Source organism: Notolepis coatsorum (genome assembly GCF_963971535.1).
Source record: "Notolepis coatsorum genome assembly, chromosome: 10".
Classification (NCBI taxonomy): domain Eukaryota; kingdom Metazoa; phylum Chordata; class Actinopteri; order Aulopiformes; family Paralepididae; genus Notolepis; species Notolepis coatsorum.
In genome coordinates this window covers 11,068,112-11,140,200 of record NC_140174.1, presented here as the reverse complement: position 1 = coordinate 11,140,200, position 72,089 = coordinate 11,068,112, and the positions used below count along the sequence as shown (strand labels likewise).

At 44.0% G+C, this 72,089-nt stretch overlaps 1 protein-coding gene across 1 annotated transcript; it reads left to right on the top strand.

The window, feature by feature from the left end:
* The first annotated feature begins 12,772 nt into the window (after positions 1 to 12,772).
* On the top strand, positions 12,773 to 66,707 carry med24 (mediator complex subunit 24). Its single transcript, XM_084322458.1, has 26 exons — positions 12,773 to 12,864; positions 13,340 to 13,470; positions 13,821 to 13,903; positions 14,992 to 15,030; positions 15,427 to 15,500; positions 16,899 to 17,122; positions 18,909 to 19,020; positions 21,710 to 21,860; positions 27,548 to 27,661; positions 28,789 to 28,842; positions 30,078 to 30,160; positions 34,496 to 34,582; positions 37,128 to 37,227; positions 38,277 to 38,419; positions 38,934 to 38,971; positions 39,861 to 39,943; positions 42,211 to 42,389; positions 45,282 to 45,381; positions 49,808 to 49,983; positions 52,570 to 52,834; positions 53,968 to 54,149; positions 54,889 to 54,982; positions 55,798 to 55,897; positions 64,129 to 64,209; positions 65,122 to 65,270; positions 66,457 to 66,707. Exons 2-26 carry the CDS (start codon positions 13,341 to 13,343, stop codon positions 66,571 to 66,573), a joined length of 2,958 nt encoding a protein of 985 aa, XP_084178584.1. The 5' UTR covers positions 12,773 to 12,864; position 13,340; the 3' UTR covers positions 66,574 to 66,707.
* Positions 66,708 to 72,089: the final 5,382 nt, after the last annotated feature.

Here is a 72,089-nt window from a genome sequence, read left to right as displayed (position 1 = left end):
CTTGTCATAAGTGAATTGTATATAGAAACAACTCACCAAAATTGACTATTGCACAACTGATTTATAATTTTTTTATCTACAAAGGGGGGCAACCCCTCCCTTCAACGCCCCCCCCCCTCCCCCCCCCCCCCACGACCTTACAACTATACGTAGCACCGGCCGCAACAGCCACCCTCCGCCACTGACCACGCCCCCAAATGTGTCCCCTCCACCATTGAAAACAAAATTACGCCCTTGCACTCATTTACAGCGACGACGAACTGACAAAACAAGCAATTTCATACATATAGACACAATAAATAAGAATACAACAATCGAAAATCAGCTAAGACAGTTAGTTACAAGATATGTGGATACAATTATTATTGTCCCCGTCCCCCCCCCCTATTTCTTATCTCTTTTATGAATAAGAACCAAAAATTAGTTGGAAGAATTGTGAAGTAATTTCATTGCGTCTGTGCAGCCTTGTTTATTCACTGTTTCCATGGAAACGCAGCCATAAAGGTGTGATTTCTTTACGCAGAAAAGACAAGTCTATCTACTTTTTTTTTATCCACTTTTTCTCCTTCTTTTTCTGTTTTTCTCCCATCCCAATTTAGTCGTGCCAAGTTTCAAGTTTCTTTAATAGTTGTCATACAGAAGTACAGAATACTTTCATACAAAATGCTTCTTACTGTTACGCTCCAGAGACTGTGCTAGACAAGATAGTATCAAATAACATAGTATAGCATGTAAATTAGAAGTAGAAAATGAGGTCACAGTGTTCAGTATAGACATATGTACAATGTTCGATGCAGAATAGACGTAACTGAGTTACCATATAATATACAATACTATGCAGTGTACTAATGTACAATATTATATAGTGCAAAGCAGAAATGCAGAAATGGGATGAGGTACAATTTAGGTACAATTTACAGTAAGGTGTACGAGTTGTAGTGCAATCCTTCATCAATAAATATAAAGTGTGGGGAGTGGGTGCTACAGTGTGTTTGTTTAAAGTGAGTGTGTGCTATAAAGTGTGGGGAGTGGGTGCTACAGTGTGTTTGTTTAAAGTGAGTGTGTGCGTGTGGATGTGTGTGCTATGTGCGTTTGATGGTTGTTGTTGTGTAGTGTTCATTGTTCGTTAAGCAGCCTGATGGCCTGGGGATAGAAGCTTCTTCTGAGTCTTTCTGTGCTCGCCTTGAGACTCCGGTATCGCTTGCCTGACCGCAGCAGTTCAAAGAGGCAGTTGTTTGGGTGGCTCGAGTCCTTAATAATTCTCTTAGCCTTCCCCCTGCACCGCTTGTTGTAAATGTTCTGGAGGGTGGGGAGCCCCCCTCCGATTGTGCGTTCGGCTGAACGTGTCACTCTTTGTAGTCTGCTTCGGTCTTGTGCAGTGCTATTCCCAAACCAGGAGGTGATGTTGCCAGTCAGGATGCTCTCTATTGTACATGAGTAGAAGTTCTTAAGGATCTTCTGACTGACTTGGAACTTCCTTAGGCGCCTGAGGAAGTAGAGGCGTTGTCGTGCCTTCTTCACAACACTGTCAATGTGTGTGGTCCATGTCAAGTCCTCGGATATGTGGGCTCCGAGGTACTTAAAGCTGTTGACTCTCTCAACCGGTGCCCCGTCGATGCTGAGGGGGCTGTAGTCCTTGACCCCCGACCTCCTGAAGTCCACAATCATCTCCTTTGTTTTGCTGACGTTCAGGGAGAGGCTGTTTTCCTGGCACCATCCCGCCAGGACCTTGACCTCTTCCAGGTAGGCCCTCTCGTCGTTGGCAGAGATCAGGCCCACCACCACTGTGTCGTCGGCAAATTTGATGATTGTGTTGCTACTCCGCTGAGCCACACAGTCGTGTGTGTACAGGGAGTAGAGGAGGGGACTCAGAACACAGCCCTGGGGGGCCCCTATGTTGAGGGTGATGGATGAGGAGGTGCAGTTGCCTGCTCTCACCACCTGGGGTCTGCCCGGGGGTCTGCCCGTCAGGAAGTCCAATTCCCCCCTCCCCTGTCTTGATCGTTGCTCGCATGTGCCCCCCACTGGTCGGTCGTAGGGATGGTTGAAGAATCTATCGCATGTCCCCTCCGATACATGCGGAGTCAGCCAGCCACTTCTTTTCACCTGCCAGCGCGGACTCTCATTGTGTGGGAGGCTCACACTGCCCCCACCATTTTCCTGTCTCTGCTGTGCAGGCCCTGACCGACCTGTAGGAGTCGCTGTTTACAACGACCAGATTACCACCCATCGACTCCCCTCCCGCTCACTCTGCCAATTGAGCCAGTATGACGGCCAGCCCAAGCCGGAGGCAACGCTGACAGCCGGATTCGATACCGGTGTCTCACGCGTTGGTGACGAGCGCTTAGACCGCTGCGCCACCCAGCCGCCCTATCTACTTTTCTGATAACTACATCACGGCATAACTCGCATAAAGGTACACACGCCCACATTTTGGGAAATTAGCTTACCGTCTTCTCCAGAGAGAGACAAGAAGATAGATACCACTTTCCTCTGTGCGTTCAGTAGAAAGCTATCTGGCTGCATGTTAACCTAGCTTAGCACAATGAATGGAAGTGTACAGTGCCGGGTAGCCTAGGCATTGTCCAACACCGTCCTCACGGCACTGTCCGCTTCCATTCATTGTGCTAAGCTAGGCTAACATGCAGCCAGATAGCTTTCTACTGAACGCACAGAGAGGAAACTGGTATTATTTTATTCTGATATTCCTTAATTCCACGTCCTCATACCCCTCCTAGTTACACACACACACAATCCTCATACCCCTCCTAGTTACACACACACACAGTCCTCATTTACATTTACATTTACATTTAGTCATTTAGCTGACGCTTTTATCCAAAGCGACTTACAAGTTCTGTACGACAAGCCATCAGGAAGAGCACAACTCTATCAGCTGAGTAACAATGTTCATCAAAGTGTTGAGTGCTACAGTGTAGGTTAGTTTATTAGGACAAGTGCATGACAGTATGGTTAGTTAGGGTTAGATTTTTTTTTTTTTTTTTTTTTTTTTTTAATTCAGATAATGGTTGAAGAAGTGAGTCTTTAGTCGACGGCGAAAGATTGGACGTGTTTCGGCTGTCCTAACTGGGGTGGGTAGTTCATTCCACCATTGTGGGGCAAGGACTGAGAATAGGCGACTTCTCTTTGATGACCCTCCCGGAGCTTGGATAGGAGTAGGTCTGAGGCGGCCAGAAGATGCAGAGCGTAGGGGTCTTGAGGGTGTGTAGTTAGAGACCATTGACCGGAGGTAGGCGGGAGCAGTTCCCTTTGCCGCACGGTATGCTAGGTCAAGGGCCTTGAAGCGGATTCGTGCAGCAATGGGGAGCCAGTGCAGGTCCCTAAGAAGTGGGGTGACATGGGCCGACTTCGGTAGGTTTGAGATCAGGCGGGCCGCTGCGTTCTGAATGAGTTGAAGAGGCTTAGTGGCAGTGGCCGGGAGGCCAGCGAGCAGTGCGTTGCAGTAGTCGAGGCGGGAGATGACTGTTGATTGGACGAGGAGTTGGGTGGCTTCTTTTGTCAGGAAGGGGCGTATCCTTCTGACGTTGCTCAGGAGGAATCGGCAGGTTCTGGTTGTCGCTGCGATGTGAGCAGAGAAGTTCAACTGGTCGTCGAGGACAACACCAAGGTTCTTGGCGGTCGGGGACGCGGTCACAGCTGCATTCTCGACTGTGATGGAAAGGTCGGTCAGGGGGGAGGATTTGGCCGGCAGGTGGAGCAATTCTGTTTTGCTTAGGTTCAGTTTGAGGTGGTTGGTCGTCATCCAGGCGGAGATGTCGGACAGACAGGCCGAGATCCGCTCAGAGACGTGGATATCTGAGGGAGGGAAGGAGAGGAAGAGTTGAGTATCGTCGGCATAACAGTGGTAGGAGAAGCCATGAGACGTGATAATGTTACCCAGTGATTTAGTGTAGAGGGAGAAGAGAAGGGGTCCTAAAACCGAGCCCTGGGGGACACCCGTCCGCAGGGGGCGGGTGGCCGACAGGGTCCCTCTCCATGACACTTGGTAGGAGCGGTCATTGAGGTATGATGACAACCATGTCAGCGCAGAGCCAGCCACTCCCATTCCTGCGAGGGCCGCGAGGAGGATCTGGTGGTTGACTGTGTCGAAGGCTGCAGATAGATCTAGGAGAATCAGGACAGAGGAGAGGCCTTTCGCTTTTGCTAAGTGAAGTGCCTCTGTGACCGCAATGAGGGCTGTCTCTGTGGAGTGACCAGTCCTGAAGCCTGACTGATTAGGGTCTAGGAGGTCATTCTGTAAGAGATAAGCAGTAAGTTGGTTGGATACAGCACGTTCAAGTGTTTTAGAAAGGAAGGAGAGAAGAGAGACAGGACGGTAGTTGCCTATGACGGTAGGGTTCAGGGATGGTTTTTTTATGAGGGGCGTGACTCTGGCTTGTTTTAGGGAGGTGGGGACCACCCCCGAGTTGAGTGAGGAGTTGATGGTTGCAGTTAGGAATGGGAGGATGTCTGGTGCTATGGACTGGAGGAGTGGGGAAGGTAGCCGGTCCAGCTGGCATGTAGTCGGACGGTTCGACGTTACCAGTGTCAGGGTCTCGGCTTCTGTAATGGGAGAGAAAGATGACAGAGTGAAGGATGAGGTTCTCGATTCAGCATTTGGAATGGGTGGGGGTTGGGAGAAGGAGCTGCGGATGTTCTCCACTTTTTCCTCAAAGAAGATCGCAAAGTCTTCGGCAGAGAAAGATGAGGGAGGGGGGGGTGGGGGGGGAGTGAGGAGGGAGGACATGGTAGCATGCAGTTTGCGAAGATTCTTGGCAGAGGCCTCGATCCTATGGTGAAAGAAAGAAGCTTTGGCATTAGTAATGGTTTTGGAGAATGTTAACAAGAGGTTGTGATATGTGTCGATGTCAGCAGTGAGGCGTGACTTTCTATACTTCCTTTCAGCTGCTCTCAGGACCTGTCTTTGTTCTCTCACTGGATCTGTCAGCCATGGACTGGGTGGGGAACGGCGGGCAGGTTTCTCAACGAGGGGACAGAGCTTGTCGAAGGAGGTTGCAAGGGCTGAGAGGAGGGTGGAGGTTGCCATCTCTGTGGAGAGAGCAGAGAAGGTGTCACTCAAAGGTAGAGTGGATAGTATGTCAGAGGAGAGGGTGGAGGGGGATAGGGAGGGCAGGTTGCGTCTGAGTGAGACGGTTTGAGTTGGGGTGAAGACCTTTCGGTTAAGCATGAGAGTTAGTGAGAAGGATATGAAGGAATGGTCAGATACATGTAGGGGAGTTACCGTGGTGTTAATGATGCTGGAGTTACGTGAAAATATGAGATCCAAGGAGTTGCCTGCTTTGTGGGTGGGAGGCATGGCAGTGGGAGTCAGGTCAAATGATTGTAGGAGGGAGACTACTATGACTGACTGAGATGAGTCAGGCAGGTTGAAGTCGCCCAATAGAAGGAGAGGGGTACCATCTTCCGGTAAGGAGCTTAGAAGCATGTCCAGCTCATCTGTGAAGTGATCGAGCGGACCTGGAGGGCGGTAGAGTGTAACAATGGTGAGATTGAAAGGATTAGAGACAGATACTGCATGATATTCAAAAGAGGAGAGTGACAGTGCTGGGAGGGGTGTTACGTTTGTAGTCCATGAAGGAGATGTCATGAGGCCAGTGCCTCCACCCCGCCTGGAAGGTCGAGGTGTGTGAGTGAAGTTATAGTTTGTAGATAATGCTGCAGGTGTTGATGAGTTATTGGGGGTTATCCAGGTCTCAGTTAGAGCCAGGAGCTGCAGATTTTGACTATGGGCGTAGGCAGTAATGAAGTCAGCTTTCTTGACTGCTGATTGACAATTCCATAGGCCTCCCTGTACTGTGACAGGTGTATTAGTGGCTGTAGGAGGGTAGGATAGATTAGCCGGGTTGCTAGCAAACTGCCGTGGGTGGGTTGAGTCTGTTCTGGGGGAGCAGATTGTGGATATGAGACACATTGTGGTGTCAAGAGTGGCAGGGAGGAAGTAGAGGAATAGCAGAGTGGGAGGGAAAGGGAGATTTTTCAGAGTGGAGTGTAAGATAGGATTATGATGTACTTAGCACTGGGTGGATCCCTGGATCCCTCTGCAGAGAACTCCAGGAAAACTCCTCTTTGTCCCTCTTCGTTTCTCGACGCTTCGCTGACGCTAAGCCAGCAGGCCTTTAAATCCCTATCACTAGTTAGTGCTTTCTAACACCTGGCCCTTAATGGGTCACTTAAGGAAACAAAATGGCCGCTTTAAACACGCCCCTTAATCAAGTCAGCTGGTCAAGTCAGCAATCAAGTCTCAGTTTAAAGATATTACTAAATTACTTAAAATGTCTTAATCAAGTCAGCTGGTCAAGTCAGCAATCAAGTCTCAGTTTGACCCTCCTAGTTACACACAGTCCTCATAACCCTCCTAGTTACACACAGTCCTCATATCCCTCCTAGTTACACACAGTCCTCATAACCCTCCTAGTTACACACAGTCCTCATAACCCTCTTAGCTACACACAGTCCTCATAACCCTCCTAGCTACACACAGTCCTCATAACCCTCCTAGTTACACACAGTCCTCATAACCCTCTTAGCTACACACAGTCCTCATAACCCTCCTAGTTACACACAGTCCTCATAACCCTCCTAGTTACACACAGTCCTCATAACCCTCCTAGTTACACACAGTCCTCATATCCCTCCTAGTTACACACAGTCCTCATATCTCTCCTAGTTACACACAGTCCTCATATCCCTCCTAGTTACACACAGTCCTCATATCCCTCCTAGTTACACACAGTCCTCATAACCCTCCTAGTTACACACAGTCCTCATAACCCTCCTAGTTACACACAGTCCTCATAACCCTCCTAGTTACACACAAACACACATGCATTTCATCAGAGAGGTCAGAGCGCAGGGTCACCCGCAGTGCAGTGCCCCTGGAGCAGTTTTGGGGTTCAGTGTCTTGCTCAAGGGCACTTAAGCAGAGATGGCGGGCACCGTAGATGTAATACCAGCCACCCTTCAGTCACCAGCTCAAAGCAGGGGTGAAGAAGGGGCCCTGAATGAGCTAAGTCCGGCCCTGCTCACAGTAGGAGTGAAGAAGGGGCCCTGAATGTGCTATGTCCGGCCATGCTTACAGTAGGAGCCTGCAGTCAACCCTGATAGAAGAGGCCCTGAATGTGCTAGGTTCGGCCCTGCTCACAGTAGGAGCCTGCAGTCACCCCTGCTAGAAGGGGCCCTGAATGTTCTAGGTCCGGCCCTGCTCACAGTAGGAGCCTGCAGTCAACCCTGATTCATGACACAACAAGGAGGACGACCTGGGGGGACGTGGGGGGGGGCAACATTCATTACCCGCACCTGGTAATTACCTCTGTGTGCCCAGGGGGAGAGAGAAAGGGGGGGAGAGAGAGAGAGGGGAGAGAGAGGGGGAGAGAGAAAGGGGGGGGGGAGAGAGAGAGGGGAGAGAGAGGGGGAGAGAGAAAGGGGGGGAGAGAGAGAGGGGAGAGAGAGGGGGGGAGAGAGAGAGAGAGGGGGGGAGAGAGAGGGGGGAGAAAGAGAGAGGGGGGGAGAGAGAGACAGAGGTAAACAGAGGAGAGTGATGATGTGTGACTCAAGAGGTGTATTCATCACATACATACACAAGAAGACATATAGTGAAATGAAGGTGAAAGAAGTGAATTATGTAGAAGAAAGCATAAGTCTGTGTACACAACGTAACAGGGCAACACTGATTGTTGCTAAATGTTCACAATAGGGGAGACAAACTAACTGCGCTCCAATATATGCCAATAACGTTCAGTTTTGTGGTATATTATCCCCAGTAATAAGATAATTAAAAAAAATTCATAACAAGTAATTTGCTTGCCGGGACCTAGAGGCCTTTGGGAAGTGTATTTTATTTTGTATCTACTTTTTCTGTATTTTTCTCCCATCCCAATTTAGTCGTTATGCCAATTCCCCCCTCCCTTCCTGGTCGTTGCGCGCATTTGCCCCCCACTTGCCGGTCTAGGGAGGGTTGATAGATACTATCACATGTCCCCTCCGATACACGTGGAGTCAGCCAGCCGCTTCTTTTCACCTGACAGCGAGGACTCTCACTGGGGGAGCGTAACGCGTGGGAGGCTCACACCACTTCCCCCAGTTCCCTCCCTCGCTGAGCAGGCGCCCCAACCAACCTGTAGGAGTCGCTGTTTACAACGACCAGGATACATTACACACCCTGCCGGCTTCCCACCCGCTAACACTGCCAATTGGTTAGTATGGACGACCGACCAAGCCGGAGGTACCGCTGACAGCTGGATTCGATACCAGTGTCTCTGCGGTGGTAGGCAGGCGCTTAGTCCGCTGCGCTACCCAGCCGCCCGGAAGTGTATTTCTTTTGTTTTTATTCCAACGCTCATTGAAAGTTCTTGATGTCCTCTTCAAAATTGCCTCAAAATGACTACATTTCCCAAACGGCCGGTAATTCAAAATGGCCGATCCCCGCGACACAACAACACAAAAACTAAAATCTCACTAATAACACTTTAACCTATTGGTAAACAAACGCATTGATGAAAATATACACTAGAACTGCTGTTGTGACATGGTTATGTTTACTCTTGAAAACGTTTGAAAAATAAAACAATAATTTTGTCAGACAGTCTAGTAGAGACTGATTTATGACGTGATGTCATTTGCGGTCCGGTGCCGGACCGCACGGGCGCCAGAGGTTAAAGTGCACCAGATTGATGCATTTAAATGTTAAATACATGCCCACCTTAAAGGGTTTGGACTCCCCCCAACCATAGTAGCACAAAACAGGGGCCCCCAAACAACATTTCGCCCCCAAAAAGCTAGAAACGACCCTGCCTTTATTTGATCCCCTTGGGGGGAATTTGGGAAAAAGCAGAAAAGACTTGTTTACTCATCAAATAAATAGTTGATACGATCTCTTCCTTTTCTCCTGAACTGGTTTCCGCTCAGCCAGCCCAGGTCGAGTGGGTCTTCAACTTCTTCCATTGTTTAACCAAGTGCCCCGCAGCCGTTTTTCCCTCGCCAGACTCTTTCACGGAGAAGGTCGAAAGGGTCGGGTGAACGTTGTTGATGCCAGCGGACGAATGGGGTGCGACGAATCTCTTTTAGCGTAGCTCGCAAAAATATTGAACCAACAGTTTAAACGCTGAAATAAAACGTTTTCTAGCACCACACACCTACAGCTTATAACCGATAGGGCATACAGATCGGCATCTGCACCTTTGTTTACACTGTATCTTTCTTCATCATTCAAATCATTCAAATCAAATTTTATTGCCTATATTTATGTCTTTCTACCATCACCCTGCCCATACCTGTACCCGCCCCCCCCCCCCCCCCCCCCCCCCCCCCTCCCCTATGCTGCTCTGACGCCCAGATTTCCCCAAGGGGATCAATAAAGGAATATCTTATCTCATCTCATCTAATCTCAGCTGTGTGAGAGAGGCTCGCTAGCAAAAAGGGACAATACGTCCATCTGTCTCCTCAGAGGAGAATGCGTCCTCTATTATGTGGCTCCGGACCGAGAGTGAGTCAACACAACGCACGGACACGGCGATGAAGTCATGAGAACAGACTGGGAACCGTGTCTTGGGTCTCTCTTGAGGATACACTACAAATCTGTCAGCATGCGGCTCTAATGCACCTCACAGAGGGACCCCCCTCCCCCTCCTCCATCCCATCTCTAGTAAGTACGGTCTGTGACATCACCGGGTCCCTGCTCCAACCCAGACGGTGTCTCCAATGTCGCACACAGAATGGAGACCATTGTTGCGATGTCAAAACAGAATGGAGACCATTGTTGCGGGACTCAATGCGGGAAGCTCAGGGACAGACAGACAGGCCTGGTGGTGGTTGTGATAGGGGGAATCTCTGCTAAATGGTGTATTTATATAACGGCTTTTATGATCAATACAATTTTGTTCCTCACATTTGACCCATTCACACAACCGACGGCAGAGGCCATGCAAGGTGCCAACCTGCTCATCAGGAGAAGTTAGGGGTTAAGTGTGTCTTGCTCAAGGACATTTTGACACGCTGCCCGGGTTTGTGTCTTCATTAGCTATGCTCAGCCTGGCTGGGGCTACTAGCATAGTATGGTATGCAGGGCTCTACAGAGCGAGCGTTTCACTGGCATTTGCCCCTGAAAAGAGATTTGTGTGAACCGGAAAAATAATTTAGGAGCACAGTGTGCGCGAGTAATAGTTTTGCGTAGTGGTGGGCGTGTCATTTCATATTAGACACAGAGCAGCGCGGACCTTCAATTTTAGAAGCTATGACATCTAGCTATTCAGCCCTGCGGTCGACAGCTCTGTAACGACTCATCTTGCGAGTCACGCTGTTTCTATGTGCAACGAAAACTCCGCAACCTCGCCATTCCTGTATAGTATACCTACATCGCGCTAAAAACCTTAACTAATGTTAGCTGTTAACTTAGCTAACCTGCTAATGCTAACTACTGTAAGCTATCCCTGGGAACGCTCAGAGGCATCCAATAGTGAGGGAAGGGGGGGCTGAGAGTCTCTCTATCTCTCTCTCTAACCTATTTCATTCAAAAGGAAGATATTGATAGCTCAACAGCTGTAACATAATTATTTTATAATTTTTGATTACCGGTATGTACGTTTCAATAGCGTTTAAATTATAATGAATTAAAGAATTGTATAAAGAATTGTCCATGTTCTGTCATCTAATAATATATTCCATTACCTTTCCTTTCTGTATCGAAGTCAAAATGTTGGTATCGTGACAACATACAAAGCAGCTTGACAACCGATATCCTTTGCGTCTAGTAGGCATGGGCCAATGTGTGATTTTGGTGGTATGTGCTATTGCACAGATGTTTGTCCCTTAGTATGCACATGCACAGTATAATATGCATGTAATAAATAATTTGTTAACACTAGCACAGCCATGGAGAAAATGCCACTAATTCCCGCCAGGAACGGGTCAGATGACCCGACAGCTTATATTAGCTTGTCAATCAGAATGGTGTGATTGACAGTGTCGAAGGCCTTTTGTAGGTCCAGCATGACCATGCCGCAGTATTTGCCCGCGTCCACCTCTTGTTTGATGTGGTCGTTCAAATAGAGAAGGCCTGTGTCAGTGGAGTGGGATGTTCTGAAGCCAGATTGGAATTCGTAGATTCTGTTTTTTTCCGCGAGGTACTTTTCAACCTGTTCGTATACTATTTTTTCCATGACTTTCGAGATGGAGGTAAGAATAGAAACAGGGCGGTAGTTGCCTGGGTCCAATTTCCTGCCCTTTTTGTGCAGGGGGGTTACTCTCGCAATTTTGAAGTCTTTGGGTACGTGTCCCTGTTTTATGGAGAGGTTTATTATAGTGTGATGACTGGGGTGATGGCGGCCGGCTGCTGAGTCTCTTGAGGAATTTGGAGGGGATATTGTCATGGCTCCATTAGCTATGTTCAGCCTGGCTTTATGAATTGAAAATGGGGGACCCTGATGTAAACAAGACGAAAGTCTTTCTCTGGTCTGCATCCCCTTAACAATTGTGTGTATTGAGCCGTACTGTATTGTACCCATTCTGCAATCTGTTAATAAAGTTTTCAATCAATCAAAAGCCATGGTCTAGCATGGTACGGTATGAGTGGGTTTGTGTCATCTTCATTGTGTTTCTTGTAAACTCTCTAGGCAACCATATCAAAATTCACACCAACAACTGTGGTACACAAGCTAAACCATGATGACACAACAGTGCCAGCTGGCTCTTGGCCAGGTCTGGCCAGGTTGTGAAAGGTGGCCGTCTCAAGACAATGGAGATGCTCACTGTGTACCAGACAGGCCACAGCACGGCTAGTGGAGACGAGGCATAAGCCAGACCGTCTCTGCAGCACCATGATGATACTTTATTTAGAATGGCATTGACACACATTTTTTTTTTTGCCTTCGTCAAATATTGCTCCTGACAGGAAGAACCTCCTGTGATTTGGAAATTGCACAAGGCGATGAAATGTAGATTCATTATGCAGCCCTAATTAGTATACATTTCCAAAATGTCCACTCTCAGCAGACAGTAGCCTACTTCGGCGTCTAGGATTAGAATGTCCATCTAGAATACTGCATTTGAGCCAACAATAGACTGACTCCCTCGTCACATTGTACCTTAATATAGGTAAAGTAGGCTCTGTTGAGAACTCACCAAGAGGGGGGCATCTGATCAAACTGGAGCCAGTCAGTGACTGACCCAGACAGACTCAGTCCAACCGAATGGTGATTACATAAGAGAATGCAATGTATGTATTTCTACACATGTAGCTAATTCAACAGATTATATTATTAACATTAACATTATATACCTGATGATACGACTTGTTCTCTGGGAGGGAGGGGTGCCTGGGGTGGGGTGGGGAGAACTTAAGGTCCCTCCCGGCCACCCTCCCAGCAAAACGCTTGTAATAAACATGTCATCCTGGATGAAATGTCCCAATATATAACATTTTAGTTTCGCATGCGTCACAATTAGTTTAAATGGAGTACACGGACGGTGTCGACATGATGAGTCCTCGCCTCGGGTGCTGCTGCAACGCTGAGCGCTCCATCACTTCCAGAAAGCAGAAACAGCGACACCTTGTGGTAAAGCATTATTATTATTTCACCTCTGAAAGCAGAGGAAGGAAGCCCTGGCACATAGCTTTGGAAACAGCGACACCTTGTGGTAAAGGATTATTATTATTTCACCTCTGAAGTCACAACCACACAGAGCCAATCAGCAGAAGGAATACTCAGACCGCTCTGCGCTATCCACCAATCGACGCCCGCGTTACTTCAAAACAAAGATGGCGTCCGTTGCTTTGTGACTCGAAACAGACAGTCCCCGTGTACTTTTATTATTTCGTACAATTTGAAATACTACTGAATATTATTTCAGGTAAATATAGCAAGTTCAAATAATACCATCCACAGCGAATGGTTGTAGTTATTATGTACGTTAGCAGTCGCTTTTATTTGGTTGTTGTGCGCTCTCTCGAAACTAGCCGGCTTGCTTATCAACAATGAATGAAAAAGCGAGCTAACGTTGCCTTTTAGATAGATTAAAGTTTTGCCAGCTAACGTCAGCTAATAAAACAACATAACTGCTGAAAGGTTGCTGCAAAATGTGTGTGTGTGTGTGTGTGTGTGTGTGTGTGTGTGTGTGTGTGTGTGTGTGTGTGAAAATGGGGGACCATGATGTAAACAAGACGAAAGTCTTTCTCTGGTCTGCAACCCCTTAACAATTGTGTGTATTGAGCTGTACTGTACTGTACCCATTCTGCAATCTGTTAATAAAGTTTTCAATCAATCAATGTGTGTGTGTGTGTGTCAGTCTCTTGACTGTCAGTCTGCTTCACCTGTCGGTTCCTCAGGATGAAGGTGGTCAATTTGAAACAAGCCATCCTACAGGCATGGAAAGAACGCTGGAGTGACTACCAGTGGGCCATTAACATCAAGAAGAACTTCCCGAAGGGTGCGACATGGGACTACCTCAACCTTGCAGGTCAGAGTGCAGAGTAGACGCACTGTTTTTTATCCATCATGATGATGATGATGATTAGATTCAAATGTATTGTCATTATACAACAGCACAAGTACAGTACAACGAAAATAAGTTTGGCATCCAACCAGAGTGCAAATCTAACAGTAAAGTGCAATAGTAAAGTACAATGTTGTACAGGTGATTGAACTGGGTTGGGTATAACATATATAAATTAGGACTACTGAGTGTATTCAGCAAATATGCACGTATATTCATGATGATGATGATGATAACCAGAATCGTTAGTCAATCACCCCACTATGATTTAACCCCCTGATTGCTGTAAAAGCCTGATGTCTTGTGTCTTCCAGAGGCTCTCATGGAGCAGGCGTTAATCGGCCCCTCGCCCAATCCGCTCATTCTCTCTTACCTCAAGTATGCCATAAGTTCCCAGGTAAGACGATCATATCTTGTGATGAGAAGAGACATTGTGGTTTGTGGGACACGTGCCATCGCTCCAGAACAGCACCAAAGAGAATACCGGCTGCAGGAACTGATGCCTCTAACGCCATAATAAGAGAAAAGAGAGAGGGAGGGAGAAGCCCAAAGTGCTTCACAGCAGTAATGTAGACATAAAATATACAATAATAAACCATACAATGAATGGGGCTCTGGTGTTTGAGATGAGGTGAGCTCTTCCACCCAAATGAGGTGTATATTCTAGCTTTGCTAGAAGGTCTGAACCAGAAGAAGAAGAGCTCACACAAACATGTTATGGCCTCACAAGGTCAGATCTCTCCATTCATTCAAATCATAGGAAGCGACATGTGTGACCTCCTCTCTAGAAGTAAATCATAGTAAGCAACATGCGTGACCTCTAGAAGTAAATCATAGTAAGCAACATGCGTGACCTCCTCTCTAGAAGTAAATCATAGTAAGCAACATGCGTGACCTCCTCTCTAGAAGTAAATCATAGTAAGCAACATGCGTGACCTCCTCTAGAAGTAAATCATAGTAAGCAACATGCGTGACCTCCTCTAGAAGTAAATCATAGTAAGCAACATGCGTGACCTCCTCTAGAAGTAAATCATAGTAAGCAACATGCGTGACCTCCTCTCTAGAAGTAAATCATAGTAAGCAACATGCGTGACCTCTAGAAGTAAATCATAGTAAGCAACATGTGTGACCTCTCTAGAAGTAAATCATAACAACATGTGTGACCTCTTCTCTAGAAGTAAATCATAACAACATGTGGGAACTATTCTCTAGAAGTAAATCATAACAACATGTGTGACCTCTTCTCTAGAAGTAAATCATAACAACATGTGTGACCTCTTCTCTAGAAGTAAATCATAACAACATGTGTGACCTCTTCTCTAGAAGTAAATCATAACAACATGTGGGAACTATTCTCTAGAAGTAAATCATAACAACATGTGTGACCTCTTCTCTAGAAGTAAATCATAGTAAGCAACATGCGTGACCTCCTCTCTAGAAGTAAATCATAGTAAGCAACATGTGGGAACTCTTCTCTCTACCTAGATGGTGTCTTACTCCAGTGTGCTAACAGCCATCAGCAAGGTAAGGATATTCTTGAAAACAAATATAATATGTATGTAAGTGAATAGTGTCTGGTTGGCATAATGTTTAGTAAGTAATTCATAATAATCATTAGATTAGATTAAAAATGTATTGTCATCATCATGCATACGGTGCAACGAGAAGAAGTCTGGCATCCAACCAGAGTGCAAATGTAACAGTAAAGTGCAACAGTGATATACAATGTACAGGTGATTAAACTGGGTATAGAATATATATTGTATATTTTATACCCAGTTTAATCTTAATATATTGTATGTTTATTTTATATATTTATTTTATAAATATATATAATAATAATAATGAGTATTAAAAAAAAAAAAAAAAAAAAAAAAAAAAAAAGTAATATTTCTATTAATGTGTACTTTTCCCCCTTAGTTTGATGACTTCTCTCGTGAGCTGTGCGTCAAGTCTTTGCTGGAGATCATGGACATGTTCTGCCATCGTCTCAGGTGCATCATGTTGTATCTTTAATCCTTTCAACATCTTGGGTAATCTCTCACCATGCGTTTTTCCTAGTGGAATCGGAGAGCACAAACTTGTTTCTAACGTTTTCATCCTAGATACTACTGACGAACGCTATACAGGCTATCTGCAGGGCATTAAAAAGTCTTTCCACAGGGGGGGGTGTTATTAAAAGGGTCTTAAAAGGTCTTAACTTGAACTTGTTGAAACTCGCAGATGCCCTGCTATAGCTATATTAAAAAGTCTTAAAAATGTAACTTGTTGTCTGTAAAGGCAATTATAAGAGGAATCCTTTATTGCCCAGTACAACCACAGACTACTGAGCAACTTCCAGGTGTAAACGTGTGGTACTGTGTGAGTGTGAAGCAGGGCGTCGCTGATAAAAGAGCATCCATGCTCTACCCTGGTTAAATAAAGGCTATACAGATTTACTCAGAGTAGAGCTAGTTATAAAGTTATTAAAAAAAAAATTACTTACTGTAGAGCTACAGTAGTTATAAAGTTATAACTATTTCCTCTGAGTGGAGCTAGTTCTAAAAGATTTATTCAGAGTAGAGCTAGTTATAAAGGTTCCCTCAGGGTAGAGCTAGTTATAAAGGCTTCCTCAGGTAGAGCTAGTTATAAAGTTATAAAGGTTCCCTCAGGGTAGAGCTAGTTATAAAGGTTCCCTCAGGGTAGAGCTAGTTATAAAGGTTCCCTCAGGGTAGAGCTAGTTATAAAGGTTCCCTCAGGGTAGAGCTAGTTATAAAGGTTCCCTCAGGGTAGAGCTAGTTATAAAGGTTCCCTCAGGGTAGAGCTAGTTATAAAGGTTCCCTCAGGGTAGAGCTAGTTATAAAGGTTCCCTCAGGGTAGAGCTAGTTATAAAGGCTTCCTCGGGTAGAGCTAGTTATAAAGTTATATAGGTTCCCTCAGGGTAGAGCTAGTTATAAAGGCTTCCTCAGGTAGAGCTAGTTATAAAGTTATAAAGGTTCCCTCAGGGTAGAGCTAGTTATAAAGGCTTCCTCAGGTAGAGCTAGTTATAAAGTTATAAAGGTTCCCTCAGGGTAGAGCTAGTTATAAAGGTTCCCTCAGGGTAGAGCTAGTTATAAAGGCTTCCTCAGGTAGAGCTAGTTATAAAGTTATAAAGGTTCCCTCAGGGTAGAGCTAGTTATAAAGGCTTCCTCAGGTAGAGCTAGTTATAAAGTTATAAAGGTTCCCTCAGGGTAGAGCTAGTTATAAAGGTTCCCTCAGGGTAGAGCTAGTTATAAAGGCTTCCTCAGGTAGAGCTAGTTATAAAGTTATAAAGGTTCCCACAGAGTAGAGCTAGTTATAAAGGTTCCCTCAGGGTAGAGCTAGTTATACCTTCCCCCGCTAACTCTGCCCCCCCCCCCCCCCCCACCCCCCAGCTGCCACGGTAAGGCGGAGGAGTGCATAGGGCTGTGCCGGGCGCTGCTGGGGGTGACGGTGTGGCTGCTGCAGGGCTGCGCCTGGTACTGCGAGCGGCTGAGGGAGCTGGGCCCCTCGGCCAGCACAGAGGCCAGCCTGCGGGCCTGCGTGGAGCGGCTGCTCAGCCTCATGAACAGCACCAAGAACCGAGCGCTGGTCCACATCGCTCGCATGGAGGAACAAGGTGGGGGCCTGGTCGCTGCTACGGAAACAAAATCCATGTTAGATATTCCTTTGTCGATATTCGGACTTGATACACGGACTGCAACGCGTAACGAATTGTGTATATCAAGCCAGTTAGGGTACCTTATGTATACTGCACCTGTCTATAGTGTATACTTTACTTACTCATAGTATATATTTAGAGTCTAGTGTTTATTGTAACCATATTTATTGTAATGTATAACTGATAGGGCGTACAGACTCTCATCTGCACCTTTGATCACACTGCCTACTTGCTCAGATGCGTATATTCAGAATTAATTATATTGTTTACACTGCCCATTTTTACTTTTCTACTATGTACTATAATTTTATTACCTGTATTTATGTCTTTCTACTATTACCCTGCCCATACCTGTACCTCCCCTCCCCCCTCCCTCATGCTGCTATGATGCCTGAATTTCCCCAAGAGGATCAATAAAGGAATATCTTATCTTACCTTTATTGATCCCCTTTGGGGAAATTCAGGTGTCATAGCACCATGGGGGAGGGGAGGTACAGGTATGGGCAGGGTAATAGTAGGAAGACATAAATATAGGTTATATTTAGGGATGTCCGATATTATCGGCCTAGCGATATTATCGGCCTAGCGATATTATCGGCCGATATTGGCATTAAATTGTAATATCGGAAATGATCGGTATCGGTTTAAAATGTATTTCTTATTAAATAAATTTACATTTATGGAACCTTTATTTACCCAGGCAAGCAAGTAAGAACAAATTCTTATTTGATTTAATGTCAAAAGTATGCATAATGTTGTGTTAATTCCACAACAAGAGATATGTAATGTTAATTACCGGTACCTGAAATGATTCTGTTTTTTTGGGGGGGAAACCCCGCATATATCGGTATCGTTGATATCGGTATCGGAAATTAAGAGTTGGACAATATCGGTATATCGGATATCGGTAAAAAAGCCAATATCGAACATTCCTAGTTATATTATATATATAGCAGACAGTCGTCATATCAGTGTGTGTGTAATAAACGCCATGTAATTAGAATGTTTTTAATTCCACATGGTTCTCTTTGTCTAGTTTTCATTTCTTATTAGCCTTTTATTTATTTAACCAAGTTAGATATTTATTATCCCATTGGGATTATCGGGAATGAGAATATAATTATAATAATGAATTATCCCATTGAGATTATCGGGAATGAGAATATAATTATAATAATGGATTATCCCATTGAGATTATCGGGAATGAGAATATAATTATAATAATGAATTATCCCATTGAGATTATCGGGAATGAGAATATAATTATAATAATGAATTATCCCATTGAGATTCAAATCAAGAGACTTTTCCAAAAGAGATCTGGCCAAGAAGGGCAGCTACTACACACAGTTTCAGACACAACATGTAAAACCCATGACCTCCATGACCTTTAGGGCCCAGGGAACACATTGAAAACCCCAGTGTAGAACTTAAAAACACGCACGGGTGTCCTACGGCGGTCACATGTAAAGCGACAGCGGCTCAGGAGGTAGAGCAGTCGTCTGGTAATCCGGAGGTTCCCGGTTTGATTCCCGGGCAGCGTGTCGAAGTGTCCTTGAGCGAGACACTTAACCCCTAACTGCGCCCGATGAGCAGGTTCGGCACCTTGCAATGGTGGCACTCGAGCCTAAGGTTGCTGACCCCTGATGTAATGCGACTTGCACCTGTGTGACCGTGTATTTTGCTGTGAACTTTATTTTTAATAAATAAATAAAGTGAACAACACTTCTTCTGTCACAACAGGGTCCTGGAGCAACGTGGAGCAGGCGGTGCTCAAAGTGACAGACGGCTTCAGCAGCGTCACCAATCAGACGCTGAGAGCCAAACTGGAGGAGGGCGTGTCATTGGTGAAGGGGTGAGAATGACCAGAGTTCCCTCCTCCTCACAGTGCTAGCGATTTGTTAACCTGATAACATTTCTGATATAATATATATAATTATTATTATTATAATATATATATAATTAGGGCTGACCCCTATTAATCGATTAGTCGACTAATCGGTCGAAAGGAGCCGTAGTCGACTGGCCAACCTCTTAGTCGAATATAATAAAAAAAATTAAAAAAAATATTATTATTATTATTTTTTTATCATTCTTTCCAAAAGCAAAGAGGCCTAGAAGTGTGGCTAACGCTAATGGCGCGCATACCAGAGGCTAACTGCCTAGTCTAATGAACACACTAGACTAGACAAATATCAAGATGTATCCATCAGTGGACCAATTGCATGCTTTTGCAGAGGACAAGAAGCCTTCAGTCGACTCCTTCAGACATTAAGCACCCCCCACAGCCCAAATGGAATGATAAAAAATAAATAAAAAATTATACTTTTTTTTTATTTTATTTTTTTTGTCGACCAATAGTCGACTAACGGCAAATTTTGGCCATCCTAGTCCAATCCAATCCTAGTCGACCATCCAAATCCTTAGTCGGGGACAGCCCTAATAATTATATACCGTATACAGTATGATTGATTGATTATTCCGTGTCATGCACACAAAGTGCCCAACAATCGCAGGTTTATAAGACACCAAATACTGTTGCAGTGCTACATTATTACATTACACTAGGGCTGACCCCGATTAATCGAATAGTCGACTAATCGATCGCAAGGAGCCGTAGTCAACTGCCAACCTCTTAGTCGAATGCAAAAAAAAAATATATATTTTTTTATCATTCTTTCCAAAAGCAAAGAGGCCTAGAAGCGTGGCTAACGCTAATGGCACGCATACCAGAGAAGCTAACTGCCTAAGAAACGGGCACAGAGGCACTGAAAGAGGATTTCACCCATCTAATGAACACACTAGACAAATTTCAAGATGTATCCAATTGGACCAAATGCATGCTTTTGCAGAGGACAAGAAGCCTTCAGTCGACTCCTTCAGACATTAAGCACCCCCCACAGCCCAAATGGAATGATAAAAAAATAAAAATAATATATATAATTGATCATTTAGTCTACTATCGGCAAATTTCGGCCAATCAAAGTCGACTATACAAATCCTTAGTCGGGGACAGCCCTACATTACACATTACATTACATTTACATTACATTACATGCTTTAATTGCATATTAATAAAAAAAAAATATGTATGATACTGTATTGTACGTTATATCATATTACATTATATAATCATATTATAATTAATTTGTATATTATATTGAACTATATTTGCAGTACCGGTATATGCTATTATATTGTGGTACGATATTGTATATATCATGTACTATATATCTCACATCACATTATGAATGTGCTATATACACTATTATGTACTATATACTATTATATATACTATTATATACTGCAGGTATACTATACTGTAATGTGTACTATATGTGTGTACTGTAATGTGTACTATATGTATGTAATATGTATGTATGTAAATGAAAAAAACTAAAAGAAAAGCAATGTAAGTCTTCCGGGGTAGGGCCCGACAAGCCTAGTGCTTCTCCCTGGCCCTTTTCGGACAATGGGACAATGCTGCAATAGCAGCTGGTAAAACTTTGACGATTTATGGAATGACCGTTGTTATGTGTCCAAAGCCCGAAATAAAAAATAACTGAACTGAACAGAACATTTCATTATCTAAATACAGATTACAGCTCGGTCTTAAACAAAGTATTCTGCCTTCTCTCCCAAGCTTGACAAATAATAATCGATTACGCGACATTAGTAAGGTTAGCTAGCAAGCTAACATTGACCATTTGTTCAATTTAGTTATAAAGAGGCCCAGCTTAGTTACAAGGTGCTGTAAATGTCGTTCTAGAAAGCATCTCATTGGATGCTAAATTAGTACACGCTCCCATGTGCAGGATGACTCATCAACACATCTTGTCATCGTTGGGACAGATACTGGTGACAATCAGTGCAAGACATATGTGATAAAAGAACATAAACATCTATTTTCTATTTCATGGGGCCTTTAGGGAGTATTTTCCACCCCCTTTCAACATCAATGGCAGTGTGAATGGCATTTAGTAAGGTTGGCTGAGATCTGCTAAAACACACACCACACACCTATGAACACAACATGAGTTAAACACGGGGACAATCTCCGGTAATGAGGCTGGTGGCGTCCTTTAAGTTAGTTGTGGTGGTTAAGTAAGATGCACATAATTGAACAGCAGAAAGAACACTTTAAACACACACACACACACACGGCATCATTAATGTGTTATTGTATCACATCTGGAATTCTAGTTGTGGTGGGTCTGTCTGATATTGCGGTCGCGCCACCACAAATAAACCTACGAGCCGGGAAACGCTGAGACTAGCTAACCCTCCGCTATGCTAACCCTCCGCTATGCTAACCCTCCACTATGCTAACCCTCCGCAATGCTAACCCTCCGCTATGCTAACCCTCCGCTATGCTAACCCTCCGCTATGCTAACCCTCCGCTATGCTAACCCTCCGCAATGCTAACCCTCCGCTATGCTAACCCTCCGCTATGCTAACCCTCCGCTATGCTAACCCTCCGCTATGCTAACCCTCCGCTATGCTAACCCTCCGCTATGCTAACCCTCCGCTCCTGTGTGTCCCAGTATTCCCCAGATGCTGTCGCAGCAGAGCGACCCTCCGCTCCACGCCTCTTTCCCATCGGTCCACGCCTTCATCATGCTGGAAGGGACCATGAACCTGACGGGGGAGACACCGCCGCTGGTGGAACAGCTGATGATGATCAAGAGGATGCAGGTGAGCTTTACCCTGGCTCTTGTGAGTCGTCGATGGGGTCGAACTTTACCCTGGCTCTCGTGAGTCGTCGATGGGGTGAGCTTTACCCTGGCTCTCGTGAGTCGTCGATGGGGTGAGCTTTACCCTGGCTCTCGTGAGTCGTCGATGGGGTGAGCTTTACCCTGGCTCTCGTGAGTCGTCGATGGGGTGAGCTTTACCCTGGCTCTCGTGAGTCGTCGATGGGGTCGAACTTTACCCTGGCTCTCGTGAGTCATCGATGGGGCGAACTTTACCCTGGCTCTCGTGAGTCGTCGATGGGGCGAGCTTTACCCTGGCTCTCGTGAGTCGTCGATGGGGTGAGCTTTACCCTGGCTCTCGTGAGTCGTCGATGGGGTCGAACTTTACCCTGGCTCTCGTGAGTCGTCGATGGGGTCGAACTTTACCTCCTGGCTCTCGTGAGTCGTCGATGGGGCGAACTTTACCCTGGCTCTCGTGAGTCGTCGATGAGGTCGAACTTTACCCTGGCTCTCGTGAGTCGTCGATGGGGTCGAACTTTACCCTGGCTCTCGTGAGTCGTCGATGGGGCGAGCTTTACCCTGGCTCTCGTGAGTCGTCGATGGGGTCGAACTTTACCCTGGCTCTCGGCTGTATAGAGATGCATAATATTCGCTCCAAAAGCTGGGCGAGGACGGTGATTGGCTACCGCTCGCAAATGTGTCACGAGAAATGTAATGTTTTAGGATATAAGTCGGGGGATCCTTCAAAGAGGTATGAAAAAGTACAAAGAACATTTGATTTTACGATTTCCATGTCCTTAAAAAGTATGGAAAATCACACACGCACAAAACATTAAATTCACCACAACATCAAATCAAATAAAATGTATTTATAGGGCCCAACAACACACGTTAATGTCCCCATGGGCCGTACAGATCTTCTTTAAACAAGTCAAGAAGAAAACATAACTAAGTCAAGAACAGAACAAGAACACCATAAGGTGCAAACATTTTTAGATGGATGCAAATAAATGAAAGAATGCAAGCACTCCCAGACATACCCCACGCGAAGGTAAGGAAAAACTCACTAAAACCTAACAATAGGGGAAAAAAGCTCCACAGGCAGTGTGGAGGAGAGAAACCTTAGAAGGGCCATTTAAGGGGGGATCTCCCTTCTTAGATGTTGGTGATAGTAGTGTTGCAGACGGACAGTTGGTAAGCATGCACTCATGTGTGTAGTGGAACACAGATGAGTGCATGCAATAGCAACTGTACATTTTGAAAAATTAAAGATAGAGCTAATAGCGATAGCAACTGAACATTTTGAAAGATTAAAGATAGAGCTGATAGCAATCTATTTGAGGCACAGGGGCGGCGCAAAGAGGGTCACGTCCTCCCCGTCTTAGTCAAGGGACATTTAACACTCCGGTCGTTGCTCAGGGACAGCCGGAGACAGGGAGATAGGGGCGGCGCAGAGAGGGTCACGAACTCCCCGACATCATCGCGGGACATCCGGCACTCCGGTCACCACTACGAGACCTCCGGAGACAGGGGGGCACGCAGAGGGGGTCGCAACCTCCCGGCCTTCGTCACGGGACGTCCAACACTCCGGTCAACACTCCAGGACAGCAAGTCATAGGGAGACAGGGAGACGGGACAGGCGTTAGACGGCTCATGAGATTGTAGTAGGCGGACATAGCAATAGATACAAGTGGTAGGCATATATGTGAAAGGAGTAGATATATGAAGTAGGCGTATTATGTGAATAGAAATGGAAGTACTTAACCCAGCAATGAAACCGCATTGACTGTTAATCTGTTAACAGTCTGTTAATACTGTTAATCAGTTGACAGGACCACGGACAGACGGCGGTGAATAACTGATCCAAGGCCTCGGAGGTGCATGTAGAGCAGTCACTACAATCTTGGCCAAGACCCCGAGGCATCCATCACCTTAGTCAGCGCCAGGAGACGGGCACTCAGAGAGAAGGGGGGGGAGGGGGGGGGGGAAGAGTTAGAGAGTTCCCATGTTTGTGGTGCTGCAAAGGAGCAGACATGTAGTACCCTGTAGTGCCATGTAGTACCATGTAGTACCCCGTAGTGCCATGTAGTACCCTATAGTACCCTGTAGTGCCATGTAGTGCCATGTAGTACCATGTAGTACCCTGTAGTACCCTGTAGTGTCATGTAGTACCATCACAAATCGTTTGCTCCAGAGACACTGAGGCATGATATTATCCTATAATCAAAGCTGTACAGGAAAAAGAGTCATCATTCTAATATGCAAAAGATTAGAAAAGGTATGGTATTATAGAACATTGAAAGTTGGGTCAGTAGGACATAATGGCTTTTCACTGATCTTGCTAAATGTTTTGCATCATCATAGCGTGTTTCAACGACCCTTCTGCTTTTAATCAGCTTGTCCTCATAGCGTGTCCTTGTTTTGCCTGCCAAATCAATCAAAGGTGTAGCATTTTTTTTTAGCAGCTGTGTAACGTATAACTGTATTGTTATTTCTATTCTAAATTGTGTATACTTGTCACAATTGTACAGCCCTGGCCTATTTTATAATTCTATTCTATTCTATTGTGCTTCTATTTTTATTTAGTTTATATTCCATTTGATTTTATTACCTTTTTATTTTATTCTACCGAAATTGTCTGTCTGTTAATGTCGCACCAAAAGTGACTAAATCAAATTCCTTGTATGTGTAAACTACTTGGCAATAAAGACCTTTCTGATTCTGACAGTTATGGTACCCGTCCTCTTGTTTGATAAGGTCGGGTGGTCCTCCCTGGTAGAGAGATGTGACTTGCATCTGTTTCTGTATGAAGTCAAGCCATTATTGTTTATCTTCCGCCCTACATCACTTCATTACTGGACTGGAACTCTGGACCTTATCATACTTGCTCGCATAAGTGACTGACTTATGCTTAAAGGAACACGCCAACATTTTGGGAAATTAGCTTACCGTCTTCTCCAGAGAGAGACAAGAAGATAGATACCAGTTTCCTCTCTGTGCGTTCAGTAGAAAGCTATCTGGCTGCACGTTAGCCTAGCTTAGCACAATGAATGGAAGCGGACAGTGTCTGTTAGCCTAGGTTATCTCCCGAAGGCTAACAGACACTGTCCGCTTCCATTCATTGTGCTAAGCTAGGCTAACGTGCAGCCAGATAGCTTTCTACTGAACACAGAGAGGAAACTGGTATCTATCTTCTTGTCTCTCTCTGGAGAAGACGATAAGCTAATTTCCAAAAATGTTGGTGTGTTCCTTTAACACATTGGGTGCCACGCCCCTTCCGGGAAGTGCATAGGCCTTGCCACCCATTAACCCCATGTAAGCGCTCACCTTGTTTGTAGAGCTAAACCTATATTTTATATTATAGCTATGGATCTAATAACCCCGTCGATTGTCAGTGGGTTTCTTCCGGTCAACGTGCAAAAAACAGATACTTTTTTTTCATCTATACATTTCCGTTTTATACCGTGGTGAATATGAGTATAGTTGTAGAGTGATCCTGTGTAATCCCAGGGAACTCCGTCAAACAGCCCTTTAGTGAAATCCACTCATCACATTGCCATTTTTCGCCTGATTATCGAATCATCCTGAAATCAACGCTAGATTATCGGTATTATGTTTCCTCGTCCATGCACGAAAGGGGACGGGGGAAAACGGCCCTCTGTGCGTTTATCGCAGCCAACGGCACACACACACACACACACACACAGGCTGCAATCGCGGGAAAGAAATTATCGGATCAACGCAAGATTTATAATATATAGTCCTTACCTTGTATATAATGTACTGCAAAAAGAATAATCCAATTATCTGATCACCATTCCAAATACTGGTCGCGGTAGTCTGTCCCACGTTATCCAGCATTGCACATGAACGGGCGGGCGGATGAACTCGTCGAGGCAACCGTGGTGACCGCTTGTCTTGCCGGAGTGTTTAGAACCCGCCCGCACGGCACGCCCCAGCTCGGCCGAGAAAACAAACCACATCGTTTCAAATGGAGTGCAATAGCGGCCGCAAGGCGGTAGGCGGCGGTATTGACCGTCTGTGATCTCAGACACATTCAGTCCAGCACTCACAAGGTGCCTCGATGGATTATGAATGGCAATAGCGAATAAAAGGAAAAACGAGACAAAAACGTAGATCTACGTTTCCGGCACTCCGTGAACGCAAACAAAGTGTTAAGGTCCCCAGAGTCTGCACTGAATTAAGAAAATCTGCTTTTGGCTTCTGTGCCCCCGACACGTGGAATGTTTTGTAAAGCACTTTAAAACTCAATACTTTAGTATCCATTGGTCAGTTTAAAGCTGTAATAGCCAACCATTTCACCTCAGACTGTAGTTGTTTTAATTCATAATATTTTTTTTATTGAGTGACCTTTTTGTTTCTATATTGCTTTTTTGTATGGTGTATTCTGCGCTGCAGAAGCTGACCGCAGTGACCACACACACAGTGAAACTGAGAACAATGGCTTTAAAGTTCTTTGACTATCCAGTGATTTTGTAGTTACTGCAATTCTTTATTCCCCTTTTCTCTAAAAACAGCAAGATTGTTAAAAACGATATTGAGAAGTTCAATTTCACTTTGAAAATCATCATCATCATCATCATCATCATCATCATCATCATCATCATCATCATCATTTATTTATTCGTACATGGAATTACCACAGTCCAACAGTACATATTCATATAATTCACCAAATCCCATGGCCGAAAGGAACAGGAAGAAGAAAAATTCTTATATATACCTGCCCCTACACACACACAACACACCGATAAGACTTATTGCGTAAAACCAAACAGAATATACCCATTTTGCAAAAATGGAAACATCAATACAACCAAATTAAATCAACATAAATAAACCCATTTTGTGTATCTATCAGTCAAACTACATATTTAGGTTCATTCATTTACACACACACACACACACACACACACACACACACACACACACACACACACACACACACACACACACACACACACACACACACACACACATGTAGCTATACATTTATATAATGTATTATTCTGTATTATACTTCTATATACTATATCATTTCTATTTTATTATAATATAACTAAATCATACAATTTATACTACACCATATTGGTACAGTATTATACAATATTTTAATATATTATTATTCTATGTTACGCTGCTATATACTATATTACTATACTCATACTGGCCTACACTGCAACTCTATGCTACGTCATCCTGACACGCTAAACTGCAATATTATACTAAACTGTGCTATACTGTCTATGTATCTTTTTTTTGTACAACCTTTTGAAGTGAAATATATTAGTAGAACTCTTTTCATCATTCTGCAATAATTGTAGTTACTGCGGTTAGCTTCCGCAGGGCAGTATTGTACCTCTCAAGTTCAAGTTCTTTATTTGTCAAATACACAACAATACAGGGGGCATTGCAGGTAATGAAATGTTTGCGTTTCGAGTTCAGACTCAACAGTGCACAATTAATAAACTACAATGAATACAAGAATGGTAACAATAAGTAGTAGTAGTAGTAGTAAGATCAAATAAAATATAAAATGAGGTAGGATCAAATAAAATATGAAATGAGGTAAGATAAAATAAAATATAAAATGAGGTAAGAAAAAATAAAATACGATCTTTCGAGTTTAAACAAAGATATGAAGAATGATTTGCATATCGTCCTCCGCAGCGCATTCCCACCCCTCTCTTCGTCCTGGAGATCTGGAAGGCCTGCTTCACTGGCCTCATAGAGTCACCAGAGGGCACCGAGGAGCTCAAATGGACCGCCTTCACGTTCCTCAAGGTTGGTCTCTGTTGCCTTCTAAAATAGGTAGCAACATTTCTATTATTACATATCGATGGCTGAAGCGCAAAACCTCTTATCTGCAAAATTGTTTCAACCTGACACTAGTGAATGTTTCAACCTGACACTAGTGAATGTTTCAACCTGACACTAGTGAATGTTTCAACCTGACACTAGTGAACGTTTCAACCTGACACTAGTGAATGTTTCAACCTGACACTAGTGAATGTTTCAACCTGACACTAGTGCATATTTCAACCTGACAATAGTGCATGTTTCAACCTGACACTAGTGGACGTTTCAACCTGACACTAGTGAATGTTTCAACCTGACACTAGTGAATGTTTCAACCTGACACTAGTGAACGTTTCAACCTGACACTAGTGAATGTTTCCACCTGACACTAGTGAATGTTTCAACCTGACACTAGTGAACGTTTCAACCTGACACTAGTGAATGTTTCAACCTGACACTAGTGAATGTTTCAACCTGACACTAGAGCAAGAGAGACAACTGACTCTAGGTGTCTCTTCAGGGAGGAAATTGTCATGTTTCATTACTAATGAAATAGGGATAAAGATTCTATCGTGATTCCGTCCACATTAGTCTCTCATAGTGGAGAGTGTCTCCTGTCTGGTCTCTCATAGTGGAGAGTGTCTCCTGTCTCTCGACCTCCCATCTGGTCTCTTATAGTGGAGAGTGTCTCCTGTCTGGTCTCTCATAGTGGAGAGTGTCTCCTGTCTGGTCTCTCATAGTGGAGAGTGTCTCCTGTCTCTTGACCTCCTGTCTGGTCTCTCATAGTGGAGAGTGACTCCTGTCTCTTAACCTCCCGCCTGGTCTCTCATAGTAGAGAGTGTCTCCTGTCTCTTGACCTCCCGCCTGGTCTCTCATAGTAGAGAGTGTCTCCTGTCTCTTGACCTCCCGCCTGGTCTCTCATAGTGGAGAGTGTCTCCTGTCTCTTGACCTCCTGCCTGGTCTCTCATAGTGGAGAGTGTCTCCTGTCTCTTGACCTCCTGCCTGGTCTCTCATAGTGGAGAGTGTCTCCTGTCTCTTAACCTCCTGTCTGGTCTCTCATAGTGGAGAGTGTCTCCTGTCTCTTAACCTCCTGTCTGGTCTCTCCATCACAGATCCCGCAGGTTCTGCTCAGACTACAGAAGTATTCTCAGGGAGACAAAGGACAGGTACTGGACTCAATGACATGTCAACTAAAACAGGGCCTCTGCAGGGTATTAAAGTCTTTAAATAATACAATTTATAATTCTCAATTTAAGGCCTTAAAAATACATTTACATTTGCACAGGTATTACATTTTGGGGGGGGGGGGCAGGACATTAAATAATATTTAAAGTAACACGGCAACATTTTGGGAAATACCGTCTTCTCCAGAGAGAGACAGGAAGATGGATACCAGTTTCCTCTCTGTGCGTTCAGTAGAAAGCTATCCGGCTGCACATTAGCCTAGCTTAGCACACTGAATGGAAGCGGACATGGCCGGTTAGCCTAGGCATTGTCCAACTAACACCTCTCCCGAAGGCTAAGCGGTCATGTCCGCTTCCATTCATTGTGCTAAGCTAGGCTAGCGTGCAGCCAGATAGCTTTCTACTGAACGCACAGAGAGGAAACTGGTATCTATCTTCTTGTCTCTCTCTCTGGAGAAGACGGTAAGCTAATTTCCCAAAATCTTGGCGTGTTCCTTTAATATATGAAATGTTTTTGTATTCATGTAATTGTTTGCGTCTGGCGAGAGCTTGTATGGAACGTGCACAAATTTTTATTGGCGTGCAAGTGCAGCCACCAGTTCAGTGAACTATGTGTTTTAGTTTTTTTTGCTAGTATAGTCGTGAAATTGGTATTTAAATAGCTTTAAGTGGTATTAAAAAGGTCTTAAAAAGTCCTACATTTTACTTGTTGAAACCTGCAGATACCCTGTTAAAAAAAACTCAAATGTATTTCACACCTTCATCCAGAGTTGATTACAGTGAGCGCAACAATAGAGGAGATCTGTGAACAATGGCCAGAACTAGAAACATATTGAACACAATGAGATTTGTAAATATTACTCTTTTGAAAGTGCACTATGCAGTTTTGGAGGTGAAACTTTAATTCTTAGAGAACATAACAGCAGCACAAAAATTATTTGGACCACAGATTAATTTTTTCTAATCAAATAAACAAACTGCAGAGGAAAATTGCATCCCTTGATCAATGCTGGCTACCTGGCAAGTTACACTTTCACTGTCTGTTACATCATTTAGCTTTACATACATTATTTGCTATACAACAAAGTATCTTCTAAGATGACCTGATATTACTTATCTTGCTATACAAAGAAGTATCTTCTAAGATTACTTGAGATTACCTTCATCTTGCAACATGATCAACCTCCATGCACAGAGAATGTATTTCCTTCCAACAGGACTTCATGGAGGATGTGAATAATGGCTTTGAGTACTTGCTGAAGCTCACACCACTACTGGACAAGGCTGACCAGAGATGCAAGTATGTGAAGCCTTTATTACACGTGATATAAGACTGTGTGTGACCCTGTGGAGGAACTTACCATGAGGATGTACTCAAGTCAAATATAGTGCACTCCTACTATACTAATATGTAGGGCTGTACCGAATAGTTCGAAGCTTCATTCATAATGTTGACATTCGAATTCTAAATCAACATTCGAATTACATTTTTTTAATAAATATATATATTTTTTATGTGTCTATTCATTCTGTTTAAACCAATGGGGGTTTTCTTCACAGTTGCAGATAAAGATTAGGCTACACTAATATTATAGTATTATACTATTATAGTATATGACTCATCATAAAAATTCAAATTAAACTTTTATAAATGATGTAGCCTATCTGCATCCGCTTGGCACTCCATCAAGACGTCACCATCACTTTCGTACCAACCGTGCCCTTATTCGATTATTTATGCTGATGAGTTATATTCAATAAGTTGATTTAATTTTTTTTTTAAATACTAATTTAATCAGATTAATCACTTTATTCAAATTGAGGATTTAGTTTGAGGATATTTATAATAAATAAAAAAAATATATGTATATATATCTTTTGGATTATGTCATAAAATATGACGACAGACATTCGAAGCTTCGTTCGAATACTTCAATAGAAGCTTCGAATGTTAAAAAATGACATTCGGTACAGCCCTACTAATATGTCTACTAGGGGTGGGGGGGAAATCGATACGTAGTAGTATCGCGATACTTTGCGTGGCGATACTGTATTGATACAGGGATGCCAAGTATCGATATTTAATTATTAATTATTATTATAATGTATAAGGAAGTTGCATTGTTCATTTCAATACCTGTAATAGTACAGTAGTCCACACACACACATGTGCATTCAGTTAAGTTGGAATATGACTGTAATACAAACAGTTCAGTTTGTCAGGTACATGCAACACAGATTACAGTGTTGACATCTGTCTGCTTGAGAAAATACCATGTTCTGCAATAAAAATGATTGAAGTGAGATGAACAGACTGAACTTTATTTTATTAGATAAAACATGTTGACAAAGTTTTACTTTGCAGTTAAAAAAAAAGGTAATAAATAAAATTTTATAAAAAAAAATTAAATGTTGTGCAAATATCGCGATATATTTAGTCAAAGTCAAAGATTTGTATTGCCATGTATGGACGAATCCACATTGGAATACAGGTACATGAGCAAAACACTGTGTAAACAGTATAGGAAAAATTATATATATAAAAAATATAAAAGGACAAATGCTCAAATTGATATCGAACATCCCCTAAAAGTGCATATCATAGTTAAAACAGCACTTCCACAAACCTGACTAATAACACTAATAAAAACACAGAAACAAAATAGGATAAAAAAACAAAACAAGCCTTTGGAGTCATTCAGGCTCCGCACAGCACTGGGGAAAAAGCTCTTTGTAAACCGAGAGGTAACGCCATCCCTAAGCTCCAGGACTGCTTCAGCACCACAGACTGGGACATTTTCGGAGTGTTGACACGTAGGTCTCTGGACATTTTCTCTCTCTCAGTGCTCGACTATATCACTTTCTGTGTAGACATTGTTACATCTTGGAAGCAGATCCGTGTCTTTCCAAATGTCAAACCCTGGATGACACAGAACATAACAAATCGCAGACAACAAGGACCCGGTGTTGCCCCCTCTCCCCTCTGACGGCTCCTCCATAGTCCTGAGCACTCATGAGGTTAGACTACGACCTGTGGCACTCACCCCCATCGTTGCAAAATGCTTTGAGAGACTGGTCATGAAACACATAAAAGCCTCCATACCGCCATCATTAGACCACAACCAGTTTGCCTACCGGAAGAACAGGTCAACAGAGGATGCTATTGCCATTGTACTGCACACTCTGCTGGAACATCTAGAGCACAGGCACACATATGGTAGACTCCTTTTTGTTGGCTTTAGTTCAGCTTTCAACACTATTCTACCCAACAAGCTTCACAGTAAACTACACAAACTCGGACTGAACACCACACTATGCAACTGGATCTTGGACTTTCTTACAAATCGCACACATGTCAGGATTGGCAAGCACACATCCCCTACCCTGGCCATTAGCACCGGGGCCCCTCAGGGGGGTGTACTCAGCCCACTTCTCTACACACTTTTCACACACGACTGTTGTTCCTCCTCTCCATCTAACCTCATAGTAAAATTTGCAGACGACACAACAGTGCTTGGCCTCATCAGAGGAAATGATGAGACCTCATACAGGAGGGAGGTTGAGCAACTAGTGGAGTCGTGCGATCGTCATAACCTTGCTCTCAACCCCACGAAGACCAAGGAGATGATCATCGATTTCCGCAGGACTGGTGACCTCAGCCACTCCACTCCTCATTGGGAATGAGGAGGTGGAGAGGGTTTCAAAATGTACGTTTCTGGGCGTGACAATGTCTGATGACCTGTCCTGGGGGGTCAGCATTGCCTCTGCTGTGGGCAAAGCACAGCAGCGCCTTTTCTATCTGAGGAAGCTTAAATGGGCTAAACTCCCACAGGGACTGATGGCCAACTTCTACCACTGCGCAGTAGAGAGTGTACTCACGTACGGACTACTGGTGTGGTTTTCTAGCTGCACCAGGGCAGAGAAGGAGGCCCTCCACAGAGTGGTCAAGACTGCAAGGAGGATCACTGGAGCTAGCTTCCCAGATATCTCCACAGTCTTTACCTCCCGCTGCCTACGGCGTGTAAATAACATCTTACAAGACCAGTACCACCCAGCACACCATCTTTTTAAACTGCTGCCCTCTGGTCGAAGGTATAGGTCCATCCAGTCCGGAACCAGCAGACTGACCAACAGCCTCTATCCACGGGCTGTCAGGCTGCTCAACGATCAAACATCAACTTCCCCCCCCCCGCATCCCACCCGCACCCCCCCCCCCCCCCCCCCAACCCCCGGTGACATAACTCCCACTTCCACATTACAACAATAACTGTGAACCGGACTTGCATTGCTGCACTATACACTATTTCATCCATTGCAAGTCAACGCCCCCCCCCCCCCCCCCCCTCCTTCCATTAACTCACTGGACTGTCACTGAAATATTTAGATTTATTTATTTGCACTAGCACTAAATGCACTTGGGACAATGATGGTACGTTATTATTATTGAGGACATTGATACTTTATTATTATATTACTATTATTATTGACATTATTATTTTGCACATGCTATATCTTATGTTTGTATGCCAGTGGTGATGTTCCTAACAAATTTTCGTTGTACCAACAATGACAAATAAAGATCTATTCTATTCTATGATAGAGCGGTAACGTCTGCCCGAGGGGAGGGGGGCAAAGAGGCTTGCGGCTGGGTGACCAGAGGGGTCGTTGATAATGCCAGAGGCACGGGAAAGCAGCCTGGCACCATAGATCTCTTCTAGAGCTGGCAGGCTAGACCCGATTGTCTTGCGTGCAAGACGCACAATTCTATTCAGAGATTTCTTCTCCTGGTCTGTGATGTTACCAAACCATATTGTACAGGAGGAAGTAAGAACGCTCTCGATCACACAGCGATAGAAGTTGTGCAGAATCACCCTGTTATTTGTGAACTCTTTCAGTTTCCTGAGAAAGAAAAGACGTTGCTGGGACTTTTTAACAATGGTTCTGGTATTGGAGGCTCAGGTCATTTGAAATAGTGACCCCAAGAAATTTAAAACTGCTCACCATCTCCACCTCTGAGCCATTTATGGTAATGGGGAGATGGGATACCTTGCTATGTCTAAAATCGATGACTAGCTCCTTCGTTTTGGAAGCATTCAGGGTGAGGTTATTGGTCTCACTCCACCTAACTAGGTTCTGTACCTCTGATCTGTAAAATGACTCGTCATTTGAGTTTATACGCCCAATGACCGTGGGCGTATCGTATCGTGACGCAAGTATCGCGATAGTATCGTATCGTGAGGTCTCTGGCGATTCCCACCCCTAATGTCTACTACTATGCACTCAACACTGCAGCACCCAAGTTTCAACACTGTTTGATGAACATTGTTACTCAGCTGAAAGAGTCGTACCCTTGTCGTACAGATCGTGTAAGTCGCTTTGGATAAAAGCGTCTCAGCTAAATGACTAAATGTAAATGTTGTTTACTCCCAATATCCCATGCAAAATGTGTCTCTCCGTAGGAAAGATGTTCTCTCGTAGATATCATCTCCATGTTCCCTTGATCCACAACTACTTGGTCACATCGCGTGGTGAAGCCTATATCCCCCCCATCCCTGTTGCTGCTGCCAACCAAGCCAAACAAAAACAACCCTATAGGCAGAATCACTGACTGTATGACTTATTGCTTTTTTCACAGTTGCGACTGTCTCAGCATGCTGCTTCAGGAGTGCAACAAGCTGGGCCTGCTCTCCGACTCCAACACGACCAACCTCACCGCCAAACGGTACGGGCTCCCCCCAGCCACCTGTGTGTTTGTCTGTGTGTGTGTGACATAGAGATGTTTCACTGTGAAAACCAAGCACACCCTTAAATTCCCCCATGAAAAGGCTAGCAGAATGCAATTTGATTCCACATATTTATGTATTTCCTGTAAAAACAGGAAGCTAGGGAGGGACTTGTCGTGGATATTGATTGGCGTTTACAGTAGCCAATAGCGCTCAATGTGCATTGACTCATTCCCAGCCATTGGAATTCCCCGGCCTGTTTAGCCATGGCCAGCTTTTCATTACACACTTTCACTGTGCGTCACGTTGTTTGTAGAGCTAACGTGTATTATACCAAATCCATTGGCGTTTTGTCCCTACACATGCTACAATAAAAAAAATCAAATGCATATGATAGGTATTATGTTTCATCATGAATGCATGAAAGGGGGGGGTCGTTTCTGATTAATTGATAATAACGGCATTCGTTATTACCACAACATACGCTGATCAGGGCGATGGCTATGAAAACAATACACGATCAAGCTGAAATTGACGTCAAATTGTTCTTATCTGTGGCCGGTGGGATTCCAAAAAGAATATTCCAATTATTTGATCGCCATCTGGTAGATCATATGTCCATTTGGCCCACGACATAACCCACCACAGCATAATGGTTCAGGGATCCCGAAAACTATTCAATGCGATCGGGTGAAGCCCTAGGTTCAGGTTAGTAGAAAAGAGCGCCCGGAGCATTTACAGCGTGACACCCGGTCTGGAACAGGGGTTACTGCATTCTCGATACAGCGCTACTAGCAGGATCTGGCCAGTACTGCACCTTCGGTGTCCCAGTATGCATTTTACAGGCAACATCCAGCTCCCTGACATTGAATAGGTTATTAAAATCGAATAAAAGGGAAAACGATCTAAAAACGTATATATACGTTTTTGGCCGTTAACTCATTGGACGCCACGGATTAGCCTCATCCTGTAGTAGCTACCGCCACCGCTGTAAACGATGGGAGTTGCTCACCTTGTTTGCAGGGCTATAACTATTTAAATATTATAGCTATGTATGCAATACTATGGCCCATTTGACATCGAGTATCTATCGTTCAAGATGTGAAAAAGGAATATTTTTTCCATCCATACATTCCCGTTTTATACCGTGGTGAATATAAGTATGGTTTTAGAGTGGCTTAGGGTCATTCCTGGAAGGCTAGTATTAGGCCACGACGCATATTATACTTAATCCATTGGCATTTTGTCCCTATACACGCTACAATAAAAAATTCAAATGCATATGATCAGTATATTATGTTCCATCATGCATGCATGAAAGGGGGGGGGGGTCGTTTCTGATTAATTGATTGTCAATAACGGCATTCGTTAGTACAACAGCATACGCTAATCAGGGCGATGTCTATGAAAGCAATGCACAACCAAGCTGAAATTGACGTTAAATTGCTCTTACCTGTGGCCAATGAGATTCCAAAAAGAATATTCCAATTATTTAATTGCCATCTGCTAGATCGTATGTCCATTTGGCCCACACCATAACCCCCCACAGCATAATGAATCGGGCATCCCGAAAGCGATTCAATGCGATCGGGTATACCCCTCGGTCCAGGCTACTCGAAAACTCCGCCCGGAGGAATTTCAATGATACACAGAGTCCCAAAGGAAGTGCAACATCGGCCACATACCACCAGGCAGCGGTATTGGACCTTTTTGCGATCTCAGACACATTGCATATGGTACCACAGCCTTCCTGGATGATTTATGAATGGAAATAGCGAATAAAAGAAATAACGATCCAATAACGTATACGTGGTTGGCGTTATTCGATTGGCGGACAAACATGTATATATGCATGAACGGCGCTGAATGAGTTAACCGCTGGCTCCCAATAACGTATATATACCTGGTTGGCCGCGAAAGTGTTAAGGTCGACCCATTAACTAGCAAGATAATGTTAGCAACGTTATGCTAATGTTAGCAACGTACATTAGTAAGGTTAGCTAGCAAGCTAACATTGAACATTTGTTCAATAATTAGTTAAAGAGGTCTAGCTTAGTTACAATGTGCTGTAAATGTCATTCTAGAAAGCATTTCATTGGATGCTAAAAATTAGTATATGCCCCCATGTGCAGGATGACTCATCAACATTTTTTTTATCGTTTTCCAGGAAATGACTAACTCTAAAATACCATTGAGACAGATACTGGTGTATAAGTGACAATCAGTGCAAGTCGTATGTGATAAAAGAACATAAACATCTATTTTGATTTCAATCATGAGGACTTTAAGTCCAGCACTAATACCCTTCATTCTGTGTGCCCCCCCCCCTCCCCTCCGTGCACTCTTTCTGTCTCCTGCACTCTCTCGTTCACCATGGACCGAATCCCATTCTGTCCCTCCCTATGGCTCTCGCTCTTCCTTGTCTCTCTTCAATCATTCGTTCACTCTCACACACACACACTTCCATCTTTCTATCGCTCTATCTCCCCCTTCTCTTGTCTGTCCCCCTCTCCCGGTGGATGTTTTCTCCGGGGCGGAGGACAGGGAGTACGCCCCGAGGTTGAAGACGGCAGAAAACGCCAACATCCAGCCCAACCCGGGACTCATCCTGCGGGCCGAGCCCACCGTCACCAACATCCTCAAGGTAGAGCGCCTTCAGCTGGACCCATAGCGCTGGAACGCGATGGTCACAATATATAATATATATATATATATATAGTATCTCATCGATTATATGTTAAAGTCCCTATGAAACGGCTAGCAGAAAGCTGTTTGATTCCACATATTTATACGTTTCCTGTAAAAAAAACAGGAAGCTAGGGAGGGACTTGTCGTGGATATTGATTGGCGTTTACAGTAGCCAATAGCTCTGAATGTGCGTTACGGTCGACCCATTAGCTAGCAAGCTAATGTTAGCAACGTTACGCAACATTAGTAATGTTAGCTAGCAAGCTAACATTGAACACTTTTTCAATTTAGTTAAAGAGGCAGAGTGCTAGCTTAGTTACAATGTGCTGTAAATGTCATTCTAGAAAGGATTTCATTGGATGCTAAATTAGTACACGCTAGGGTTGCACGATTAATCGATTTTAAATCGAAATCGCGATTTGGAATGATGCAATTATCAAATCGCCAAATGATTTTTGATTTATTTAACCAGGAAGTCCCATTGAGATACAAGATCGGTTTGGGAGAGGGAGGTAAGGGGTTTACGATTGTGTGTTGTGAAGTTTAGACTTCAGAGAGGGAGAGTAAAGTACAGAAAAAAGGGTACCGTTGGGTACCGGTATCGATTCCCAGGTAAAAAGAAACATTTTCAGGCTCGGTGTCCTGAAAAGACCCACCGCGTAGGCCAGATGCAAGCCGCATTTTACAATAAACCTCTGTGGGGCTGTAAAAAAAATAATAATCTGTCAGAAAAATCGCAATTAGATTATTTCCCAAAATCGTGCAGCCCTAGTACACGCCCCCATGTGCAGGATGACTCATCAAAAAAGAAAAAACATTGTTTTCCAGGAAATCAATTCTAAAATACCATTAAGAATACCTACAAAACAACTTGTTCTTTCGTTGGAACAGATACTGGTGTATAAGTGACAATAAGTGCAAGACATATGTGATAAAAGAACATAATCATCTATTTTGATTTCATGGGGCCTTTTATTGAATGGAATGATTATTCCCCTGCATCAGACGGTAGACGGGGACCATTCTAAGTCTCCTGAGGGCGTGCTGGGAGTCCTGGGCCACATGCTGTCTGGGAAGAGCCTGGACCTGCTCCTGGCAGCGGCAGCCGCCACAGGGAAACTCAAATCCTTCGCCCGGAAGTTCATCAAGTGAGTCGGCGGCGGTGGTGGTGGTGGTGGTGGTGTTGAAGGTGGTGCTGGTGCTGGTTAGGGGTGGGGGGGGAAATCGATACGTAGTAGTATCGCAATACTTTGCATGGCGATACTGTATCGATACAGGGACGCCATAAGTCGCTTTGGCTAAAAGCAGCAGCTAAATGACACATCCACAGCCCCCCCCCCACACACACACACACCACCCCCTAGTTGCCACTCAGCACCATCCTGTTTGAGACCCCTGGTGGAAAGCCCTCTGTGTGAGATACTGAAAGTGTTTCAGACAAGTAGGAACATGAAATTCCCTGACTTACTTCAGTCCTCTCAATCGTCCCGTTCAGGACGGCTATGAGGAACAGGTCACACAGCCGGCGGTGTTTCATGAAGTGGGCAAGAAGTTGGCTCTGAAAGTACAACTGCGGCTATTTTTGGGCACCGATGGGGAAACTCCTCGTGGCGTAACGTTTAAAGGAGATGTTTGACAGCCGCTGTGCTCTTGCTCTTCCAGGCTGAACGAGTTCCCCAAGCACATCAGCGGAGAAGGATGTGAGTTCACGTACCCCCCCCCCCCCCCCCTGAGTGATGTGTTCCAATGTGATGTGTTCCAGTTTGGGGAATTTTCTGAAGAAGAGATTAATGTTGAAGATGGCTTTTTCAATACCATTAATAGTTCTTGGGTCTATTAGCCAATGCCAAGTACTGAATTTTCATCATGCAGCACAAGTACAGTACAACGAAAATTAATTTGCCAGAGTGCAAATGTAACAGTAAAGTGCAATAGTAATGTACAGGTGATTATATGTTTATGTTTATGTTTATTAAAGGATCCCCATTAGAGACACATGAAATAGCATCTAGTCGTCCTGGGGTCCTGGACAAAACAAATGCAATACAAATGTACAACTAAAAATACAAATTAAAATAAAACAAAACACATAAATTAAAAATGAATACAAATATACAAATTCACATTATAAAATCTTAACATTCCAGTAAAAAAAAAAATAAGAAGAAATACACAGATAACAGTTACATACGTACTTGACAAGTTATACTGGATATATAATATATAAATTAGTACTACTGAGTTGTAGTATTAATATGTAGAGTGATACAGGTATAACGACACTATGGTTGTAGTCAGTCAACTAGTAAGAGTAGGTAAGGGATATGTACAGATATAGTATCTACAGATGTGTAAAAAGGGTATAAAATATATAAATATATGTAGACCATATACAGTATATATATATATTATATATATATTTTTTTATACCACTTACAGCACCTTTTTTAAGATGTTTGGCACGTCACGTGTGGCTCTCCGTATCAGATTTGAGTGTTGAGGAGTCTTCACATACCGCTGTGTTGGGATGGTATCGGTGTCGTTGTCAGTGGATACTAGATGTCTCTCTTTCTCTCTCTCCTCCTCCAGCCAAGTCTGCGTCAGTTCGAGCCTTGCTCTTCGACATCTCCTTCCTCATGCTCTGCCACGTCGTGCAGAAATACGGCTCTGAGGTTAGTATCCGGCACCACCATGCTGGCCATAGGGGTCTGGGGATAGGGGTCTGGCGATAGGGGTCTGGTGATAGGGGTCTGGCGATAGGAGTCTGGCGATAGGGGTCTGGGGATAGCAGGACTCTACGCTAACTTTTTTCCCAATGAAAAAATGTAGGAGCACACAAAGAAATGTAGGAGCACAGTGAAAAATGTTCAAGTAAATAAAGAGTTTATTAACAAACTATTTATTACATGCATATTATACTGTGCGTGCGTGTGCATACTAAGGGACACACAACTGTGCAATAGCACATACCACCAAAATCACACATTGGCCCATGCCTACTAGACACAAAGGATATCGGTTGTCCCAGCTGTTTTTGTATGTTGTAGTGTTGTCACGATACCGAGATTTTGGTAGTACCTAGGAAAGGTAATGGAATATATTATTAGCTGACAGAACATGGAAAGTTCTTTATACAATTCTTTAATTCATTATAATTTAAATTAATATTTTGACGCTGTAACGTAAACGTAAATAATCAAAAAGAATAAAATGATTCTGTTACAGCTGCTGAGCTATACTATAGCTAATTTTTATTTTCTTTTTTTTAACCTTTATTTTACCAGGTAGTCACTTGAGATCAAAGATCTTTTTTTCATACTAAATCCAGATTGAACTCTGCCAATGGAAAGAGGACATTTGTCATATATCCATAGATGATATATGACAAAGACTTGGCCATCATACGGTCATTTATAGGCCTGATATTCTATATTCATATTTCAAATTGCATATGTCCGGATGCCAAAAGTCAGTACTGTATCTACAAAAACCCTTGTAAATCATCTGCCCTTTATTAATTTGCTTAGAATATGTGTTCACATGATCTCAAGAAGGTGCTGAATGAGCTCAGTGATGATTCTTCATGTCTGATCAATGTTAGCATGATGTTATTCACCGTCAAAGATGAAAGAAAATCTATATTTCCCTTTTGCTTCATTACAATTTACTCAAGCATAGTAACAGAAACAATATATCTGACACTGGACATACATTCCCTGTGGTCCATAGATGTCCCTAGATACCAAGAACATGCAAATGGACCTTGTAGAAGTGGAGCAATCTTCCATTTACTTGGGTATGTACTTTTAGGCGGATTTTCTGAAAACATGGCTTACAGCACTGTTTGACCTGCTCTTCCAGTACAAGGCCACTAGGTGGCCCCGGTGGAGCCGTGTCATGTTGTAACTAGAGCAGAGGTCACGTTAAGAACTGACCTCGTGTGACACTGTCTGCAGCGTCTTTGTATGCTGGATAAAAATATATGCAATATATATATTGAAATACATATTAAAATGAGGATCTCTTTGGAATGATCTACTTCCAACACTACAGACAACATCTACATTATCTAAATAAAAAAAAACATCTTCAAATTACCCTAATTGGCAAACACGTTATGAATATTTTCATTTAATTCATTCAATCTTTATTTAATCTGGACGGATCATTGAGAGCTCTCGTTGAGAAATACAACACGTAATAAATACGAAGAAAGAAAATATAGAAACAAAGTCAATCAATTAAACATTTTAAATAATTAATAAAAACAACTGCAGACTGTGGTGAAGTGGTTTGCTATTAAAGCTTGAATAGCAGACAGAATAGCAGACTGTGAAGGAAGGGTGCGCTGCATTTACAACACAAGACAAAATGAGAGCGACGCAGCATAATGATTGTTTTATCTCTATCATGTTTTTATGATCGTGGGAAGCCAAACTTGTAATGGAAAACTGGATTAATCGCCCAGCCCTACTCCTGTATCACTCCTGGATTCTCCTCGCTCCACAATGGTGGAACAAACTTTCCACCACATTTGGGACAGCCGAAACACGAGTAATCTTTTGCCGTCGACTAAAAACACACTTCTTCAATCAATATCTGAAATGAAAATAAAAATATACAATTAAAATATATATATATAAGTTCTGTCTTCTACTATCATGCACTCTTCCACTAATTAGTCTTCGTAGCCTATATTACTACCTATTACTACCTACTATACTATCTCTCTCTACTACTATGCACTCAACACTGCAGCGCCCAAGTTTCAGCACTGTTTGACGAACTGTCACACCGGCTGAAAGAGTCGTGCCCTTCCCGCTGACTCGTCGTACAGAACTTGTAAGTCGCTTTGGATAAAAGCGTCTCAGCTTAATGACGTAAATGTAGATTCCTTCAATTCACCCCCTCCCCCCCCCCCCCCCCCCCCTCTCTCCAGGTGATCCTGTCCGACCCCAGCCCGTCGGGGGAGACGCCCTTCTTCGAGACGTGGCTGCAGACCTGCATGCCCGAGGAGGGCAAGACCCTGAACCCGGACCACCCCTGCTTCAGGCCCGAGTCTGGCAAGGTGGAGAGCCTCGTGGCGCTGCTCAACAACTCCTCCGAGATCAAGCTATTGTGAGTTCTTCTGGACTGCGTGCGTAGAGGTTGATCGATGCAAATATAGCATGTAGATTACATTAGATTCAAATGTATTGTCATCATACACAGGACAAGTACAGTACAACGGAAAGACGTTTGGCATCCAACCAGAGTGCACATGTAACAGTAAAGTGCAACAGCAATATACAATGTACAGGTGGTTAAACTGGGTACAAAATATATAAGTATTAGCATTAACCACTGTTTGGCGTTGGTGTCATTAATAACCATGCTGGAATATGAATGCCTTTTTTCGTTTCGTTCTTTTAACGTTCGATTAATACCCAGGGATTAAATTTTGTCAATTTGATTCCAAGTCGCGACGGATTTTCCGTCAATTGGCTACCTGGTTTAATATGCTTTGTAGAGGCATACAATCTATTTTGATGTCGGTATTAGGTAGCCTATATAAATTATATATAATAGCATAGCCTACATATGCAACAGTAACTTGCGCATAACGCATGGCACAGACACGGAGCCCTGCGAAGTCTGCATACACTAACTTGATTGTTAATCTAACTGTTGTCCTTGTATCTTTACGCTTATGAAAACATTAAATAATATTTATAGGCCCTCGTTTGGCCATAATAGCCTATTCTCAAATGGCTATCCGCTGTGGGCTATCTCCTCGCTGACGGACCAGTACTTATATCATATTCCTATGTCTCCAAGGAATCATGGGGCTCTGGCCTGGGGAAGAAAGGTTGGGAACCCCTGCTATAGCCTATCCTTTATAATGTTATAGGCTATTTTATTTACAGTAGTCTATTTATGATTTCTTTTTTCATAGCCGGTCTCAGTTATGCTGTGGCTGAGACGGATCGGGATTAATGAAGCTGCTAGGAGACTGCTTCTCGGCTATACGAATTAAAGCCACAATTGAAAATAATGTACAGTACTTCTTTTCTTGACAATAGCCTATAACAATAATACGAGAGCATACAAGAACAATGAATCTCACTGCCATGTAGCGTACGCCATGTGTAGCCTGCCTATGTGATCAATAAAAACCTGAACTTGAATTCCATCACATCTGTGCGGGAGCTCACAAATATGCTGTTGTCACAATGTAAATAAAAACGTGCACTGAAAAGTTACAGTGTGTAGATGGTTGATTATTTGTATGACAGTCAGTCAACCCTTGCAAAAATAAATAAAATCAGTTTTATTTAATGAATTGAAAACGGCATTGATATTACGTAAAAGCAAACTGGCAATAGAAAAGATGTTAAAAATAATCTAGTTCCCTTAAAACGCTATTAAATAAAAAAATATATACAGTGGAGGTTAAAATAAGAATATACAGTATGACTTGGCCTGAAAAAAAGCAAATTGCACGCTCCACGGTGACTCTTGTGCGCGAGTGTAGATGCGCTCCCATGTTGGGGTTGATCAGAGGAGTCATCAGCCATGGCTTCAGTAGCCCGTTCCCCTGCATTTAAGTGATATTTTAATTACAGATACCCCAGTAATAACATTACAATTTAACTAAATAAAATTAGGCCTGGGTCGTGCGTTCCTCCCGGCCACCGGCAATGACTTATCAGCCAAATGCAATGATAAACATGCTATTTATAGGGTTTGACAATAATTACACTAATGTCGCTATTTTACAATTAACTACCGTAATTTTTGATTTTTCAGATCGCTTCTCTAGCGTGCATAAGTACACATATACTATCGATGATCTAGCATTTATTTGAAAACTATTCATAAATAGGCCGAAAAATGTCAGTTTTTTGTGTATGCCAGAATATTCCAGTAAAGGGCGATTATCACGGAATCTATATATTTTCCTGAAAAACGAGGGCTTTTCAAAATGCTATAAAATGGAAATGAACCGATTTAAAAAAAGAAAAATCCGTTTCGACAATGTTGACTGCAAACAAGTCATTGATAAATAGCCATAATTTAAGACAGAGATTATGCTTTTAGAGCGCTATCATTGAAGTGGGTGGTGGCATCCAACGATAAATAGTGCACGCCACGCTGGCAATCAAAGTGTTAATAAACTAAAGTGAATAGTTTGTTGACTGGGTCATTTTGTTTAATGCTTCAGTTATGTTGAAAGAGGAGCTCTGAGCTGCTCATACACTAGACTCTTGCCGTAATGGTTTGTTGACGTGGGTCTGTGAGGGGGAGGAGGGGCAAGGCGTGCACTGCTGCAGCAGATTTAGGAGTCTGATCTGACGGTCACAGAGCTGAGGGAGCGCGCCCAGTTAGCTGTAAAAATCCATAGATTAGCTGCACCGTTATATAAGCCGCAGGGTCGAAAAATGGGGGGGGAAAGCCGCGGCTTATAGTCCGAAAATTACGGTATAATGAATTACGGGTCATACCGAACACGTCGGTGTTGAAACTAATGCACGAAAGCTTATTTACGTGTTGCAGTTTTCATATTCTACCGCTTGGCGCCATGTATGCATGGTCTGAGCTGTGCGTATATCAAGCACACGTTCAAATTGATAAGTCCCACACTTTGCTTAAAGGAAAACTCCAACATTTTGGGAAATTAGCTTATTTGCCATCTACCCTGGAGTTCGACAAGAAGATGCATACCTTTTTCTTCTCTGTGCATGCAGTAGGAGTAGGAAGCCGTTGGGAACTAGGCTAATGGAGGAACCTACTTCCAGTGACTGACGCTAAGCTAGGCTAACGGTGCGTGTCTTCCTACTCCTACTGCATGCACAGAGAAGAAAAAAGGTATGTATCTTCTTGTCTAACTCCAGGGTAGATGGCAAATAAGCTAATTTCCCAAAATGTTGGAGTTTTCCTTTTAAATATGTCGCTGTGATTTGTCGGCATCCGGACAAATCGACCCGGCGGTTGTTTATTTTAATTTATTTATTTGTTTATTTTTCGCAGTCAGATGAAGTGGCACGAAATCTGCCTCAGCACGCCGGCGGCCATCTTGGAAGTCCTGAACGCCTGGGAGAACGGGGTGCTGTCTGTGGAGGCCGTACAGGTCTGTTCCTCTCCTTCACACCTTTCTTTTGACCTGCTCTTCCAGTACAAGGCCACTAGGTGGCCCCGGTGGAGCCCTGTCATGTTGTAACTAGAGCAGGGGTTCTCAAACATTTTTATACCACAACCCCATTTTATTTAGGAATTTTTTTGGCGACCCCACACTTAATGTATCGTGTAATTTCAATGTGGAAATAAGGAATATCAAAATAAAAGCACACATTGAACTTGATCATGCATATTTATTAGACAATTTAATTACAGCACTATGTTATCAATGAAATTAATTAATATTATCAACAAAATTAACGGAATTGTTTCTGTATACACATTTATAAAACGAGGCATATTTAGCCAAAATATGTTGCCAGAGCATGAAAAGAAAATGCGCTCACGTGCGCTTTGGCGCAGATCCGCTGCTACTCTGAAAATCCGACCTCACAGAGGTATGTTGATGCGAAGGGCACACGCTTTCTCAGCGCAGCATTACACAACACTGGGTACTCGTTCCGGACTGATATCCAGAACTTTGCGAGGGCCTGTCCAGTGAACTTGACTTTCAGTAGCTCGTCACACGAAAGACGAATTACCCCAAAATCTCCGGTGATTAACCTCGAGTGTCACTAACGGCCTTACGTAATCCAGCTCATCATTATCAGCACATTTATCTGCCAATGGGTTGTTTTTGTCTTGCAAGGAGATAGCCACCTCACCTCAGTGTGGTATAGCAGCTGGTTATGTGCTGAGCCCATTTCATTGCGACCAACCGGCACCGCTTCTGACAACAAACATATCCATTGCGAGTCCAGGTTACACACAAAATACCAGACCCCCCTCCCGTGATTCTGAATGTGCAGGATGTAGTGAGATGTGAATTGGAATACGGTGTGTCGGCCTCCGTTGATGAAGGGGCGAGACATGGCAAATACACACAACTCGATCTTGAGTTTTTTTTTTTTTTGCCAATGCAAACAAATTTGCAGGACAGTGTGTGTGACAGACAGAGAGGTATGAAGGAAAGGTATGCTCTAGTTCAGCGGTTCTCAAACTACGGGTCGCGACCAAAAGTGGGGTCTCGGGTAGGTGACAGTGAGGTCGCGACCCGTAGTTTGAGAACCGCTGAACTAGAGCATACCTTCATACCTTCCCTGTTTACAGTGGAAGTGTGATGTTCAAATTTCACAGACCACGTCCCAAAGAAAATGTATAAGTGGTGTTCTTTGTTGAGACGCGGTTGTTTGGAAATTCTGAGCATTGACAATGTTCTGTGTTTGTTTCCATAAGGATTAGTTTGTCACAATTTAGAATCTCAGACTCACAATGTTTGTATAGAAATATGCTAGAAATCCCCCAGAAACACAGGCCTACATCTAATAGTCACTTTAAACTGTAACCTACAGAATAGATGAGACAGTGGTGGTATCTTTGGTGGAATGTCTCTTTAACTTGTACATACTCAGCTTGATATGGTGTATATTTGTAAATAGTTGCTGCTGCTAAACTGTATTGCACATTGCATTTTACCCACAGCTAATTATTGCACATTGCTCATTGCACATCACATAACATACTTTTCTTGTTGGAACTGTACATAGCCTTTTTGTTATTTAAATTTGATATACCGTAGTATAATATCTACATCCTGTTATCTGCACTGCACACTTATTTAGAACTGTATATAGTCATCTTGCTGTTATTTTATCTTATTTAATTTTTATTCTATGCACATTTTATTTTATTTATATTATATTGGATGCTGCTATGGTCGAGGAACCACAACAAAGTGAATTGTACTCTTTTTGCTGTAAGGTACTGAACGACGTGACAATACAATAATCTGAAATCTGAAAATCATACCTTTCCTTCATACCTTTCTTCCTCTCTTTTTTTTATTATCTTTTTTCCCCCTCCTTCTTTTTTCCGATTTTCCCCCCATCCCACTGTTAGTCGTTATGCCAATTCCCAACCCCCTTCCTGGTTGTTGCGCACTTTCCCCTACTGTTGGTCCGAGAGGCCGGAGACTGTCACATGCTTTCCTCCGACGCATGTGCAGCCAGCCGGCAGCCAGCCTGGCCGCGCAGATTCTCACCGGGAGAGTGTAACGTGTGGAAGGTCGCACTACCTCTCTCCAGATCCTACCCTTGCTGAGCAGGCGCCCCGACCGAACTGTAGGGGTCGCTGTCCACAACGCCCAGGACCCACCCACGGCTCCCCTCCCCCTAACTCAGCCAAACGAGTTAGTATAGCGATCAGCCCGAGCCAAGGCAATGCTGACTCTCCGGGAGTCGAGACCGCAGCCTCTTGCATTGGTGACGAGCACAATCTCCGCTACGCCACCTGACCGCCCTTTCTTCCTCTCTTTATCTCTTTCTGTCACACACACTGTCCTGCAACATCCCCCCTCTCTCCCTCTCCTCTCCTCACTCTCTCCTCTCTCTTTCTCCTCTCCTCTCTCTCCTCACTCTTTCTCCTCTCCTCTCTCCTCTCTCTTTCTCCTCTCCTCTCTCCTCACTCTCTCTCTTTCTCCTCTCCTCACTCTCCTCTCTCTTTCTCCTCTCCTCTCCTCTCTCTCCTCACTCTCTCTCCTCTCTCTTTCTCTCTTTCTCCTCTCCTCACTCTCCTCTCTCTTTCTCCTCTCCTCTCTCCTCACTCTCTTCTCTCTCTCCTCTCCTCTCTCTCCTCTCTCTTTCTCCTCTCTCTCCTCACTCTCTCTCCTCTCTCTTTCTCCTCTCCTCGCTCTCCTCTCTCTTTCTCCTCTCTGTCTCTCTCTCTCTCTCTCTCTCTCTCTCTGTTTGTTTCTCTCCTTTGTTTCTCTCTCCCCTCCCTGTTTCTCTCTTTCTCTCTCCCTCTCCTCTCTCTTTCTCCTCTGTGTCTCCTCTCTCTCTCTATCTCTATCTCTCTCTTTCTCTCTCTCTTTGCGAGTTGTTACGGACCGGCCGAACGCACGATCAGACGGCGTGTCCTTGTTTTCGTTCTGAAACGATGGTCCTCGTCCCAAACCATTGAAGATTTTACACGGTGATCTTTTGTTCCAAAAGCGAAGAGCGCTAGGAACTTAGTAGGAACTTTCTTTACCGTTTTGACTCACCTGGTGTGGCGTAGCCGGTGGAATAAAGGATGTGCCAACTTCTCCGGTGTGTTGCGACAGCGGTGACGTCCCCGAGAGAGTTCCCCATTAGACCGAAAACCCATTCATGCAGTGTTCTGGAAGCAACGCAACGGACGGCGAAGATATTATTATCCAATTTATGTTTCCTACCGCCAGCCACTTCCTTCCTCTTTCTCTCTCTCCCCCAAATTAGTGTCTCTCTTTCTTCTCTTTCTCTCCCTTTTCCTCTTTTTACTATACTATGCATGTTATTACTGTGTGTATTGTTGTTTTTGTTGTCATCGGACTGTAGCGGCCTAGGAGTAGGAAGCAGGGGGGGGGTCAAGGCAGTGTCATAAGAACAAAACCTTTCAAATCTGTCAACAAATTAGTGGGACCCATATCTGTCAGGTATATTCAGACAGATATGGATATACTGTTTATGTATATATATATATATATATATATATATATATATATATATATATATATATATATATACACAAATATATACGTATGGTAATAAATATAAATATAGCTAGTACGAGATATTATTATTATAATTTTTTTAACCTTTATTTAACCAGGAAGTCCCATTGAGATACAAGATCTATTTTGCAAGGGAGACCTGGCCAAGATGACAGCAATAACATTTGCAATATATCAGACAGCAATAAAATGTGCGGTACATCACACAAGAACATAATAAAAGTGCATCTATACAATATACAATACATCACATGTAAACACAAAACAGAATAGTCTACATAATAGTAAAAGTGTATGACAGTAAAATACAGGGTAATTCAGTAATTTTGCAGTTTTGCAGTTGGGACCCGACTACAGAAAGCAGCGACATTCTTCTTGTAGGAAGTTATGTAATACAGATTTAAATTCGCAGAGAGAGAGACCAGGGTATCTAAGTGGATATGGTTCGGACATTTACGGGGACCAGTTTCGAATTGCAGGACCTCACTTAGGATAGGATTATATATTTATAATATATTTGCAGTAAATATACATGTATAAATGTATATATATACGGTATATACTGCACTATTGTACATGCTATCATACAGAGTTATATGGGTAGACTAAAGAATGACGAGGTAGGTCGTTGTGATTACAATGGTAATGATGAGGTGGGGCCGTTGTAGACCGTGAAAGCAGTAGGCAGGTATAAATTGAGTATATATAGGCAACAGTTCAGTTACCTTGATAACTGACAAATTATTCCACCTAGCAACCAACTGTTGCCTGGCAATAAAAAAAAAAATATATTTATTTCCCCCCCCCCATTTTCTGATTGGTTCCCTCCTCCGCCACCCGTTGAGTGTAGAAGATCACGGACAACATCAAGGGCAAGGTGTGCAGCATGGCGATCTGCGCCGTAGCCTGGCTGGTGGCCCACGTCCGCATGCTGGGCCTGGACGAGAGGGAGAAGCCACAGGCCATGATCCGCCAGCTCATGGCCCCGCTGCAGGCAGACAACACCCTGCAGTTCTACAACGAACGGTACACACACACACACACACACACACACACACACACACACACACACACACACACACACACAGTGTATACTGTTTATTTTTCTCATATTGAGTTCATTATATTGATTGCACTGTTTATTTTTCTCTGTTTTTTTATATTCAGAGTTAATTATATTGTTTGCACTGTTTATTTGTCTCTGTTTTTTTTTATATTCAGAGTTAATTATATTGTTTATACTGTTTATTTATCTCAGATTTTAATATTCAGTTTTTATATAAAAAAATTTATTTAAGATACTTTTTTGGGCATTTGTATTGCTTTATTGGATAGACCCAGAGAGGAAGGATGGGAGAAGATATGGGGAGGAGACATTCGGCAAATGTCGCCGGGTCCGGGAGTTGAACCCGGGACGGCCGCGTTGCACTGAAGTGCATTTACGTGGTGTGCCACCCTGGCGCCCCCATATTCAGAGTTCATTATATTGTTTGCACTATTTATCTTTATCTGACTTTTTATATTCAGAGTTAATTATATTGTTTGCGCTGTTTATTTTTCTCACATTCTTATATTCTGAGTTAATTATATTGTTTGCACTGTTTATTTTTTCTCGCATTCTTATATTCAGAGTTCATTCTATCGTTTGCACTGTTTATTTGTCTCAGATCTTTATATTCAGATAACATTTTATTGCCTATATTTATGTCTTTCTAGTACTAGGGATGGGCATCGAATAGTCTTTAAATAATTATTTTTAAACTAATAGTTTACGCTAGCCGTCTGAAAATAAATTGGTTCTATTCACATAGTAACGTCAGGCTCAAGCACTTTCACCACCCTTGAAACAAGGCACCCAGCCTGCACCTAAAAACCCACAAGAGATGAATGGGCACCGATACACAACTGGTCACAACTCGCAAACTCTGGTATCATGGAACTCACCCCGCGTTCACCACTGGTATTTACCACTCAGCCGGCCACTCAAGTGCGACTTCACGGTGGTAAACTCGGAAATCACAGACCGGCCGAACACACGATTAGACCACCGTGTCCTTGTTTTCATTCTGAAACGTCGGTCCTCATCCCAAACCATTGAAACATTTATTTTATTATAATTTTTTTAGATATTTTATTGGGGTTTTTTTTGTTACCGGGCAGTCCGGTAGAGAGAGAGAGAGAGGAAGAATGGGAGATAGACGGGGGAATACATTCGGCAAAGGTCACCGGGTCCGGGAGTCGAACCCGGGACGGCCGCGTTGCACCGCAGTGCTGTACGTGGTGCGCCACCCTGGCACCCCCAACCATTGAAGATTTTACACTGTACTTTAATTATTAACTTTTTTGTTTGTTTGTTGTACTTTTGTGAGAGCGCTAGGAACTTAATAGTAACTTTCTTTACCACTTTCACCACCCTTGAAACGAGGCACCCAGCAGCCTTCAACATAGGCACCCAGCACCCTTCAACATAGGCACCCAGCACCCTTCAACATAGGCACCCAGCACCCTTCAACATAGGCACCCAGCACCCTTCAACATAGGCACCCAGCACCCTTCAACATAGGCACCCAGCACCCTTCAACATAGGCACCCAGCACCCTTCAACATAGGCACCCAGCACCCTTCAACATAGGCACCCAGCACCCTTCAACATAGGCACCCAGCACCCTTCAACATAGGCACCCAGCACCCTTCAACATAGGCACCCAGCACCCTTCAACATAGGCACCCAGCACCCTTCAACATAGGCACCAGCACCCTTCAACATAGGCACCCAGCACCCTTCAACATAGGCACCAGCACCCTTCAACATAGGCACCCAGCACCCTTCAACATAGGGACCCAGCACCCTTCAACATAGGCACCCAGCACCCTTCAACATAGGCACCCAGCACCCTTCAACATAGGCACCCAGCACCCTTCAACATAGGGACCCAGCACCCTTCAACATAGGGACCCAGCACCCTTCAACATAGGGACCCAGCACCCTTCAACATAGGCACCCAGCACCCTTCAACATAGGCACCAGCACCCTTCAACATAGGCACCCAGCACCCTTCAACATAGTGCCTCACGTTTCCACAGCAAGGAAGGTCGCGGGACATGAATAATTTGTTTCAAACCCATATTATCATGTCATTAATCTTCCTTGTTTATTGTTTATTTAAGGATCCCCATTAGTTAGCAGTTTGCTAATCTTCCTGGGGTCCACACACAATCAACATTACAACAAATAATACAGTAAATAAATAAATGAACAAAAGAACATAAAATTATTGATACAGTAAAAATATAAAAACGAATCCAGTTTAACCCAACATGTCATTGTCCTCCTAGACAAACATGAATCAAAAGCAAACTACTCTATAAGCGTCCAATCAACCCAACTACACAAACAAAGAAAATGAAACACTTAATAAGCCTACTATAGTAATATGTCTCTACTACTATGCACTCAACACTGCAGCGCCCAAGTTTTCAACACTGTTTGATGAACATTGTCACTCGGCTGAAAGAGTCGTACCTTTCTGCTGACCGGTCGTACGGAACTTTGGATGAAAGCGTCAGCTAAATGTAGATGCTGTTGACCTTTGACCCCCCCGCCCCCTCCAGGGTGGTGATCATGAGTTCCATCCTGGAGCACATGTGCGCCGACGTCTTCCAGCAGACGGGCCTGGCCCTGAGGCCCCCCATGGAGGGCCAGGAGCCCGTCCCCTACCGCAACCTGCTGCCGGCCAAGGAGCCCATCCACGAGTCCCTCAGCAAGCAGTTCCAGACGGTTCTCCGTAAGGGCTGGGTGGACAGCCGGGCGCTGCACCTGCTGGAGAGCCTGCTGCACATGGGAGGCGTGTTCTGGTTCACCAACAACCTGGTCAAGGTAGGTGCAGGACTGGGGGAGGGACGTGTGTGGTGGTGGGGGGGGGTTAGGGTGCATCAAATTGCAATGCGAAAATTGTATCTCAACATATAGAATAGAAATACTTGTATTATCCCGAGGGAAATTTGACACTGCAAATCGCTCAACATTAAACATTTAGACAGAACGGGTCACGATTAAGAATAACAAAACAAATCAAATTGCCTAAGATAAGAATAGAATAAAAATGGAATAAAATATACAGTAAAAATATACTGAAGTCTACTGTTTCAAAAGTAAGGAAGGAGTCCAGGAAGATGGTAACTGTCACTCTGTGCTCAGTGAAGCAGTGAGGCACAGTGATGCATTGTAAAGTCTGATGGCTGTCGGAATGAAGGACTTCCTGTGCCGTTCAGTGCTGCATTTGGGTAGTGTGAGCCTAGCACTGAACATGCTCCTCCTGTCAGCCAAGTCTGTGTATAGTGGGTGGGCAATACCGAACTGTCTAGGGTTGCATTTTGTTCGGACGCATGTAAAAAGTGCTTTAGCAAAGTTTGGGGAAGATTCGTTCAGATTTAGAGGTGGAACGCAGCAATGTTCCTTCTTCTTTGCCATGTGGCTTGTTTCTTCTTCTTTGCCATGTGGCTTTGTTCTTCTTCTTCTTTGCCATGTGGCTTGTTTCTTCTTCTTCTTCTTTGCCATTTGGCTTGTTTCTTCTTCTTCTTTGCCATGTGGCTTGTTTCTTCTTCTTCTTCTTTGCCATGTGGCTTGTTTCTTCTTCTTCTTTGCCATGTGGCTTGTTTCTCCTTCTTCTTTGCCATGTGACTTGTTTCTTCTTCTTCTTCTTTGCCATGTTGCTTGTTTCTTCTTCTTCTTTGCCATGTGGCTTGTTTCTTCTTCTTCTTTGCCATGTGGCTTGTTTCTTCTTCTTCTTCTTTGCCATGTGGCTTGTTTCTTCTTCTTCTTTGCCATGTGGCTTGTTTCTTCTTCTTTGCCATGTGGCTTGTTTCTTCTTCTTCTTCTTTGCCATGTGGCTTGTTTCTTCTTCTTCTTTGCCATGTGGCGACCGTCGGTTGTGTGATAGTAAAGGGTTAACCTTCTGTCGTGTGGCAGTGAAAGGGTTAATGCGTTGTTTGTGATGTCATCGCCACCAGGAGCTGCTGAAGGAGACCCGGCAGGAGTGGGCCAGTCGCGTGGTGGAGCTCCTCTACAGCATCTTCTGCCTGGACACCCAGCAGATCACGCTGACGCTGCTGGGCACCATCCTGCCCAACCTGCTGACCGACTCGGCCCACTGGCACAGCCTGGCAGATCCGCCCGGCAAGGCACTGGCCAAGTGAGAGGGCAGGGCTGGAGGGAGGGAGGGGGGGGGGGGGGGGGGGCAGCAGAGGAAAGAGAGATGGGGGGGGGGGGGGGGGGGGGGGGGCAGAGGAGAGAGAGAGAGAGAGGGGGCAGAGGGGGAGACACTGCAGGCAAAAGCGCAGTCCTGGATGCGTCTAGTTTTTACCCAAACGGTGCATGCGTTTTGCGAATCTGATTGGCCACTGACGTTTCTGGTCATGTGACATGTGCGCCCAATCGCGTGACGCGCCCATTTCCGGCTCTAACAGCCTGCAAACTACCTAACGCCTAGTTTATCACTGGTTAAGCTTAGGCGACTCTTTCGAAGTTGGTTAAGGTTAGAGTTTGGAATCAGGGCTGGTGTTCTATCGCCCTGCTCTAAGACAAACTCCAACCTTAACCAACTTCGAAAGAGTGCCTAATCTTAACCGGCGAAGAACTTGCCGTCACACGATTGGTGCGACCAGAAACAGCAGTGGCCAATCAGAGCGCTAAACGCGGAAGCATGCACCGTTTGGGTAAAAACTAGATGCGGCCTGGATCTGTGACTCAGATCTGGGTTTTTATACAAGATTTGTATATTGTATATTTTGTAGTGTTTGGTCTTTATTATTTTACTTTTGTTTTACTATATGAAGCACATTCTCAGGGGGCTCATACAGAACCAAGCATTTCACTGTAATGTACCTTATATGTGAGAAGTAAAACAAAGCGTGGAACCCGTGTGTCTCCAGGCTGTCGGTGTGGTGCGCTCTCAGCTCCTACTCCACTCACAACCAGGCCCAGGCCTCGGCCCGCCAGCGCAAGAGGCATCGAGAGGACATCGAGGTGACCACGCAGACACACCTCACGCACCGCAATACCGACATTTTATGACTCCGATACCGATACCGTATCGCGATACCGGTTCTAAAACGATACCACGACAAAAACTTTAAATATCAGGAAAAGTAATTAAGTGTAATATTAGATGACAGAACGTGGGAAATTCTTCATGAAATTATTTTAATTAATACTATTTTGACGCTGTCTAATAATAATAAATAATAATACAAATGATAGAATGATTGATACAGCTGCTGAGCTACGTACGGTATATACTTTAGCTAATCTCCATTTGTTATTATGTGTTATCTCTCCACTCCACACTATGTTAGTGCTTGTGCCAGCACATGAGATAAGGCATTAAATAGGCTCAGGAATCAGGATTGTTAGACTAATTCATGTCAAAAAGAGTAGTCTATAGTAAATGTACATACACACACACACACACACGAGAGAGAGAAGAAGAATGTCTTATAGCAGACTTAGACGCATCATGCTATTATTCTAAAAGTATCTATACTAATCAAATGGAGTATTGAACCGTTTTTAACAGCTGAGCTGGGTATCGCAATGCTTTTCTAGTATCGGTATATCCTGCAACCCTACACACAAGCGTTTCCCCATTGTGCGTGACGTGGGTGTTGTAGTCTTCTAACGTGTTTCTGGACATGGGTGTTGTAGTCGTAGTCTTTTAACGTGTTTCTGGACATGAGTGTTGTAGTCTTTTAACATGTTTCTGGACATGGGTGTTGTAGTCTTTTAACAAGTTTCTGGACATGGGTGTTGTAGTCTTTTAACATCTTTCTGGACGCCCACAGGACTACAGCAGCCTCTTCCCCCTGGACGACACGCAGCCATCCAAGCTCATGCGTCTGCTCAGCTCCAACGAGGACGAGCCTGTGTCCTTGTCCAGCCCAGGTCAGTGTTCCACTTCAAACCTTTATCTAACTCCTGAGGCCTTGTCCAGCCCAGGTCAGTGTTCCACTTCAAACCTTTATCTAACTCCTGAGGCCTTGTCCAGCCCAGGTCAGTGTTCCACTTCAAACCTTTATTTAACTCCTGAGGCCTTGTCCAGCCCAGGTCAGTGTTCCACTTCAAACCTTTATTTAAAGGTGACATGCATTATAAATGGCTTTTTTCAGTGTCTAGCATTGTATTATAGTAATAGTAGTTAGTATCAATGTGTCTGTGTCTCTAAATACCATATTGGCGGATTGCTCTCATTCATGTCCGACCATTTCCTGCTCCAGTTAATTAGGTCATTCTGATTTGACTCGTGACGTAACGAGGCGAGGATGGAGCGGATAGTGATCCGATTGGCTCTGTGGTTGGAGCCAATGCCCGCCCACAACCTAGGCAGCCCACACAGCGATAGCAGAGCGAGTGGAAATCTTCACTTCCTCAAACAGCGAGGCAGATAGTGTAACCCGACACCTCGACTGCACTCTGCGAGGGAGAGAGAGATAGAGAGAGCAGCGTTTGTTTACACAGGCACGGATGCAGCGTTTGTTTACACAGGCACGGACGCAGCGCTTGTTTACACAGTGCTCCGTGCCTCAGTCTCTCTCTATCTCTCTCTGTCTGCCAGTCGCAGACTGTGTGGATGACTGTCACTCAAAGTGCTTATGGGCGGAGCCAGGCCAACACAGCCTGAAATCCAGATGCTGGGAAATGAGGCTTTTGAGTACTTGATTAGAAATATAAAACAATGAATTTTTTTGAATAAAACCTTACAGAGGTGTTCCATAGACTCACAGGAATTGTGTAAAGTTGCCCAAATAGTGCTAGGAATAGCAATCCATGTCCCCTTTAAACTCGAAGGGCAACTGAGGTATCCCCTCATTTACGGTTACGTCGTGTGTTCATACAGAAATAAGCAAAAAATAAAACATATAAAATCATAACAATAAAACGACAAGGCGAGGCAAAAAGCAAAGATAACAAATCAATTGAAACACATCTTGATATCCACTGCCTATGTGTGCAATATTAGGGCAGGATAAATACAAAAATGCCGATATTATATTGATACAGTGACGGCAAGTATCGATATTAACACTTTCAGTGCCCACCACGTGATAACGCGTGTTATCAGCCCAATGCCTGAATGCCCACCACGACAATTAGCGTTTTATTTTTTTATTAGACATCAACCGAGTCTCCCGTTGGTATGCAGCCCCTGTAGGAGCTCAGATGTGAAAAAACCGCCCCCTATTGTCTCCCAGATGGTAATGCACCCTTTTGGAATGGACTCAATGAAAATGGATGAGAAAAGAAAAATCCGGAATCCACATTTTACTTCTCAGGCATGTAACCCGAGCCGATCGGATTCATTGCGGAGCCTCAGAACAGCGTGGAATACATGTGTACAGTATGTAGCGTTGGATCAATAAAAGCGATCGATTTTTGGAATGGCGATCAGGAATTGGAATGATCTTCTTGGAGAACATCTGATCTGAGGTAAGGAATCTATTTTACAAGTCTTTGGATAATCAGAGTTGTATTCGCTGAGATCTCAGTGTTTGCCCAATGTGTGATCTGTCTGTGTGTGCGCGATCGCTTTGAGGAAATCAGAGAATCGATTTTTCAGATCGCCTATATAGCGTGCATACGTACACATATACTATCGATAATCTAGCGTTTATTTGAAAACGATTCATAAATAGGCCAAACAATTACAACGTTTTTGTGTATTCTAGAATATTCCAGAACTACCCACCCCAGTTAGGACAGCCGAATCACGTCCAATCTTTCGACTAAAGACGCACTTCTTCAACCATTATCTGAATTAAAAAAAAAAAAAAAAAAATCTAACCCTAACTAACCGTACTGTCATGCACTTGTCCTAATAAACTAACCTACACTGTAGCACTCAACACTTTGATGAACATTGTTGCTCAGCTGATAGAGTTGTGCCCTTCCTGATGGCTTGTCGTACAGAACTTGTAAGTCGCTTTGGATAAAAGCGTCAGCTAAATGACTAAATGTAAATGTAAATGTAAAAGGGCGATTATCATGGAATATTCATATTTTCCTTGAAAACGAGGGCTTTTCAAAATGCTATCAAACGGAAATGAACCGATAAAAAAACAATCCGCTTCGACTATGTTGACTGGAAAACGAGTCATTGATAAGAGACGGGCAGATTAGACACATAGCCATAATTTAAAACATAGATTAGGTGTTATTAACGCTAACATTGAAGTGGATGGTGGGCATTCAAGCACTAAATCGTGCGCCCCCTGCTGGCACTGAAAGTGTTAAAGGAAAATTATAATAATAAAAAAAGAACGAATTTTTTGCTTTACACTCTCACTTTACTGCAATAGAAATGATTGGAATGAGGTGAACAAACTGAAAATTATATCTTACTAGTTAAAACAGATGATGTATATATATTTTTTACCTCTTAACGTGCAGCACTTTGCGAGCGTCTAGCGGCTCAGGCCTGCATTTTTCGCTGAACATATTAGTTAACGTCACGGTGACCAAATGCGTCCACATTTTTATAGGATTCTATCACATTTTCATAACAATAGCTAATATTACTTACCCTGAGCCGTTTTCATTGGGGTTTCTTACAAATTAACAATGTTTTATTTGTCCTTTATATGCGGATAACATTTAAAATCTTAAATTGTACCATTTTGTTTCCCTTTAGACAACAAACATAATGCTAATGATGTACTTTTGTTAAGATAATTAGTTTACCATTCGCGGTCACTGTACTGAGGTGGCATTAATAGTTTACCACTGTTCAGATCTCGTCAAAGAATAGAAGCGTCCCAGTGACATGTGCTAAAGGTCTTGGGAAATGTATTCCATGTTGTAGTTTTCAACATTTTCACCTTTTAATTTTAAACCAATGCTGCCATCTACTGACAACAGAAAGTGTTGTGTATCGTCAACTTGAGAGGCTACCCTCGCACTTCCGTAAACACCGTCGCCCAAAACACATTCTAGAGATTCCCACTTTTTACTGGGTATGGGGCGTGACCGCATTTGGTCCCAGACAATAAGAGTGACTGAGATTGGTCTACGTTCCGTTACCGTTCGAAAGGTCTATTTGTTGCCGTTCGAACGCCACCTCACTCGACCAAATCCGTGCCTCGGAATACTGAGAAATTTTGAGAAATGGTCAAACTTATCCAAATATGCTATTTTTATGGAAAAGTGTGCAGCTGCAACAGATAGCACTTTAGTGATCCTTTTCTGTATTTAAAAAAAAATACATGATTTTCAGTTTTTGAGAAATGGTCACACTTATCCAAATATGCTATTTTTATGGAAAAGTGTGCAGCTGCAACAGATAGCACTTTAGTGAAAATGTTCTGTAATTTTATTTAAAGAAATATGCTATTTGATTTACTACTACAAGCAGTATAATGTCAACAGTACTAAGCCATTTAGACCTGAAACACCTGTTAATAATGCATTATATAGCCTGCATATACACACAAATGTGTTTCCCGGTTTCTTAAATAAACATTATTTTGAAAGCAAGCACTTTTGTCATCATTGTAGCAAAAAAGACAGGACCGGAAAAGTCTTTATCGTATGTAGGGGTGCCCTGGAATATTTTATTGAACACAGGGGTGCCTTGGCAGCAGAAAGGTTGAGAACCCCTGCGCGTAGGGGACACGTGATGCAAGGCTTCGTCCACATTGCAGCCGGCCTGTGGGAGGCATGGCCTAACAGCGTTCGAGACAAGGGAGGGTAGAATTGGACGATACGAAATTGGGATGGGAGAAAAATAGAAAATGGGAGAAAAAGTAGATCAAAAAAAATATATCGGGAGAGTTGGACCCAGAGAGAAGAGTTGTGACAACTGCAACTAGGAGGGATCGCACTCTCTCCAAATTCCAGAAGGTTTTGAGTTCTCTGAAGCTCTCGGCGCGAGCGAGTTGGTTCTTGCACACACTTCTAACAAAACGAGGATCATGAGCACGTCTCCTGGGATGATCGTGAAACTCATATTTTACCCTGCTGCTTGTCAGCAGGTTTGTACTTGTGAATATAGCTCTGAGCTCCAGCCAGAGATTTGGTTTATTGCCTTGTAATATAACTCTGTGCTCAATAATATGAGGGCACTTTGATCTTGAGAGTAAAGTGGATTCAGATTCAGATTTTATTTCCCATATGCAACAAGTACTTTATTTTTTAATATATACCGGTATATACATTTATTTATTAGTCATCAAGGTACAGTGGAATACAATACACGTTGATTGGCACATTTTGTATTTTCTCCCTCCCCTGTCCTACCCAATCCTACAAATACACAACAGAAAACGGAGAACAACATACAAACACATATGTCTCTCACTCATCCTTACTTCTCATTTGTCCTATAGTGTCTTTAGCTATGGCTATGGAACCAATAAAAGGGCCCCAAACTATTTCAAACTTTTCACTAGACCCCCTTAGGTTGTATTTAATTGTCTCCAGATTTAAAAAGAACATGAGATCTTTGAGCCACAGGGGATGCTTTGGGGGCTGATGGTGATTTCCACTCTAGCAAGATCCTTCTGCGTGATAATAATGATGCAAAGGCAGTGCTATCTATTGTTCTCCTAACCCTTTGAAGACCCAGGCCTGGTAAAACTCCAAAGATGGCTATTTCTGCACTGGGAGTTAACTCCATGTCGAAGGCCTCTGCGAGGTGTTTGAAAATAGCTGTCCAGAAGCTGTGTAGGCGGGGACAAGACCAAAACACATGTGTCATATTTGCTGGGGACATGTGACATCTATTACAAGAGTTTGTAATAATGGGATATATTTTGGAGAGTTTATAATTTGTAAAATAGATGCGATGGACCACCTTAATTGAGCCTGGAACAAGATGTACTGTCATTTACTCTGGCCAATACTCCATCCCAAACATCCTCATCTATCACATCGCCCAATTCCTTTTCCCAATCCACTTTGATTTTTATCAAGAGAGGTTTCTGTGTTACGGGAGATTAGGGTGTAAATCCTTGATACAAGACCTTTTTGATTTGTGGGAATGTCCAAAATTGTGTCAATTACTGAGTTAGGGGGGGATATTAGGGAAGGAGGCATTATGTTGTTTAACCCAGTTCCGAACTTGAAAGTATCTGAATAAATGAGATCTCGGGAGGCCAAATTCTCCACACAGATCGCTAAAACTACAGAAAAGCTCATTGATGTAGAGGTCCCTCAATCTAACTAGGCCTGACCTGTGCCAGACCGGGGAGGCTGCGTCAGTGTGGGCAGGGATAAAGAGGTGGTTGTTGAAAATGGGGCTGTGGCTGGAGAACCCCAGGAGTCCAGAGGCGGCGCGCCTGAATTGAAGCCATATTTACAAAGTGGACACAACAATTGGATTACTTGAACATTTGGTCGGCCGGGTTGGCGATTCAGATGAGACCATAGTGAGGTAGAAGGACACGATCCAGCTACAAATTCACACCAACTCCGTGTCGGTTCGTTAATCCATGAAATCATCTTGTGAATATTGGCTGCCCAATAATCCCCAACATCTCTAGGCCTCTGTAAAAACTCTCTTGATTATGGGGGGCTTGCCTCCCCATATAAAATGGGAAATGTATTTACTCTAGTAAAAAAAAAAAAAGGGATTTGGGTAAGAAGACTAGATGAGATTGAAAAAGATATAAAAAACGTGGAAGCACATTCATTTTTATGCAATTTACCCTCCCCACAATAGTTATATGTAAGCTATTCCATGTCTCCAGGTCTAATTTAAGCTTGGCTATTAACTCATTCAGAGCTACGCCGCTTTGACCATATTAGGGCTAGCGTGCCAGTAAGGAAGTCAATGGGAGGTCGGGAAAATTTGCGAACGCCTAAACTATATCTTAAATTATGGCTATGGGTCTAAAACACCCCTTGCTTATCAATGACTTGCTTGCAGTCAACATGTACGAAACGGATCGTTTTTTCATTGGTACATTTCCGTTTTAAACCGTTTTGAATATGAGTATAGTTTTGGAGATTTTGGAGAATTCCAGAGAAATTCCGCGATAATAGCCCTTTACTGGAATACATAAAACAAAACACGTTGTAATTTTTCGGCTGATTTATGAATAATTTTCAAATACGCTAGATTATCGATAGTATATGTGTACTTATGCACGCTAGAGAAGCGGGCTGAAAAATACATTATCCATGCCATGGATACGGCTAACGTTACGCACACACACACACACACTGCGATGGCGGAGAAAAAAAACCCAAGACTGGTCAAATAGAGTAATTACCTCAAATCAGATGCAAAAACAGAACAGTTCGCTCTGTGGAGAATTCCACAGCTTTGCGCAACAAATTTTTCTTCTTCTTCTTCTGCAGGAACATGTCTTCGGATCATAAAACCGCTTTTGCGTAATTATCATCTACTTGGGTTTCATTTGTAGTCATTGCCAACATATTTCAGTGGTCAGGTCATGTGGCCTGTAACTGTTCCAATACTGAAACTGATACTGATATTCTATCGTGGATTGTTATTCGTTTTTTATTAGTAAAAAGCATATTGCTTTCAGTGTAACTAGGAGGGATATGAGGACTGTGTGTAATGTATGTGTGACTAGGAGGGATATGAGAACTGTGTGTGTATGTGTAACTAGGAGGGATATGAGAACTGTGTGTGTATGTGTAACTAGGAGGGATATGAGAACTGTGTGTACAGTATGTGTAACTAGGAGGGATATGAGAACTGTGTGTGTACAGTATGTGTAACTAGGAGGGATATGAGAACTGTGTGTGTATGTGTAACTAGGAGGGATATGAGAACTGTGTGTAACTAGGAGGGATATGAGGACTGTGTGTAATGTACCGTAATTCCTCTAATAGTAACCCCGGCTTGTATTTGTTTCAACTGTAGCGGGTACCAGGCTTGTATTAGGAGGAGGCCTGTATAAGAGGGAGGCCTATATTTCAAATTTTCAAACGGATCATAATGAATAAATCAACATTTTGTGTCAGTTTGAACCCAGTAAAATGTACTGGGTTCATTTATTGAAACCAAGTACTGTAAATAGTAAACAGTGCAATTACAGGTGGTCACTGGTCATTTCAACGTTTTCAAAGTGAAATCAAGTAACTAGCTCAGTATGCAGCTCAGTATATTAGTAACCCGGCTTGTATTAGGAGGCCGGCTTATAATTGCTTAGCTCAAGAGCGCACCCGGCCATTAATAGAGACCCGGCTTGTATTTGAGACCCGGTTACTATTAGAGGAATTACGGTATGTGTAACTAGGAGGGATACGAGAACTGTGTGTGTATGTGTAACTAGGAGGGATATGAGAACTGTGTTTGTGTAACTAGGAGGGATATGAGAACTGTGTGTGTATGTGTAACTAGGAGGGATATGAGGACTGTGTATGTGTAATTAGGAGGGATATGAGGACTGTGTGTATGTGTAACTAGGAGGGATATGAGGACTGTGCCAAATTTCAATTGCCTTGTGTACATTGACAATAAAATAATCATCTTCTTCGAATAATAAAGATATTTGAGGAACAGCCAGCGGTTGCATCAGGTAATAACCGCGTGTGTTCGGTCGTACAATAATAACGTGTGGTCAAGTCTTGCTCCTCAACTTCCACTTTTTAATTTTAAAATGATTGAAAACAAACCCTGTCGTCACTCCACTTCCAAGGTTGTCTCCATACTGGACTTTAGGAGACTTTGTATTGAAGTTATTTTTTTGCCGGGCTACCGGGAGCTTGGTGCGTCTGGCGAGAGCTCGTATGGAACGCACGAGAATTGAAATTGGTGCGGAAGTGCAGCTGCCAGTTCCGTTGTTGTTTTTTTTCTAGTATGGTCTAATTTTGCTCTAAGTGGTATTAAAAAGGTCTTAAGACTTTCATTTAACTTGGTGAAACCGGCAGATGCCCTGGACATAAAGACCAGTCTTTCATGAATCATAATTTGACTTGTGAGCGTACAGATGATGCTACTTTCACACAGCCATTGTTGCTTGAAACTTTGTGTTCGATTGAAAACAAACCCTGTCGTCACTCCACTTCCACGGTTGTCTCCATACTGGACTTTAGGCACACATGATGTCTGTTTGTTTTTTTACTCTTCCTCTTTAATGACCCTACCCCCGGTGTCTCTGCCCACCTTCACCCCCTCCTCTCTGCCCCCCCCCCCTCTCCGCCCCCAGGAGACCGGTCCATGAGCAGCTCCCTGTCGGCCTCACAGCTCCACACCGTCAACATGAGGGACCCTCTGAACCGTGTCCTGGGTGAGGCCTGCCATCTACGACCTATGGGGGGGGGGGGGGGGGGTTATTACCTGGCACCACACCGTGCCAAATCAGAAAGGTCTTTATTGCCAAGTAGTTTACACATACAAGGAATTACTGTCTCTTCTGTCTCCCTCTCTCCCTGTCTCTCTCAGAAATCAGAATCAGAAAGGTCTTTATTGCCAAGTAGTTTACACATACAAGGAATTACTGTCTCTTCTGTCTCTGTCTCTCTCTCTGTGTCTCTCTATCTCTCTGTGTCTCTCTATCTCTCTGTGTCTCTCTATCTCATTCGGGTTGAGCCGTACATCCGTGCTTCTGTTTGACTGTGCATTTTATAGTGTATTTGTATTGTTGTACTGTATGTGTATTACTGTACTGTACTGTTTGCGTAAACTGTGCACCTTGTGTTGTATCTTCATTAGCATTGTACTTACAGTACTTTGTATTGGTAAATGGTAATTGGTATGTGGTAAATTGTATATGGTAAATGATAAATGTATATGTATGGAATATGGTAAATGATCAATGGTAAAAGGTGCATTTATATATGTATCTTTTATATAAAGCGCTTTACAATTTGTTCCTCACATTTCACACATTCACACACCGACAGCGCAGGCAACCATGCAAGGTGCCGACCTGCTCATCGGGGGCAGTTAGGGGTTAAGTGTCTTGCTCAAGGACACATCGACACGCTGCCCGGGAGGAGCGTGAATCGAACAGGGAACCTTCTGCCTATTGCTCTACCTCTTGAGCCACTGTCGCCCCCGTTGTGCAGCACTTGGGTCAAAACCTTTTTAAATGTGCTTTATAAATACATTTGACCTTGACCTTTCATCTCTCCCATGTCCTCCTGCTCCTCCTCCCCCTCCTCCTGCTCCTCCTCCCCCTCCTCCTCCCGCTCTGCAGCTAACTTGTTCCTGCTCATCTCCTCCATCCTGGGCTCCAAGACGGCGGGGCCCCACACCCAGTTTGTGCAGAGCTTCGTGGAGGAGTGCGTGGAGTGTCTGGAGCAGGGGAGCCGGGGCAGCATCCTCCAGTTCATGCCCTTCACCATGGTGAGTTCTGGGGAGGGGAGCAGGGGAGCCGGGGCAGCATCCTCCCGTTCATGCCCTTCACCATGGTGAGTTCTGGGGAGGGGAGCAGGGGAGCCGGGGCAGCATCCTCCAGTTCATGCCCTTCACCATGGTGAGTTCTGGGGAGGGGAGCAGGGGAGCCGGGGCAGCATCCTCCAGTTCATGCCCTTCACCATGGTGAGTTCTGGGGAGGGGAGCAGGGGGGCCGGGGGCAGCATCCTCCAGTTCATGCCCTTCACCATGGTGAGTTCTGGGGAGGGGAACCCAACCAGAGGGAGATGAGGAGACGTGGAATTTCATTTCATTTCATTTCAAACCTTTTTATTAGGGATGTTCGATATTGGCTTTTTTACCGCTATCCGATATACCGATATTGTCCAACTCTTAATTTACGATACCGATATCAACCGATACCGATATAGGTAGGGTGTCCCCCCCCCCCCCCCCCCCCCAAATGAATAATTTCAGGTAATTAACATTACATATCTCTTAACACAACATTATGCATACTTTTGACAATAAATAAAATTAGAATTTGTTCTTACTTGCTTGCCTGGGTAAATAAATGTAAAAAAAAAAAAAAAAGTTGAATAACGATAATTTCCGATATTACATTTTAATGCCAACATCGGCCGATAATATCGGTAGGCCGATAATATCGGACATCCCTACTTTTTATATTAACTCGAAAGGCAACTGAGGTTTCCCTCGTTTACAGTCACGTCGAGTGTACGTACAGAGTTGAGCAAAGAAAAGGCATATAAACTCATAACCATAAGACAAGTAAGGATAACAATCAATTAAAACACGTACAACTTGATTGACGAAGGATGGAGGTCAAGGTTTTAAACTCTGCAACAGAGGGGAGAATCTCAAGCTTTAAGGACTGTTGGAGTTCATTCCATAGAGCTAGAGGGGCATCATAACGAAATGCAGATTTACCCTGTTAACCGTCTGTAGTGTGGTAGTGAAAGGGTTAAGCTTCTCTAGTGTGGTTGTGAAAGGGTTAACCATTTGGTAGTTGTTGTAGTGAAAGGGTTCAATCAAATCAAATGGAGCGTAGCTTGTGCAGCGCTGGGACGCCCACTAGGGGACAGTTTTGAAAATGCCACTAACGTATACATCTGTCTGTGTGTGTGTGCGTGTGTGCGTGTGCGTGTGCACCCAGGTGTCTGAGCTGGTGAAGCTCCCTGCGTTGGCCAAGCCCAAGGTGGTCCTGGCCATCACCGACCTGACCCTGCCTCTGGGGAGGAGAGTGGCCGCCAAGGCCATCGCGGCCTTATAGACGGACCCACCTGCCCTGCCTGTGTCCAGCTCTGACACACAGACCCACCTGACCTGCCTGTGTCCGGCTCTGACACACAGACCCACCTGACCTGCCTGTGTCCGGCTCTGACACACAGACCCACCTGACCTGCCGGCTCTGACACACAGACCCACCACCTGACCTGCCGGCTCTGACACACAGACCCACCTGACCTGCCGGCTCTGACACACAGACCCACCTGACCTGCCTGTGTCCGGCTCTGACACACAGACCCACCTGACCTGCCGGCTCTGACACACAGACCAGCTTCTACTCCCACTGTTGGCCCAACAGTGACTGAAGTGTGTGGGGGGGGGGGGGGGGGGAGGAGCGCTTCACTGCCCAGGTACAGACATCCATTTAAAGACGCGCTCTCTTTCACTTTTGGGGGCGGGGAGAAAAAAAGCCTAGTCTATGATAATTATACCTGTGAAAAACAGTTAATTTCTGATGTGTTTTATGTTCTTTTTGCATATTAAAACACAAAGTGTACATATTGATTTTTCTTTTTATATTAAAGCCGCCATGAGTCACGCTAATGTCTTTGTGCCGTCACTTCTTCGTACTGTACTCGTGAATTTGCATGAAAGCACACTTATGTTTAAGATGAGATGAGATATTCCTCTATTGATCCCCTTGGGGGGGGGGGGGGGGGGGGAGAGCAGAGCCTCTCCAAAAATACTTTTAACTCATTACATTTAGCTGAACGCTTTTACCCAAAGCGACTTACAAGTTATTTACGACAGGTCAGCAGGAAGGGTACAACTCTTTCAGCTGAGTAACAATGTCCATCAAACAGTGTTGAAACTTGGGTGCTACAGTCTTGAGTGCATAGTAGTAAAACATATTAGCATAGTAGGTAGTAATATAGGCGCTCATATAGGTGTTCCTCTCCGCAGAAGTCTTTAGTAAATGGTGCATTTATATAGCAGCCTTTTATCCCAAACGCTTTACAATTTGTTCCTCACGTTCTAACTACACCACTCAAGACCCCTCCGCTCTACATCTTCTAACTACACACTCTCAAGACCCCTACGCTCTACATCTTCTAACTACACACCCTCAAGACCCCTCCGCTCTACATCTTCTAACTACACACTCTCAAGACCCCTCCGCTCTACATCTTCTAACTACACACCCTCAAGACCCCTCCGCTCTACATCTTCTAACTACACACCCTCAAGACCCCTCCGCTCTACATCTTCTAACTACACACCCTCAAGATCCCTCCACTCTACATCTTCTAACTACACACCCTCAAGACCCCTCCGCTCTACATCTTCTAACTACACACCCTCAAGACCCCTCCGCTCTACATCTAACTACACACTCTCAAGACCCCTCCGCTCTACATCTTCTAACTACACACCCTCAAGACCCCTACGCTCTACATCTAACTACACACTCTCAAGACCCCTCCGCTCTACATCTTCTAAATACACACCCTCAAGACCCCTCCGCTCTACATCTTCCAACTACACCCTCAAGACCCCTCCGCTCTACATCTTCCAACTACACTCTCAAGACCCCTCCGCTCTACATCTTCTAACTACACACCCTCAAGACCCCTACGCTCTACATCTTCTAACTACACACTCTCAAGACCCCTCCGCTCTACATCTTCTAACTACACACTCTCAAGACCCCTCCGCTCTACATCTTCTAACTACACACCCTCAAGACCCCTCCGCTCTACATCTTCTAACTACACACCCTCAAGACCCCTACGCTCTACATCTTCTAACTACACACTCTCAAGACCCCTCCGCTCTACATCTTCTAACTACACACTCTCAAGACCCCTCCGCTCTACATCTTCTAACTACACACTCTCAAGACCCCTCCGCTCTACATCTTCTAACTACACACTCTCAAGACCCCTACGCTCTACATCTTCTAACTACACACTCTCAAGACCCCTCCGCTCTACATCTTCTAACTACACACCCTCAAGACCCCTCCGCTCTACATCTTCTAACTACACACCCTCAAGACCCCTCCGCTCTACATCTTCCAACTACACCCTCAAGACCCCTACTCTCTACATCTTCTAACTACACACCCTCAAGACCCCTCCGCTCTACATCTTCTAACTACACGCCCTCAAGACCCCTCCGCTCTACATCTTCTAACTACACACCCTCAAGACCCCTCCGCTCTACATCTTCTAACTACACACCCTCAAGACCCCTCCGATCTACATCTTCTAACCACACCCTCAAGACCCCTCCGCTCTACATCTTCTAACTACACGCTCTCAAGACCCCTCCGCTCTACATCTTCCAACTACACCCTCTCAAGACCCCTCCGCTCTACATCTTCTAACTACACACCCTCAAGACCCCTACGCGCTACATCTTCTAACTACACACTCTCAAGACCCCTCCGCTCTACATCTTCTAACTACACCCTCTCAAGACCCCTCCGCTCTACATCTTCTAACTACACACCCTCAAGACCCCTCCTCTCTACATCTTCTAACTACACACCCTCAAGACCCCTCCGCTCTACATCTTCTAACTACACACCCTCAAGACCCCTCCGCTCTACATCTTCTAACTACACACCCTCAAGACCCCTCCGCTCTACATCTTCTAACTACACACCCTCAAGACCCCTCCGCTCTACATCTTCTAACTACACACCCTCAAGACCCCTCCGCTCTACATCTTCTAACTACACACCCTCAAGACCCCTCCGCTCTACATCTTCTAACTACACACCCTCAAGACCCCTACGCTCTACATCTTCTAACTACACACCCTCAAGACCCCTACGCTCTACATCCTCTGGCCGCCTCAGACCCACTCCTATCCGAGCTCCGGGAGGGTCATCAAAGAGAAGCTGCCTATTCTCGGTCCTCGCTAAACGAACTTCCCACCACAGTTAGGACAGCAGAATTCCGACCCATCTTTCGCCGTCGACTAAAAACACTTCTTCAATCAATATCTGAAATGAAAAAGGAAAGAAGAAAATAATTACCTGAGTGGCGCAGTGCGCAAGGCGCTCGCCACTAACGCAGGAGATGCTGGTATCGAGTCCAGCTCTCTGCGTTGCTACCGGCTTGGCCAGTCGTCGTACTAACACACATTGGCAGTGTTAGGGGTGGGAAAGCCGGTGGGTGGGGATTGGACGTTGTGGACACGACCATCAGGAAGTATCGGGGGCAGCGTGAGCCTCCCACGCGTCACTCCTCGCCACTGAGAGATTGCGCTGTTCAGGTGAAAAGATGCGACAGCTGCCTCTTCGTGTACCGGAGGGGACACGTGATGCAAGGCTTGGTCCTCACTGCAGCCGACCAGTGGGAGGCATAGCCTAGCAACGTTCGAGACAGGGGAGGGGAGAATTGGCGAGGCAAAATTGGGATGGGAGAAAAATAAGGAGAAAAAGTGGATAAAAAAAATTATAATAATAATTACCTTCTTACTGTCTTATACTATCATGCACTCTTCCTACTATACTAATATGTCTTTACTACTATGCACTCATCACTGCAGCACCCAAGTTTCAACACTGTTTGATGAACATTGTTACTCAGCTGACAGAGTTGTACCCTTCCTGCTGACTAAATGACTTCATGGAAAAGGGCCGTGATGCCCCTCGGGTCACATGGCAACCATGTGGTCCTCACTGGGACCTGGAGGGGGGTCCTCCCCGTGATGCTTCGTCATGGTTACTACTAGTCACCCATCGCTTGCATCACTTCCTCGAGGAAATCTGTCTGGCAAAAAAAAATAACAGTAGCACGCTGTGATGAAATGGCCTTTATTTCACTTTACGTTACATTTCTTCATTTCAAAGTAAAGGGAATTTCTAGGAACAAGCAGCGTGTTCACTGCTTTGGGGGTAGAATCACGTATGCAGACCTTTATTTATATAGCACCCTTCACAGCACGAATGCACAGGGTGCTTTACACTACAGCATGACATATAAAAGAAATCTGAAATAAATTACAACAATAACAGACAGCAGTTAAAAACGGTGAACCAAATAGAATAAAATTTTATTTAAATAATTGTTTTATTAAAGAAATAATAAAATCATCAGTCAATAACTAAAAACTATAGGAACAGTGAAGACAAAGGATGCCTATATATGACCAAAAGCCTGTCTGAACATGTGTATTTTTAGCTGTTTTTTAAAGGAGTTTTCTGAGGGGGCAGTTCGTAGGCCCAGAGGGAGGCCATTCCAGAGCCTTGGTGCCTTCACCTCGAAGGCTCGATCACCCCTGGTTATAAGCCTGGACCTGGGGACCACCAGGAGGTGCTGATCAGCAGATCTGAGTGAGCGGGTGTTTGTGTAGGGATGGATGAGTTCAGTGATGTAGATAGGGGCCTGACCGTGGAGTGCTCTGAAAGTAAAAGTGAGGCCTTTGAAGTCAATTATGTAGTGTAGTGTACCGGGAGCCAGTGCAGGGATGCCAGAATGGGAGTGATGTGACATGATTTTTTTGACCTTGTGAGTAGCCTGGCTGCAGCATTTTGGACCATTTGCAGTTTGTCTATGGATGATTTAGTGAGACAGGTGAAAAGTGAGTTGCAGTAGTCAAGCCTAGAGGAAATAAAAGCATGCACGGACAGTTGTAGTTCAAAGTGAGATATGATGGAGCGGAGTTTTTGCAATATTTCTAAGGTGAAAAAAGCAAGTGCGTGTAAGTGTTTTGACATGTTTGTCTACTGTAGGTCCATGGCCTGGTCGAAAACAACACCCAGGTTTCTTAGATGGGGGCATATGTTTTCTTTGAGGGACCCCAAGTTGGTGGCCACTCTAGCTGCAGTCTTCTCAGCTACTACGATCAGCACCTCCGTTTTTGCAGCATTTAACTGGAGGAAGTTACTCCCCGTCCAACTCTCAATGCTGAGCAGGCACTCCTGGAGAAGGCTGAGTTTCTCCAACTTATCTGGTTTGAAAGAGCAAAGTAGCTGTATGTCGTCTGCGTAGCAGTGATATTTAATGCTGGGGAATTTGTTGATGAGGAGGCCTAAAGGAAGCATATAAATGGCAAAAAGGAGTGGCCCTAGCACAGATCCCTGTGGTACCCCACATGAGAGGGGGGCGAGGTCAGATTTAAAGGGACCAACAGCCACCGAGAACGTTCTCTCCCTTAGATAAGAGGCAAACCATTCTAGAGCGCTCCCAGAGATGCCCACCCACTCCCTGAGCCTGTCTAAAGGATGCTGTGGTTGATTGTGTCAAACGCTGCACTCAGGTCTAACAGGACCAGGACAGAGCATTCGCCAGAGTCAGCGGACATCAAGAGATCAATTGATACTCTGAGAAGAGCAGATTCAGTGGAGTTTGCGGAAGTCGGATTGGAATTTGGGAGATGGGTCTGTAGTTGTTATGGATGGTGGGGTCTAGGTTGGGCTTTTTGAGGAGTGGCTGTACGACTGCCTCCTTAAAATAGATTGGGACAGAACCAGAGGCTAGGGATGTGTTTATAATAGTGACTAGACTGGGGCCAACAAAACTTCCTTGAACATGGATGTAGGAA

Bases quoted from the DNA above. Each gene is read 5' to 3' on its own strand.
- med24 (XM_084322458.1), top strand. From the start codon at position 13,341: ATGAAGGTGGTCAATTTGAAACAAGCCATCCTACAGGCATGGAAAGAA. The intron at 49,984-52,569 runs GTACACACACAC...CGCCCCCTCCAG, and splicing joins CTGCAGTTCTACAACGAACG to GGTGGTGATCATGAGTTCCA. The intron at 54,150-54,888 runs GTGAGAGGGCAG...GTGTGTCTCCAG, and splicing joins CCCGGCAAGGCACTGGCCAA to GCTGTCGGTGTGGTGCGCTC.